The sequence below is a fragment of the Helianthus annuus genome, chromosome 17 (assembly GCF_002127325.2).
Source record: "Helianthus annuus cultivar XRQ/B chromosome 17, HanXRQr2.0-SUNRISE, whole genome shotgun sequence".
Lineage (NCBI taxonomy): Eukaryota > Viridiplantae > Streptophyta > Magnoliopsida > Asterales > Asteraceae > Helianthus > Helianthus annuus.
The window spans coordinates 167724080-167796168 of NC_035449.2; the positions used below are offsets into that span (position 1 = coordinate 167724080).

The window sequence follows — 72089 nt, forward strand, 5'->3', positions numbered from 1 at the left end:
AAAACCCTAGGTATCAAGAAGCGTTTTCCTTCTGATTGAATCACATACAATCCAGACAATACAAGCAATCAGGTATGAAATCTCACTTTAATCAGTGTTGAATTCAGACCACAGACAGATCTGTTGAAACGAGGGTTTTGTTTTCTGTCATAAAAATCTGCCTTGATGTCTTTGCTTAATTAGGGTTTTGTTTAGTATCTACCTGTTTGGCTACACTATATATTAAGGTGAAAATTAAAGATTTTAGGGTTCTGCAGTTATTTTTATTGAAATCTTGATGAATGAATTATATATATTGAAATGTTGGGATTAAACTGTAGAAGAATCTGAAATGAGGGTTGTCTTTCTTTTTGTATTTGTGGTTCATGCATACCTTGAAAAAAATATATATTGTGGCCTAAAATCACAAGAAATGATTACGATAAATGACAAACGAATTGGATTTTTCATTATTGTTATCTAGATTCTGTTCGGTATGCATGTGTTCAGCAGATTTGGTGGTTTGAAGTCGACGGTGAGGTGGAGTTTCCTTTTCCATGTGGGACCTACACCCTCTACTTCCGCCTGCAGCTCGGGCGGTCAGGCAGGCGAGTCTGCAACTCAGACCATGTCCATGGCTGGGATATAAAGCCCGTGAAGTTCTAGCTCTCAATTTCAGATAGTCAAAAGGCGACGAGTCAATGTTATTTGTCGTCCGATTCTAGAATAGCGGAGTCAATGATGAAGACGACAGCGATGCTGTACTTGACAGCAAGGTATCACCTCCAAACTCACCACTTATCGTCTTTTCTTTGCCCTATTGTCCACTGTCCTCATTGTTGTTATTTTTAGGTTGTTGCGTAAACCAAAGTTGCGAGTAAAGTACTTACACAAACAAGTATGACCCGTTATATTCAGTTTTTATTTGAAATTATTGACATTCTACATACGGAACAGTTGGCATAGAGAATGACAAAAGACAGCTCTTATTTATACAGTTGGAAAGAATATTTAGTTTTGACCCAAATGGTTGGTAGAACTTCTGCGGGAGAACAAGAGAATGATAGATAAATCTATTAGAGAAATAGAAAGAGAGAGGCAAGGTTTGCAGACGCAAGAAAAGAAACTAATCGTAGAAATCAAGAAAATTGCCAAACAAGGTCAAATGGTAAGCTTATTTCTTTCATTACTTGCTCATAAATTTGCAATATTGAGATTTGTTTTTTCGGTTTATTCCTCCCTAATTTCAGGACCCACTTCATTGATTCGTCTAAAATTAGCTGCTCGTATTATTTATTTCACGTATATTTCCCAGGGAGCTGTTAAGGTGATGGCGAAGGACCTTATCAGAACATGACACCAGATTGAGAAGTTTTACAAGCTCAAATCCCAAACTGCAGGGTGCATCACTTCGAATTCAGGTACAGTTATAGGAAAGACAAATTATATATTATAAAAAGGGAGTGTGTGGACGGCTGGACGCTTTTTTTTTAAAATCGCGCTTAAGCGCAAAGAGCTGTGCCTTATGTAAGAATTTCTTATTATGTATTATATGAAATAAGCATATAATTGTTTAGGTGTATCTGATGTAGTGAAGAGGTGTATGATGTGCTTTATTCAGATCCTTTATTTCATTGTACTCTTGCATTTTACTAAATTCATGATACTCAATTAATGCATAGGATTGGAATTAAGTTTCTTTCTTTTTTTCTTTTTTTTGTTGGTCTTAATCCCTGTCCTAAAATTTTACTAACCAGACTAACCGAATTATAACTTTAACCTAAATGCGATTCGACAGTTTCATTGGCTGTTTCAAGTACCTGAGATTAAATATTTATGTTATTCTAGACAAACTAACATCTTTACTATCTATAAAAGGAGCTTAGAAGCTGACCTCACTTTGATTACGTGTCATGATATTAGGTATGCCACATAGGATTCGATGACATCATAAATCCGACCTTTCTGCATGACATCATAATTCAGATTTCATCTTAAAGGTATGAACCATCACATTCAAAACATTAAATATTATTAATCTTGTCTTTGTTGATTTTGACCATATTTGCCCTTTGAATCTAGCGATGGAGGTAGAAGACAGTTGTGTCATTACTCATGTTCAAGATAAGCTCTTTCGTGTTCATGTGAGCAAGAAGAGAGGAAGACACAAAGGAGGTGTGAAACATAGTTCAGATGATACAGGTTCAGGTGTCAAATCCGTATCATGTGAACTGTGTTTGACACATCCTTTGTGTCTTTCTCTCTTCTTGCTCACATGAACACGAAAGAGGTTATCTTGAACATGATGTTATCTATTAAGGGAGCTTAGATAATGACATAGAATTGGCTACGTGTCAACTTCTCATGTATGCTATGTAGTCCTCGCTGATGTCATAATTACGAAACGGTATCCTTTAGTGTTGTTTTCGCTAAAGTTTGAAACGGTATTGTTTAGTGTTACTCTACCTTCAAGGAAAGTCCAAGGAGCAGGTATAATTTTAAATTTTGCCTTCAAATTCTTTCTAACAAAACAATAGAAATGTTGTTGATTATTTGATTTTTTTTCATTTTTTTTAGCTATGACAAGGTTTAAAGCTATTGAATGGCTTGAAAGTGTAGTTAGGCCATTGGAGATACCAAAACAACCATCAAACTTTTGATAGGTCAAAGCTTCATGTTTCCAACAACTAATGGTTGTTCTATCGTAAAGACTTCTGGTATGTATCTTAAGCATAAACTTTATATTGTCATTCATGGTGTAAAACAATGTGATTAGAGTAGAAGTTCAACATTGCTATGTTGTAACTTAGTTTCACTTTGAATCTGTTTGTGTGTTTCCGAGGGCTTTTTTAAGCAAGGCGCATAGTATAAACTCTAACTTTTGGGTGTTGTAGACTGTTTTAGGTTGATTTCTAGGATTATTTAGGTTGAAGGTAGCCTTCATTAGGGTTTTTATTGTCATCTTTTTGCTGTAAATTAGGACGAAAATCATCTTAAATGACTACACGGTTGTTTTCCTCATTTTACCTCAACATGGTTTCATAAAATTACTTTCTTGCCTGTTATACGTCTTTTTCTAATCTCAGGGCTATAAAATTATTTTCGTGTTCACCTTCGTTTGTTATCAAAATATGTTGTTAAATAACCGAACATATATTAAAAGATATAAACTTGAGTTTATAAGACTAGCATATTGAGTGCTGCTGCCACCAATGGACCTTTCGACTTTAGCCCTAGAATATATACAACATAGCAAACAATCTTGTATAAATTAACTGTCATGTAAATACTTAATCTTGTATAATGTGCACATCATGGTCAGATACAGGACAAGGCAGAATTGTTATTTGAATTGTGTTCATCAAGTTTTTGATTAAATGCCTAATTAAGTTTTGATTCTGCAGGAGAGCTGGGAACGACTGGAAGTTGTGGTGGCTGTGTGACCGAGGTATAATCGAATTGAAGTTTGTAGAAGTAATTTTATACATCAGCTTGAAAAGGTACTTAACTTTCGTTGAATTGAAGTTTTTCATAGATCTTAACTATTCATATGATCATCATCAAATGTAACTAACAAAGAATCAATAAAATGCTAATAAAACATTAGAATCAATTGATCAAACAACTACACTTGAGTCTGTAAGAGTACCATATTGAGTGCTGTTGTCCCTAATGTAGCTTTTGACTTTAGCCCCAGAATATCTACAAGTACCAAATAATCTTAATTTAATTAAAATTAAGGAAAAAGTTACCCGTGTTTGTTGAAACTGTTTCGCTTCCAAAATTGTTAAAGTCAGCACATAAATGAACATTAAACAGATCATCCATGGTACCAAACAACAATGTTAAGATGTAAAACTAAAATGTGATAAAAAAAATAATACTTATAAAATATGAAGTATTAAGAAAGTAGCAATTACATATAAAAAAGAAAACTAATCAGAGACATCTAACTCTAATTGCAAGAATCAAGGAACTTTAACTTCAACTCCATGGAGCACTGAACCTCTCTGTGTATCTCATTGATCTTTCTCATGAACTCCAGATCTCTTTCTCCACATTCTATATTACTCGCAACACACAGGTCACGAACGGAAGTAGTCGGCATTGCCCTCAAGTCCCTCGAAACTTGGTCTCTTGTCAGCAGACCAAGTTCCAGTCCGTTAAAACACCTCTTCAACTCTTGAAGAGTAGATCTATCAGCCAAAACTTGGTCTTCGATTTGTTTAATAAAGCGTTGCTTGAAATCGTCAGATTTTGCAGAAGTAAATGACTCCATTCTAATATATTTATAAGAACAAAGGCAAAACAATAATAGTTGCACTTTTGTTTCACTGAATGAATCTGTTTTGATGAAAAAAAAAATTATTGGCAATGCTATTATATACTATATGTAACAGGCCAAAGGTCAGCTTTAAAGGCAAACATTAAATTAACATTTATACTTAAAAACCATGTACATTTAATGATTTAAGAGTAAAAAACGTGTATATGGGAATTGTCTGTTCAGTTATCCTATTAAGCATTTTAATGCAAAACCTTTGAAAAATGAGTTTTCATGGGAAAACAAGTAAAATTAAATATGTAGAAAACCAAGGAACAAAATTGAAACCTTCAAAAAAAGGTTATCATAATTATGAGATGTCTCTTCATTTTCTCTATCAAAGATTTTAAACACTATAAAGCATCATTATTATTTTACTTGAAAACATCAACACTTCAGTTTAAAAAAAAACATTCATCCTAAAACAAATTGTCCAAAAACACTTACATTCTTCCTAAATGGCAAGGAAAACCTTCTACCACTGGTCCGATACCACTGATCTTAAAATCGAATTTTCAACCTGGTCACTCCAAGAACAAAGAAACGCTGAAGAACTCAACCAAAAGGTTGCTATTGTTAGTGATAAATATTATAAGCAAACCTGGAGTAGCATTGCACTGCTAGATGAAGTTGCCTCTTCTACTCCAACAGAGTTTAAACAAAAAGCAGAAGAGTTTATTACAAATTTGCTGAAACAGGATCAGAAGACCTGTGATATGCTAGCTGATCTACAAATTAAAACAAAAAACGAAATTGCATGGAAGAAGGCGAGAGAACGAGATATTCTATTAAGTGTTAATTGTAATGTTTAATTTTTAATTTTTATTATTTTTCTAAATCATAATTTTGTAATACTATGGTTTATTATTGAATATTCAAAGTTTCACTGCTTTCATAATTTTGCAATTTTAGTTTTACCAGTTTCTTTTATCCAAGATTGCTACTGGTTGGTTAAAATTTTGGGTTTATGACGTGTTGTTTCGTTAAAATTTGATTAAAATTTTGGGTTTATGACGTGTTGTTTCCTGTTGTAGGCTTACCTCAAGTTACTGTTGAAGGGGAACCGATGGTCCGAGCATTAAATGACATTGAGTATCCTCTGTTATGGTTGCTTCCATATCAACTGAGACCTACACAGTAATTGGAGTACAAGCATTCTAAGTTTGTTAATCTGATTATTGAAGGGGAACCGATGGTCCGACCATTAGGTCGCTTTAGTTTTATTTGTGGGTGATTTTGTAAATGAATATTGAAATAAGTAACCCTATAATCTGAAAACAAGATTTGTAATGTGTACAGAATGTGCAAGGCGTTACTTCCAGTAAATGAAGAACATTTGACTGATGAAGCCATATGGGAGTCACTTCCTGTAAGTCACACTGCTTTTCTTATCACATTCAATTATTACATTTAATGTGCTAAAGAAGAAAATAGTAAAAAATAGAATAAAACAATTGTGTAGTTTTCTTGTGTTGGAAACTTAGTTTAAAAAAGCGCGCTTTAAGCTCGCTTAAAGTGTTAACCGTTTGGCAAAACGTTTTATTTGCTCTGAAGCATCAAAACATGTGAAGCGTTTTGAGGCGACGCCTCGGCCCAATCAGGTACAAAAAACAACACTTCAGCATAGGGTTTTAGGTTTTAACGTTGTTTCAACATTAAAAAAAACGAACAGGGCGTGCAAAAAACAAACAAGGTCTTTATTAAAGGGTATAAGTGACATTTGATCAAGTTGAAAAACCTTGAGCTTAACTTGGTGCATTTGTTCTCAGGTAAAGCATGACCACACAGTCATCACTTATGACCTTTCAGCATCGAAAAACATCAAATCCAAAAATCTAATGTTTTCTTTGCTTTTTAAGGGGAACATAGGTGCTTCTCTCCTAGGGCATACAAAACACAGGTTGTTGGCGGAAGCCCGCCATATTTAACATATAAAAATTTTATATGTTAAATGTGGCGGGCTTCCGCCAACAATCTGTGCTTTGTATGCCCTATGGAGAGAAGCACCCATCTTCCCCCTAAAAAGCAAAGAAAACATTAGGAAAAAGCATTATGAATGAGGATGGCCTGAATCTACGTAAGTGGCAGGTTTATTATATTTACCCATTTCAAATTTTATTTCCAACCTTTCTGATTTAGGTTTTTTGCAGACATTGACAATGCAAGAAAGGCTGCACCAAAGCCAGAAACACTGTTTGGGTTTTCCTACGATATTGTACGAAAGGTTGCTGCTAAGTATCCCAAACATCCCTGGATCTTGGCATGAAAGTCATTAGGTTCAAGGTAATGGTTAGATTTTAAAACTGTTATTAATCAGGAGTTAATTATAATTGTGATAAAGTTAAACCTTTTAGTTATGTTCGTTCTAAAATGAAATTCATCCCAATTGGTCGCTAAGAGTTTGTAGAATATAAACTGATAAGTTATAGAGATAATGAATCTCTATCATAGGGTACATGCTGAGATTATTGAATTTTGACTGGCATACCCCATATATAGCTTTAACATCATTTATTATTATTATAAACATAGTTTAACATTAAGAATTGATTGGAGTATTAAGTGTGTTAGTTTGAACTTTTTGAACGAAATTTTATTCATTCATGTGCTAAAAACTTAGGTAATGGTGTAGTAAAAGGAGATTTAATTATAATTGAAAAACTAACATAAGGACTTTGTTATAAAAGTGCAGCGAACCAGACCATATTGTCATGCGTCCTACGGTTTCTGGAGCAAATCCTTGTGTTGGGGCAGCAGCGATTTGGGTTGTTTGTGGCTGCGTGGGTGGTGCCTCGATGCTGTAAACAGTGGTCAAATAATATTGGATAGTAGGGGTAACGAGTACCATAACAAAACAAGAAAAGGAATACCAACAACATGCAATTAGGTACAGTTTTGGGACTGGTAATGGTGTCTAAACAACCGTTATAAGCGATGGTTGCGGCTGCCAAAACAGTTCAGAAAGAGGAAGCCATGCTTAAATGATTCTGGGTCGGTTTTCGGGTTGAATCATAGTTTACAAATTGTGAGTTCCTAAGGTATTTTTAGGGTATGTTAAAGGTTATCTCTATTCCATGTTTTGTATGTAGAGTCTAATTTGATATGTAATAGAAAAAAATATGCAAGTTTATAAACATGGAAGTGAAAACACCATGATCAATATTTCTCTTTTGTATGTGTTCGACTTCTTGACTTATTATTTAAGAGTTTGTTTTGATTTGTCAAATTTTGAAATTTTATACTTTATCAGAATTTTGGTTATTTTCTTCTTATTAGTGATACTGATGCTTATGGCCACACCTTATATCCCAGTTAGACATGAAAAAAAATACAAACTCAGTTTAAGAAATATAATTGTTATGCTTTTCTTAGAATGCGAGTGTCTTTAAAAACGTAAAAGATAAAAGATGATGCATTAACTAAAGCAAAGGTTCCTTAAAATCAGCTTTGCGTTTGTTGTTCGATATGCAATCATGGTATCTATACTTTGGCAGGGCATTCCAAGTGGTTTTAGGCGATCGACGGCATAGTGGGCAATAAAATGACATTGCCTTTGCATACATGTCTATATACAAGTATATGGCATGTTGTTCGGGTTACTTAGACACAAATGGTTAGAAAACATGAAGAAATGATTAATAATCTGATTTTTAGATACAAATGGTTAGAAAACATTTAGAAATGATTAATAATCGGATTTGTAGACAACATATTATCAATTACTTAGATTATTTCTATATCAAACCTCAACAAATAATTTTTTTGAGAAAAATTAAAGCTTAAATTGTATATTAAATCTAATAAATGCAATCTAATAATCAAATCTTTTTTAAATAAATGCAATCTAATATTAAATGTAAAGTTTTAATACATACAATATAGAGAAGACACGTCATACCAACTTCGTAGACTTGACAGGACTTACAGACTCGATAACAAAAGACCTTCATAATAAACAAAACCCAAACCTCTGTTTTGATACCCGAGATAAAAACCCACAAGAATCAAACAATATTTTCACACAAAACCTGTTACATTCTAGCATATCAAAAACATAGTGTCAATTATGTTTTAGGTATGTGATATTACCTTCGATTGTTATAGAAGATGAAGATGATGAAGATGAAGATGAAGCTGATGATCGGTGGAGATTACAGAAGAGGAAGATGATTCCGATGAAGATGATTTCGATGAAGATGAAGATGATCCGATGAAGATGGTTGAAGATGAAGATGAAGTTCTGTGTTTTGGGACTTGAGAGAAGATGAAAATGATTTTATTGAGAAGTGTGAATGTTCTAATCATATATGTTTATCATTAAGATTTGAGGGTATAAAAAAGACATTTTATAAAGATATGTATTCATTTTAAACAACATATTAGTTCATGTTTTCATTTTAGACAACTTATTACCAAGTACTTAGCTTATTTGTATATCAACCATGTACACTAACACATAATTTCATTAACATTGTTTTATAAAGATATGTAACTAAATGCAAAGAATTTAAATCATATATTATAATCTGTTTTTAGTATTATCGAATTATACAATAACAATGGACCTTTACTGAATTTTACACTAACAATGTGTCAAAATAAATTAATGTCATATATAAGAAGTTATCACACAACATAAAATTAGGTCATGCTTATCAAACATGTAGACTAAAACAAACTATCTTTAACAATGTTTTATAAAGATATGTAACTAAACACAAAAATTTAAATAATATGTTATAATATTTTTTTAGCATTTGATTCCGATTGTTATTAGAACAAACCCGTGTGTTCACACGGGTGTACACCTAGTTTGTATTCATATAGATAATGTGGATTTAGGTTCTAATTTTAGTTCTTATGAATTGGTCATCGGTTTACTTTGATTCCTTTTGACTTGTAAATGAGAGAGAACCCAATTGGGTTTTGACTTTCCTTTTATAATTCAAACTTACAATCATAATATTCTATGCTTAGATACTCAAATTAATACTTATCTACCCCTTTAGACTCTAGAGCCAAATTGGATATAACACGAATGCGATTTTTTCTTTCAATTTCGTGTATAATTTTTAAACCCTCAATTTCCACATGCGGAATTTTATCACGAGACGTGTGATTAACCAGGATCTAGCCACTAATCATGTTGAACCAACTATTTTAAATCATAAAACTTCACTAATAACATGATTAGCGATAAAGTTTAATTGTCTAAAACACAGTTTAAATTGAAGCGGAAAAATAAAGTAAAACCCATCAAAAACTTAAAACCACAAGTTTAATAAATGTTCAAAACATAAAGTTTTTACGAACCACCCACTCCAGCCGATTGCACTGCTCGTCCATAGTTGTACCTACTGACCTGCAAATCACGCAACTACGTGTCAACAATAAAGTTGGCGAATTCACAAATTTGAGTTTAGCAAAAGTAAAGTTCACAATGTTTTGATTTATGTATGACTCGGGTAGCTAACCCTCATCACATGACTAAACTGTGTACCGAATGTTGACGTTTCATTTGTGCCCTCATTAATGTCTATCAACATTAATGCAATAGTGGAGGTTAGAAGTTCACGCCCGACCTCTAGCACGGTATAACGTTTGTCAAACCTAATAGCACTATCAATTAATACCCCGCCTAAGCCCACCCACAATCTAATCGGTAAAATACAGGGACTTTCATGATAGAGTTTTTCGTTTAGTCTAAGTGTACTATCCACCTCCATGGATATCATGTTTCAGTGGTTCACACAAGGAACGCACGCGTAGCCCCAAACAGGGCTACCGTAAAAAGAGTTGTTCCAACAAGGAACACATGCTTTTGGAAAATGGTTGTGAACTCACCTTAGTTTGCTCGATATTAAACTTGAAAGGTAATCAGGAATGTCAACTCTCTCCTGATATGTTTACCGTTTTAATTAGTTCAATTTATGAATTCCTACACGTAGTCTAACACATAATCACCGAATCACGTTGTCATGCAATTACACGTTTAGGTAAGTTAGAGTAGGTGATTGTATAATTCCACATAACGCATTCACAGACACCCGTTAACATGTCTAATAAATATAACACTTTGTTGCAACATATACGCATATTTAAAACGTTCACAAACACTTTCAGCTCATTGCAGTTTCATGTCGGGTTTTAGGCAGTTTTCTGAAATTTATTTAAAATACTAAACGAACTCATAAAAATATGATATTTTAACACAACGTGTCATTTAGTTCTCGAATACTTGTTGTTGATGCATGGAATGTCTGTTGACTACGTCTGCATTACGTCTTAGGTCAAGATAGGTCAACATAGGTTCTTTAAAGTCAAAATTAGAAGTTTATGTTGTAGTTTCGCTTGTTTGTGCATAGTATTAGAAATAGTTCCGCTTTTATGTCAATAGAGGTTTCGCTTATATGGTACTAAGGTAGTTTCGCTCATCTGTCATGCCACAAGAGCGAAACCACTGGGACTATATATAGCAGTCATAAGCGAAACGATATCAATCATTCAGGACACTGGAGCGGAACTTGTGCAGTGCTTTTGTAACGAAACTCTGTCAAATTGTAATCAGAAAGCAATAAAAGAGAAGGAATTGAATAGGAAAACCTGTGTAACTTCATTTACGTTGATTTCGCCTTCATACGTGAAGATGAACGTTCTTAACTGACTGTTTAGGGTCGGAACACGGTCCAACAAGTGGTATTAGAGCTCAGGACGAGGAGTTCATACTACTACAGCTTGATTCTACCAAATTCTCTAATTTCTACTCACTTTCTCTCATACTTTTTCGATTTGAACTGGTTCTTACGGTTGAAATGGCCTGATTTTTGAGTATAACGTGTGAAACATACAATTAACAAACCCTAGAAAGTTTCAGGTTAAAACAAGGCTTAAAAATGGTTAAAATCAGTTAAAATTGGAGTTCCGCTTTTACGGACATCGCAGGTTTCGCTCGTAATACATAGCTTTCGCTCGAAAGTAACCTATAGTTTCGCTTTTTTGGACATATAGGTTTCGCTCTTATAGACGTTCCGCTCATATGAACATTATAGTTCCGCTCGAACGGACATTGAGTTATTTTGCTTGAACGAACATTGAGGTTTCGCTCGAAGGAACAACTGACTTTCGCTCATACGGACTTGAGAGTTTCGCTCATACGAAAAAGTCCTAGTTTCGCTTATTTGGACACTACTGGTTTCGCTTATCTGTCACAATAGTTGATAGTTTCGCTCATTTGTCATATTTTTCAAAAATTTCAAAAATTTTTCTAAGTGTTGGCTGATTTTGCAGGTATACTCAAGATGGATGACATATTCTTGAATCCGTTCAGCGACATGTACGCGTTCACGGGAAATTCCGGAAATGATGATACTTCATCAAGCAAAGAAAATGAGAATCCGCCGAAAGAGAAGAAAAAGGAAGCTTGGGAATCGGAAAGTGCTTTTGGAACCTTCAATAAACCTCCAAAGCTAATGGCTATCGAGGAATACAGTCGGTGGTCAAGAAAGTTTGAAGATTGGTTAATGGCATTCGCATTTCCCAGCTGGAAAAGTTTGAAAAATGGTTATGAAAATGGAAACAAAAATGGTGAAACGTTGAGATCTGCTGAAGAAATTGATGCATTTGTAGCTGAGCAAAAATGTATGGCATTGTTATTTCAATCCGTTCGGGAAGACATAATCTCATTGATCAATTATTCAAATGCAAAAGATCTTTGGAATAAGCTAGAAAAGAAATGTCTAGGAAGTGCTGAAATTGTAAAAAGTAAAAAGAAACTTCTTAAGAAAGAGTTTGATATGTTTGGTTGTCTAAAGAATGAGTCAGTTTGTAAAATGATAGAAAGGTTTGGTCATCTGAAGCTGGAATTAGCAAGACATGATATCAGATTTCCTGATGAAGAACTTGTCGACAAACTGTTCGATTCATTACCAGACGAGATGGATTGGAGATATTATGCGCTTCTGCTGAAAAACACTATTGAGCCTGCAAAGTTGACTGCGGATTTGGTGATTGAGAGACTTGAAAGTCACGAGCTGGAACTGAAGAAGACGTACAAAGTCAATCACTCATCTTATCAACAGAATTTGGATTTGTATTATCCAAAAAGCATGATGCCAAAAGCAACTTCTCCCAAAACTGCTTTTTCTGCTGAGAATGTGTCTACATCCAGCAAAGAAAGTCAAAGTGGTCAAAGCAGTGGAAATCACAGTGGTTATCACAGTGGATCTTCATCATCTGCAAGTCATTCTGATGCAAAGAATCGTTTTCAATGCAACATTGCAATAGACTTGAAGAATGCTCAGAATTTTGATGAGGAGTCGGCTAAACAGCAGATGATCTTCCTAGCATCAGTGTTGGAATCGTATGAAGGGTTAGTAGCTGGGAAGATAGGCAACACTAACCTAACGAAAGAGGACTATGATCAAATAGATCCTGAAGAAATGGAGTTAATAGATATTCGTTGGGCTATGGCAAGTGCTGTTCGTCGAGCACAGCGTTTCATGGAAATTACCGGCAGGAAGACAATTGGTGGTCCATCTACCAAGCTGGGTTCGATAAATCCAAAGTGACGTGCTTCAAATGTAAGCAGAAAGGTCACTTCAAGTGAGAATGCAGAAACGCATATGCTGATGAATCGAAAAATCCTTTCAGAGATGATTATTACAAGAAGGCAATTTATCATCAGAATAAATCCGAGCCGCCTAGGTTGAAGCAGGTTGAAGACAACAAAGAGAAATCTAGAGCTCTTGCGGTGATTTATGATGATGAGGGGTATGATTGGAGTCAAGAGGTTCTACCAGAAGAAGATGCGATTGGTTACGCATTTATGGCGAAAAACGACGAACCTATTCCTTGGAAAGATAATCGAACTGAAGAGCAGAAGTATAGATACAGAAAATGATTGCTGAGAACAGAATCATTAGAATTTCTGGTATCTATCTAGAAGCGAGGAGAGCGAAAGATGGGATCCGGACAGGGAGTGTTATCTCGACCCATATGGAAACATTGCGATCGATGACAAAACACTTGATATCGAAGCCATAATCAAGGAGTTAAAAGAAGAAGATGAGTATTGGCAGAATAAATGGTGGGGAACTGGAGATGAGAAAGAGAAAGAAAAGAAAGAGAAAAAGGAGAAAGAAGAGAAAGAGAAAAAGAAGAAAGAAGAAATGGAAAAATCAAAGAAGATTGATACTAGGGTTATTGATACAACGCATGAGTTGACTGCTGAGAACTTGGGAAAAATGGCTGACAAAGTGTTGGCTGCTAAGGCACTTGAGGTAGACTCTAACTCCGTGTCTGAGTCAAAAAGCCAGGTCAGTTCAAACGTGTCAACAAATGTGTCAGGTAAGAAAATTGATGGAAACGTTGATTGCAAAGATTGCAACAAAGAGTGCAAATTTTGTAATACAGTCACGTATCTCAATGGAAAGAAAGTTGATGATCTGACAGCAAAGGTCAGAAGCGTTGAGAATCAAATTCTCAATCGTGACAAAACAGTTAAAGCTTCAACTGAATGGATAAGAGAATTAACTAGCCAAATTGAAAATGATAAAATTGATCATGAAAAAGTTAAAAAAGAAAATGAAAAGTTAATTCTTGAAAACCGTCAAATTTCTGAAAAGTTTGAAAAACTCAAAAGCACAGTGAAAGATAGTGATGATCGAAATGGTAAAACTTTTAAAGAAAACGAGCATTTAAAAGCAGTACTGAGAGTAAAAGAAGAATCAATCAACAAACAACTGGATGAAATCGCTAAATTGAAACTTCAATTTCAAGAGGCTGAAATTGAAAATGAACGAATCCAGTTGAAACTTAATAGTTACAGCTCTGCAAGCTTTGTTTTGCAACACATTGTTCCCAAACCCATAGGGAAAAACAAAGCTGGTGAAGATGTTTATTTTGATGGAACCGGGGTGGGTTTTCATAGAGTTCCACCACCTGTTCTTGATAACTACACGAAAAAACAATCTGGGTTGGTTGAAATTGAGGAAGAAAGTGAAGTTAAACTTCTGGAGAACATTGATGTCACGTTCACATCTTCCAATGACGATAGTGTTCAAAATGATATTGTAAAAGGTGTTGTTGAAAACATGCTAAAAACAGATAGTGACACTACTGAGGAAGATGGGTGTTTCTTGGACAAATACATTCTGAAACAAAAGTCCAAGAACAACTTAAATGAAGAATCAAATCTTGTCATGTACAAGATGTTGGGTTCAGATAAGTTGTTTTCGGATTCTGAGTTTCCGATCGAGAATGTAAACATGAATAAATTGACAAATGTTTTCAAATTGGTCGAAGTTGAATTGTCAGAAGTGAACAATCTGAGTCAAAAGAATAGTAAAATGAGGCTTGAGAAAGAAAAAGTTTACAACAAGAAATCTGTTAATCCACCGCGTTTTTATAATAACAAGAACCGAAACAATTGGTCGGGTGCTTATCAGGGGGGTAAATCTTATCAGAAAAGAAATGTTCCAAACAAGAGGTTTGTTGAGAAGAAAAAGTTTGTGAACAGTTCGAGTTCACTTGCTGATGAAGAGAAAGAATTTTTTTCAAAATCAAACAAAGAGTTCTTTGAGAAAAGAGCTTCACAGGCTCAGTCTGAAGGCACAAGTCGAGTGGCTGATACTCAAACATGCTTTAGATGTAATCAAGTTGGTCATATTGCACGAAAGTGTACCAACGTGAAGCCTAAGACTGAAACTGTGAAGACTCAACAAAAGAAAGTTGATGTGAAGGGTAAAGCACCAATCGTTGTTGAGAAAAAGAGTGTGAAAAATGATAACATCAAAGTGAAAAATGAACTTGTAAAGAAGTTAGTAGCTAAAAACGACAAATTTTACAAAAGGGTTGCGTTATCTCAACAAGTTTGGAAACCCAAAACTGAGAAAAAGGTTTCACCTTCTGAGAAATCAATTCAAGTTGATTATGATGCGAATTTTCCACCTCTGAAGGCTGAAAACTTTAAAATTCAAGTTGCGAGAGTTAAAACGGTCAAGGTTACACCTAAGGCTGATGAGGCCTGGGTGGACACCATGTTTGACTAAGCAGTTTGAATTGCCGGAGCTTCCTTGATCGTGAAGCATGAATCAACATCTTTATTGAAGTTGGTTAAATCATGTTTGTTATGTGCAGGATCTTCCAAAACTTGTATCCAGATGGATCATGGATAGTGGAGCTTCAAGACATATGACAGGGAAGACCGCGTTGCTGTATGATGTCAGAAACACAAATGGAGCATACGTAGGTTTTGCGGGTAATCAAGGAGGAAGGATTATTGGTGAAGGAACGTTATCCAACGGGATTGTGATGTTTGAGAGAGTTAACTACATTGCTGAGCTGGAGAACAATCTGCTGAGTATTTCGCAGATCTGTGACAGGATGTATACCACTCACTTCACTGATAAAGAATGTTTGATCTTGAAACCAGGATTTGTTATCCCTGAGGAATGGATTATCATGAGGGCACCGAGAGTTAATGATCTGTACGTGTTGGATATGAGCGTAGCTACTACAACCACGGGTCAGGCTCATTGTTTCGTGTCCAGAGCAACTGAAAAAGAATCGAGATTGTGGCACCGGAAGATGGGGCATATACATCTTAGAAAAATGAATCATTTGGTGCATAACGATTTGGTTACAGGAGTTCATGTCAAAGGTTTTCATCTGGAAGGGGAGTGCATTAGCTGTGTAAAAGGTAAGCAGAAGAAAAAGTCACACCCTACAAAGCAAGTCAATTCAGTCTTAAGACCCTTGGAGAGACTTCACATGGATTTGTTTGGTCCGGTGAATGTCAAGAGCATTACGGGAGATAAATATTGTCTTGTGGTTACTGATGATTATTCCAGATTTTCGTGGGTTTCTTTCTTGAAGACGAAAGACGAAACGTTTGGCAGTTTAATGGCGTTGTTCAAAAAGATTGAGAATTTGTACCAACGGCGTATCAAAAGAATTCGAAGTGATAATGGTACTGAATTCAAGAACAGCAGAATGGAAGAATTTTGTGATGAAAGAGGTATATTGCATGAGTTTAGTGCTCCGTACACTCCGCAGCAGAATGGAGTCGCAGAACGTAAAAACCGGACGCTAATCGAGACGGCTAGAACTATGCTCGCAGATTCAAAGTTACCAATTAATTTCTGGGCTGAAGCTGTTTCCGCCGCATGCTATACGCTCAACAGGGTTCTCACTGTTAAAAAGTTCAACAAAACATGCTTTGAGCTGATGAACAATCGCAAACCGAATTTAAAGTATCTAGAACCGTTCGGGTCACCCTGTAAAGTTATAGAGCCTTTTGGAAAGTTTGGTTCGAAGTGCATTGAGAATATTTGTTGGATATTCAAGTCCTACACGACGTGTCTTCGTTCCAAGTGAGAAGCAGATTATTGAAGCTGCAAATGTTGAATGTCAAGGTTACACTATGCCGCCACAAAGTCCAGGAAATTCATGGCGATATCATTACGACAAGTTGTGGGAATCGTTTGACATGATAGAAGAAGAAGAAGATTTCTTTGATGAGTTGGATATTTTGCGTGAGTACGAGTCACAGCTAAGGTTCCCAGCTGAGTAATCAAGACGACCACGGGAAACTTCAAATGATGATGAAGCAGGTCCGAGTAATGCTGGTGAACACGATGATGTCCAACAGAATGAAGTTGCTCAAGATAATCAAACGGATCAGAATGATACTAAAAAATCAAAGAACATGCCAATCTTTGATCATGGAGATTCAGATTCTGAGGGGGAGCAGATCCAGGATTCAAATCAAATAATCCAAGTTGGTGAACAAAGTGCAAATCAAAATGTTACTAATCTGGAAGGTGATGTAGATGTTCCAAGCGAAGTGATGCCGCGAACTCTTTCTTATCATCCAGAGGAGTTGATTATAGGAGAATTGCATTCAGGCGTTCGCACGAGACGTCAAATAGACCAGGGCTTAACATGTTTTTATTCTACAATAGCACCTTTACAAACTGAATTTTCATTAAGTTGTTTTATCTCGCAGATCGAACCGAGAACGTATAAAGAGGCGCTTACTGAAGACTCTTGGGTCATTGCAATGCAAGAAGAGTTAAGTCAGTTTGAAAAATTGGGAGTGTGGAAGTTAGTGGATTGACCGGATGGTCAAAGGGAAATTAATACAAAATGGGTATTCAAGTGTAAATGAGACGACAGAGGAGTTGTTGTAAGGAACAAAGCTCGACTCGTTGTTCAGGGCTTTAGTCAACAGGAAGGGATTGATTTTACAGAAGTCTATGCTCCTGTGGCACGACTAGAGGCAATCAGAATTTTCCTTGCATTTGCGTCTTGGAAGAACTTCAAAGTTTCTCAGTTGGATGTAAAATCGGCGTTTCTTTATGGGAAGGTTAAAGAGGAGGTTTATGTCGGTCAGCCGCCGGGCTTTACTGACCCAATCCACAAAAACAAGGTCTACTTATTGGACAAAGCGCTGTATGGTTTACACCAGGCCCCGAGAGCTTGGTACGAGACTTTGTCTCAACACCTACTAGCCAACAAGTTCATATGTGGAAAAGTAGATGCCACTCTCTTCACTAAAGAGGTCGACGGACATCTTCTGATAGTTCAGATTTATGTAGACGATATAATTTTTGGGTCAACGAATGAGAAATTGTGCAAAGATTTCGAACATGTGATGAAGCAAAAATTCGAAATGTCATCAATGGGGGAGATGAAATTCTTTCTGGGTCTACAAGTTAAACAACTACCTGAGGGAATTTTCATTCACCAGACGAAGTACGTGCATGATATTCTAGAGAAATTTGGAATGTCAAGTTCTACTCCAGCTGCTACCCCACTTGCGACAAATCATGGGATTCACCCAGATCTCACCGGAGATAGGGCTGATGAAACGTTCTACCGTTCCATGATAGGTTCTTTGATGTATCTAACTGCTTCACGTCCTGATATCATGTACCCAACGTGCCTCGCATCAAGATATCAATCTAACCCGAGAGCTTCGCACATGATTATTGTCAAGAGGATATTACGCTACTTGAAGGGAACTCCTACATTGGGGTTGTGGTATCCTAGAAAAGGCGACTTTACGCTCGAAGGGTATTCCGATTCGGATTTCGGATTTCGGATGCTGCAAAGTCAATGCAAAATCAACAACTGCAGGATGCCAGTTCTTTGGACCTAGATTGGTTACCTAGCAGTGTAAGAAACAAACGTCTGTGGCATTATCTACATGTGAAGCGGAGTACGTATCTGCTAGCAGTTGCTGCTCTCAGATCCTGTGGATACAGCAACAGATGCGCGACTACGGTTTGCAGTTTCTTAACACACCTCTTTTTGTTGATAATGAGGCCGCAATAAATATAACAAAGAATCCAGTACATCACGCTAAAACTAAGCATATAGAGATTCGTCATCACTTTATTCGTGATTGTTTCGAGAAAAAGTTGATACGAATTGAGAAAATCCACACTGACGAACAGAAAGCTGATTTACATACCAAAGCTTTTGATAAAAATCGGTTTAAATATTTGTTAAAACTGAATGGTATGAAGCTTCTTTCGGTGTCGGATGGCATAATTGGCGTTGATGAGAGTACTGTTACTGTCACACCCCGATTTCCACGTGTCTCACCGGTGGGCCCGGTGGGGGATTACCGTGACGATGTTGGCAACAATATAGTCAAACCACACAATTATATAATGCACAGCGGAAGCATAAGATAAAAATATATAAACTTCAACCTTTGGTTGTAATATCAAATGTATTACAGGGGTTGAATATATCCACAGTGGATCGTAAATAAACATAAAGTATTTGTTCCATCAGATACTGCAATCAAGCTTGCGAGACTTATCACGACGCTAGGGAGCTAATACCAGCCAAATTACGTTTAGGTACCTGCACTTAATCTTTTTGGGGAAAATACGTCAGTTTACACTGGTAAATACATTTAACTGACACATTTGAAAATGTTTATTAAAATTGATTTGAATGCACAAGGCACAAACTCTTTTATAACTTGGGAAAATTCATAATGATCTTGTGAACGTTTTACATGTTCTTTTATGCGTTCAGTAGCCCGGGTCGTGCCGGGTTAAAGATTTATAGACACACCACGTTTGCGTAAAACCGTAGTATAAAAACCAACGGCTACGTCTTTTAATTTAATGTCGACACTTTATACCGGGTGTACGCCTACACCGGGATGTCGATGGTCGTGGCCATTTCGTAAAATGATGCCAAGGATATCCGGGACAACGGTCATTAAACCCCCCAAAGGCTTATAAGCAACAAAACTGTTTAAATGAGCCGATCATATTTAATCAATTAACCACCTAAGCGATGGAATTATATAATGCTCAATCAAGCGGTATTAATATACCGTAACCCAAGCCCATATAGGGGAAATAAGTTAAAGTATTTACCTTTGCAAGTATATTTCCTTATTTTGGATTAAATCACCGATAGCTTTTACTGGGGCTCCTAATCTGGAACGAAGGTTTTAATTAACCTCTTAGAATCCTAACGGGTCGTTATAATGGCCGTAGCCTAGACCGGTTGGTTCCGATATATGTAGATATGGTTTAATCGCGCGAAAAGGCGAAAACCGAGAATGGAGTATGATTTGGACCCAACAAGTTCAGTGACTTGTTTTATATGGGTTTATAGTCCATACTCTGGATTTTGGGGTTCAAATAATATAATTTGACCCATATCGGCTATTGCACGAAAACTAGTTCCATGAGCCGTACCGTGTGCGCAAATAGGCGAAACGGTTAACCATAAGTGTCCTACGCTTATTTCCTAAGTCAATATGCCTTAAAAGTATTTTGGTATCAGTAGGATACCTTCCGTAATGCCCGTAACGAGTTTAAGTTTATATTATGCCCCGTAGGGGCTTTTCGGTCATTTTAAAGACTTTAAAAAGGGCTTTTCGAGTTCTACAGGAAATCTGAGTTTCCCGAACAGCTTATAAAGCTTAAAATACTTTATTTATTATTTAAAACCAGTAGCAACTGGAATCGGGTCAAAAGACCTTGTAGAACTCATGTTTTGGCCGAAAAGGGCATATTCGGTATTAACCGAACCGTAGCCATAACCGCAGGTTATGAGCAAGGTAAAAATTATTAAAAATCTTTAAAATTCCCAAAATATTATTTTAATACAGTGGGTAAAAGTTTTGGTGACGAAATCTTGGTTTAGATAGGCGTTATGCTAATTGCGCCGTTAATTACTAAAGTTTACTTTAATTGCGCGTTTTAGCATAACTCTCATTCTAGACCTCGGATTGACGTGAAATTTTGAGGACATGCTTATAATTTAATAAGCAAGGTTTTGGTCCGTTCACGTGTCCGAAATACTCGTTTTAATTTTAAAAGGCCGTTACGGTCAACTTTTAGGCGAATGACGGAAACACGTAAAAGACTCGGATAACTCATGAACCGATCACAGAGGTTTATTCCAACATATGACCTGGTCCTAAGAGAGTCCTAAGGTATATTTATACCTCACTAAAACGGGTCAGAACTGAAGTCAAAGCAAAAGTCAAACCTTTGCGACTATCGGCTCCGAACCGGTTCCATATAGCAAATGATCGATTCAAACGAGCGCAAACAAGTTTATTTACTTATTATCATGTTTTATGATTATCAAAACAGGTTCCATAACATATACATTACAGATTATGCTTAAATCGCTAAAATAGCTTTCTGTTGACTTTTTAACCGCACGTTTGACTCGACATTTGACATAGTTAGAGTGGTGATCAGGGGGAACCATTTTAGAGGTTTATTACCCACATAAATACCAACTCATAACCACTTTTGATTCGTCATAAGACTGAACCATTACTGATTTATTGTAAAGTCAAACCGTATTTACGACGGTTCGGTTTTTAGCTAAATACTAAGTAAATGTGGAACCACAAAGGTTGAATTACTTACAGAAGCTTAAGAGAAGACTTAAGAACACAGAGGAATGCCTTAGAGCTCTTGGAATGATCAGATGAGTGAGTTTTGAGTGTGATGAATGTTGTGAGCACAATGGTGCTATTTATAGCTAAGAACAAGGCCTAAGATCATTACACAACATGCTACTACTGATCATGATGATGGGTAGGTGTCCCCTGAGTGATATGGGTCAAGTGTAGGGTGCCCATGCCCCATTAATTGGTTGTTGGTCGTTCAAATGGTCCAAAGGCCAAGTAGTTACAACAATTCTGCATCTGGGCGTCTAATGCGGCCCGCATGGACATTCCATGCTTCTTTTACGCGGGCCGCCTGGGATTAATAAACCAGACGCGTAATTGAGGAGGCTCGCGGCCCGCCTCAACTTAACCCAATATGCAACGCGGGCCGCGTAGGGTTAAGATTTCAGAAATTTTAAATCTTTTTGTCATGATTACAGAATCTGGCAATTAATAACGAAATCTTTCGTAATGATTTACCTGACCTTTCGGGTTTGAAGGGGTAACTTTGCGGTTTGGCCCTCGGTTATTTACCGATAGGGGCCTCGCGTTATTTACCCGCGCTATTAAGTCCCCGTTTATTTATAAATTATTGAGAAAGCCTTAACTTTCACTGTTGACGCTTTTAACCCTTCTCATACGAACTTGAGTATAACTCTTTCGTTTTAAGACGGAACTTCGCGGAGTTTATACAGTATATTCTAGTGAGCGTATAATACTGTTACGAAGTCTTGGGAACGTTAAAGGGTCACTCAGAGGTAATATTAAACATGTTGACACAGTTAACCCCTGTAGTTCGTAATCTCTCACTTTCTTCCGCGTTTCGCTTCCGTACATTTTATGATTTAGTCGTTTGAAGGTACAAGCATTTATTTAGGGTTACTATACAGTATATTACCCTTGTTGACATTTATAACCCTCGAATTTATCTACTTTCAAGGTTTGTCAAAATTAATCCTTTATTTATTATGGATGCCACGTGTAATCGAATGACACGTGTTAACACATCATTGGACACAAAAATTCGAGGTGTTACAGTTACGGATGAAGATGAGAAACAATCTGCAATGGTTTGTCGATTTTTTACTTGTTTTGGTATTTAGGGGGAGTAGATAGATGTATATAGTTTATATTTCAGAAAATACAAAAACAGTAAAAAATGCAAAAATACAAAAACATGATAAAATCTGAAAAAGAGCTTGTGTATAAAGGGAAAATGATAGTACATTGGCTAGACAATTACAGTATGCTAAAGAATTGTAAAGTCTAAATGAGTTAAACAGTTTCACTAATGATGTGTCGATAGGTTTTCGCACATTTAGTAGATTTATTCGGGATATAAACCTAAAATTTCAAACTTGTGAAATTCGTGGGGAACACTACTTGGATATATAGGTAACCCCTGAAATCTCGTTTGAAAGGTCCCATATTCTGAGATACTAGGTCTTTCTACTCAGTGATATCTGGGGTATTATTCCGGGACTTCTGCTGTATGGAAGTACTGACCTAGTCCCCGAATAATATTTTCTGCAAATGCTTGAAACACAGCATCGCCCTCAGCAAGCTGATGAAACAATAAAATTGATGGTCGCTGCTGTTGTAACTAAAAGATCCTCTAAAAGGGACACACCAGAAAGTCGAAGCCGTCATCTCTCTGCGTATACGGAAGTATCGACCTGAGCTCTCACGGCCCTCGCATTTAACCCCTCACAGATATCATTTGTGGTATACTCACCTGTAAGACTGAATATCTGGGATTCTGGATACGCGAGTATATTCAAGAGGTGGGACACATGAATTGAGCTAAGTTCATAAAACATCTAATTCGTATCCTGAATAGATTGAAATCTGTGTGAGAATTTAAGATGGATCAGTATATCGACAATCGAGGTGAATTGTTTAAGTCATAGTATGTAATGAAGCTTAACGGTACTAGTAATTTGTCTGAAAAAGCTGATATGATTCCCTGACACGCTCGCCAAAAATAAGTTTGTAAATAGTTCAATTTCTTTATTTTCTGCAATTTAAGTCTTCTGTATTTCATTTCTTAGTTTAGAACACTTTATAAAATCCAAAAAGATTTTATTTCTGCTTTATTTTTGACAAACCAAAGTGGAGAGTTGATCGTTGAAATCTCGAAGATTGAAGCAGATGCAGGAAAGTTCTGAGCTGAAGAATGAGGAAAGCTTACTTTGTCAGAAATTGAGATGTTTTCAAAGATAAAACAAGTTCATTAAGTTGATGCTTGTTACATTGTTTTTAGAAAATGTGAAAATGTTTTTACAAAATCAGTTTGATTCGTCAAATGATCAACTAAGGTCATTAAGTTGAACCTGGTAGATTAATTGAGTAATCAGGGTCATTAATTTGGACCTGAGTACTTGAGTGGATTCTAAAACTGATTGAGTTTATGATTTATTATTGAAAAGATAGATTGTAATGTTATTGGTTGAGTAACAGGTTTTTGGACTTCACTATTCCCAATGGAAGCTAAATGTCAAAGCTTGAACCAGATTTCCCAGATTCTAGCATAGTGAGAGGGGGAGTCTGTGAAAGGGGGAGTCTGGATCAACAGTCATATGGGAGTTTGAAGATAGAGCTAGGTTGTGATCATAAAGCCTGCGAAGATAAAGTGCTTATGATGAAAAGACAGAGAATTGGAGAAAAGACCAAGACTGAAGACTCGGAGCTGAAAACTTCGTCAACATCTAAGGGGGGAGTCTGTTGATGCATGGAATGTCTGTTGACTACGTCTGCATTATGTCTTAGGTCAAGATGGGTCAACATAGGTTCTTGAAAGTCAAAATTAGAAGTTTATGTTGTAGTTTCGCTTGTTTGTGCATAGTATTAGAAATAGTTCCGCTTTTATGTCAATAGAGGTTTCGCTTATATGGTACTAAGGTAGTTTCGCTCATCTGTCATGCCACAAGAGCGAAACCACTGGGACTATATATAGCAGTCATAAGCGAAACCATATCAATCATTCAGGACACTGGAGCGGAACTTGTGCAGTGCTTTTGTAACGAAACTCTGAAAGCAATAAAAGAGAAGGAATTGAATAGGAAAAGCTGTGTAACTTCATTTACGTTGATTCCGCCTTCGTACGTGAAGATGAACGTTCTCAACTGACTGTTTAGGGTCGGAACACGGTCCAACACTTGTATATTTTTCTCATGACCTAAATCTTTAGAAAAATCACTAAAAATCATTATTTACACCTAGGTTTGATTTACAACTTTCTAATGATAGTCTATGCCAAAAATTACTTAAAAATCCTTGTTATTCTTTTTACGAAATTCTAGATGGAGATTTTTGTGACCCCCTGGAACTACCTACAGTAAAAAAATGGGATCATAACTCAATTCCTACATTAAGTTATGACATTCGTAATGGGCTGCAAATTATGACAGAAAATGCAGGTGAGACCTTTGACACGAAATAAATCATTTAAAACACCAAACGACGTCGAAAAAATGCAATTCCAGTTGGGTTTGAAAGGTTTTCCCTGAAATTTTATCTTAGACTCAAGAAACATCAGTTTTTGACTAAAATTGACCTGGTTACAACCGATTAAAGTCGGCTGTAACGTTCTGGAGAGAAGCTGTTTTGTTACCCGAATCCCACAAACGATTAATTTATGAACCAAATGACCCATATATTTTTACCACAACAGGTTTGTATCACAGTATAGATCATGTAATCACCGATTTATCACTAACCACCGAGTTAAACCCATAAACAACACCCAGGAAACATACCCAAACCCGCAATCAACCATAACATCAAAAAATCATCATCTAATCCTAAAACGCAGCCAAGATAACTTCATAAACCTCTAACAATATTATAAATCACATGATTCAACCCGTAAATAAACCTTAGTGGCTTAACCGAACATATAGTCGAATTATAACATCAACAACATTTACATCTAGTAACCTTATACTACTAGTAACCATCAAGACGCTAATTATTATTGTTAATCCAAGAAAAAACAGCCAAGAACAAGTGATTAAAGAAGAAATTACAACTCGGAACAAGATTTAAAGTGTTAACGAGATCTAAAAGTGGTGTGAGCCGATTGAAACTTGAACCGAACGAGGTGAAAGGGTCACTTGGAGCCCTTGAATGTGTCGACATGAAGAGACGAGAGAAAGAGATCGCAGGTAGGGTTGAAGAGTTTGAGGAGTTTCTGTTGTGATTATTAGGTTCATACTTCATGCATACACACATAAATTAATTGGGGGCGGTTTGGGTGTGATTGCAACATTGGCCGAGAAGAGAAGTGGGTTGTCAGTTGTCTGTTGGGCTGCACATGAAATAATGACGGCCCTTATGATTTGCTGTTGTAACATTAGCTTATGTATACTTTTTTTATTACACTTACTCTCAACTAAAAGATAAGTTAATATGTTACATAATCAACTAATTATAATCTATTAAAACAATTATAATCAAATATATTAATGCTTAATAATAATAATATATAGGTAGAGGATCTGTAAAAAGTGCCCAAAGTGTGAGAAGTGTATTATAACACTATATATAATACTATATAAAACCATATAAACACCATAACAATATGTTGTAACTGGCACAAAACCGGTAACTTCCGTACACTTTAATTATTACTTAATGACTACAATTATGTGCTCAAATGTCAGCATTGACTAATTAGATGCTAAGCAAGTGAATTCATGCACGTTGTATACTACAAAATATTGCTTTATGCAAAAACGAGAGCGTTGCGTCAGAAATATTAGTAAACTCACCGGTAAGTCACAATGTGTCAACAAAACTGCAGAAAGCAGTCAGACAATAAAATTGGAGCCTAGGTGTAGGTCCAATAACAAAAATACATTAAAACCCAAGAGTACATAGAAGGGTTTATGTATAAACGTTACGAAAGCTAAAATACGCACTAAAAGGCACCCGAAACACACTTTAAGTGCAGAACTTTATTAAATTCAGCACAATTCAGCTTTTAACAACATAAATATTGTGCAGAGATGTCGTTTTATCATCCAGAATATTTCCCTAAGTGACGGGAATTCTTTGTGTCACTAAAAATAACACTAACGACACTTTAAATGCTTATTAAGCACTTAAACGAATCGGTATCTAACCGAACAACCGAACCATTTGATTCGATACCGATTTCAAGCTTTAAATCACTTTCTGGAAGGTTATACGCAAACTGGTGCTTAAACGCAATCAGTTTAACGCGACGTACACTCCAGAACTGTGACGTAAGCCAAATATACCCTAAATATCCCTTACATAACTTAGAAATAAGTTTCGAAGGATTCGGTATGGCGAAAACATGTTTATTTGAACTAAAGAACTAATTACGACAAAACTGCGAAACGAACGTTGGTGGCCGCCCGGATAATATTTAATCCCACAAATATTCTGTTATGATTAAAATTTTATTTTAATCAGGTTCGTGTTGAAAAATAAATTAAAACGCTTAAAAACATTATTTTTCAAGTTTAAGAGCGTACCGTGTGTTCCTACGCGACACAGTGCTTACACTGCAAAACGCAGACAACGCAGCAAACCCAGGAATATGCCAGGAATATACCAGGAATATGCCAGGAATATGCCAGGAATATGCCAGGAATATGCCAGGAATATGCCAGGAATATGCCAGGAATATGCCAGGAATATGCCAGGAATATGCTATATGGAAGGTCTATAAATACCACCATTCCATCACTCCCTTGTTCTCGGCCCAACCAAGCACCACCGCCACCCTCATTTTCCAACATCATCCATCCATTCCAAGGTGATATTGAGGAGTAAGAAGGCCACTAATGAAGCTCGGTGCAGCGGATCTTGAAGGACCTTCTTCATTTGCTTTTATCCACCTCTTTTGTCCTCTTGAACTCCCCTAGCCTTGTGCTAGTAGTAAGTGCTTCAAATCATCATCTTGTTCTTGTTTATGATGGTTAATAGATGATTTAATGACTAAAAATCATAAACACTAAAGATCACCAACTTAAAGTCTTGTAAAATGATGAACTTGTTGGATAAAAGGAAAGTAATGGTGTAAAACTTGTTAAACTTGTTTTGTTGATGATTGTTGTTGATGATTGTTGACGATTTAAAAGAAAATAAACACATGTTTTGAAAACATGGGAAACCTCCATTTTTAGGGGAAACTCTGTCAAAATTTTTATAAATTTTGACACTTAGAAAAAAAAAATATAAGTTTTTGGGGAACTTATTCCCTAAAAATGTATTTAAGAGTATTACCAAGGTTTCCCTAATTTTTGGTGATAAGAAATGAGGATTTCTTCAAGAATAAAAATGAATATAAGTATGTATATTTTTTTTAGAGAAAAATATATATTATTTTATCACCAACTTTTGTGCTAAGTGTATATAGTATGTGTTATACGTGCTAGCGTATTAAGACTTAAAAATACACTAAATACTCATGAGGAGTATAGACATAAGAACACACATACAACATACATGAAACATAATTCGGGTGCAAAGTGCAAAACACGAGATACTTAAATTAATATGTGAGGAAATAATATAAGTAAGATGCTTAGTTAAATATATAAAATATTTTTAACACAACAATACGAATACAAATGAGAGTGACTGTACTTGTGCGACGCAAGTCTAGTGACTAACGTTAAGAAAACACATATAGGTCGCGACGTTAATTAAGCAAACCCGGTGAAGTTTACGACGCACAGGAACGCAAAGTTGTGAGTTCATGCTCCCCCTTTTCTTTTAACTGTTTTAAGTTTTATAACTCGGGGGTGAAATACATGTTACAAATACTTTAATATTTACAAATTGGTATGTTGTGTACTGAAATGAGAAGTACTCTTGGCGAAAACTAGTCCCAAGAATTGATACGAGAAATAGTGTCACGAATAGGGTACCATAAGCACCATTAATCGTGTACATACTAAGACCGCAGAACAAAAGGTTAGATCTAATGGGTTTCAGGGCAGCCCCACTCTTGGTGACAACTAGAACCAAGTAGTGTTTTTGTGTCTCAGTCGTGAATCGACTATAGAAAAATGCCTATGTTTTGGTGACTTCCTATGTCGTGTCACATGTTAATGGCTTTGCAACCCATTAACACTTGATACATATAGAGATACTTGACTCATTCATGAATACGCGTTTTGAAACAAAATACATACCATGTTTTTCATACAAAGTATACAAACGTTCAATACAAAAACTGCATGAATTCACACCAACATTATGTTGATGTTTTTCCAAAAGTCTCATGTATTTCAGGTAATTAAAGGTGGATGTGCGCGCGGTCTTACTTATGCTCGTGGATGTCGCTATGTTTTAATTTCGCTAAATAAAGTTGTAACTCTTAAGACAATATGCTATCACGTGTTGTAAACACTTGATTTATGTTTTAGTAATGTAATGTTTGAAGTTATTTTGAGCATATAGTATGTTTACCTTTCGTATGCAATGAGAACCTTTCATGATCATACCTCGTGCTTCCGCCGCAGAAAGGGGTGTGACAGATTGGTATCAGAGCCACGATTGTAGTGAACCAGGATTCCTTCTCGAGTCTAGTCTACAATCTCTAGGATCCTATCACGAAAACAATTTGTCAAAAAGTTTTCATTGCATAAAACGTCCCGCGACGTCCACTGCCTAAAACTATTTGCATAAGTCTAGAAAAGACGCTACGTGACCTAGGGTGCACTGGGGTAGCACTTGTCTATGATTAAGGATTACTTGCAAATATGTGTGATAATTAGCATATACATGTACTAGATGTAGAATACCCCTAGTATACATGACTTTGCCTGAAAACAATGACTTAACTGAAGGAAGAAATACGAGGATGAAACGAACTGTGCGGACTGTGCAAGGAGTTACATAATTATGGATGCATACATAATTATGGAATTCAGTGCACAGAAACCACAACAGGTCTTGTCACGTGTAGATTCCCTCAGTGCAAGCCTACTAAGTACTCTACTGGAGTAACAATTGTTTGATGTCACTTATGTGGTATATATACCTGTGAATATATATGCTCCTAATGTCTAGGGTGACGATGTCAAACAAATGTTTAACCCTGTTGTGTTATGTTCTGCCAGAACATGGCACCCAGGAAAGCTGTGAATGCTCGCAATGATGACCAACCTCCTCCTCCCTCACTGCCAAGGACTGCTGAGGAGCTGAACGCTCTACTGGAAGAGAGGATCTCTGCTGCTATCGCCCAGTACGAGGCGAACCGTACCCAAGACAGTGGAGGGCCAAGCAATGCTAGGCGTAACGGACATGGAGATTCGTCAGGAGGAAACGCAGCCCAAGGTAACCTTAAGACAATTTGCTAGGCATGGAGAAATTTATGAACGGTCCTTGCTTCATTATTTCTCCAATTGCTCATATGTGAATTGGTTGGGTTAATTACAGGCTGCACCTTCAAGCAGTTCCTCGACTGCAAACCAATGAACTACGATGGCACTGGAGGAGCGGTAGCATTTGTGGTTTGGACGGAGAAGACTGAGGCCACTATCCGCATGAGCAAGTGTACCGCGGATCAACAAGTCACCTTTGCTACTGGGTTATTTATCGATGAAGCTTTGACTTGGTGGAACCTACAAGTCCAAACCCTAGGCGATGATGCCGCGTATGGCATGACTTGGGATGAACTGAAAGAGAAAATGCGAGAGAAGTATTGCTCTCGTGCCGAACTCCAAAGGTTGGAGACGGAGTTCTGGCACTTGACTATGGTAGGTGCTGACATCACAGGGTATACTCGAAGGTTCCATGATTTGTCTAGGGTGATTCCCTACATGGTAACTCCGGAATTCAAGCGCGTTGAACGCTACATTTGGGGATTGGCCCCGGAATTTCGCGGCATGGTGACTTCAGCCAAACCCCAGACAATCACTGAGGCTGTAACTCTGGCTGTCAGCCTTACTGAAGACTGTGTTCGCATGGAGAAGCTATCACTGAACCCGACAGAAAACACCGAGATGCATGCTGAGTCGTCCGGTGGCAAGAAAAGGAAACATGCAAACTTGAATCAAGCAACTCGTAACAACAAGGGTTCTAACAAGAAGCGTGGCCCCAACCCGCCTCAGGAGGCGAAATCGCTTGCAGCCATGAACGACGCTCCAGCTAAGGGATACCTGGGCACCTTGCCCTAATGCCATCAGTGCAAACGCCATCACGAGGGAGTTTGTCGCATCTCAAAGTGTGACAAGTGTGGAAAGTTGGGTCACCGCACTGAAGACTGTTGGAGTAAGAGGAACGGGAATGGAAATCGTAATGGGGCTGATAATAGAAACAATGGTGGAAATGGAAATGGTGTTGGCAACGGAAATGGGCGAAACCAAGGATGCTTCAGATGTGGAAGCAAAGATCATTTCATGAAGGATTGCCCAGAAGGAAACAATGCTCAGGCCCGAGCATTTGTAATTGGAGCAAGGGACGCACACGAGGACCCTAACGTGGTCACCGGTACGTTTCTCGTTAACAATCACTTCGCATCCATATTATTCGACACTGGAGCCGATTATAGTTTCATGTCCGTGGAATTTAAACGTACGCTTGGAGTAGAATCTAGTAGATTAGAAATTCCTTATTCCATAGAACTAGCCAATGGTAAACTTGTTGAATCGGGCGAAGTTGTTAGAGGCTGCACACTAGAACTTGGTGAACGAAAATTTAGCATCGACCTCTTACCTATCCAATTAGGTAGCTTCGATGTAGTAGTCGGCATGGACTGGTTGTCCACAAACCGAGCTGAAGTTATTTGTCATGAGAAAATCATTCGCATCCCTTTGGCGAATGATGAAACTCTCATCGTACATGGAGAAAAATGAGACGCACCTCTTCGAATCATCAGTTGCATGAAGGCACAGAAATGCTTAAGGAAAGGATGTGTTGCCTTCCTAGCACACGTGATAGATAAGAAGACTAAGGAGCCGAAACTCGAAGACATTCCTGTGGTGAAGGAATTTCCTGATGTTTTTCCCGAAGATCTTCCAGGACTACCTCCGCAACGACAAGTCGAATTCCGTATCGACTTGGTTCCAGGAGCCGCTCCTGTAGCCAAGGCGCCCTATCGACTTGCACCATCCGAAATGCAAGAATTATCCACACAACTCCAGGAGTTGTTGGATAAAGGATTCATAAGGCCAAGCTTCTCGCCCTGGGGAGCTCCAGTATTGTTCGTGAAGAAAAGGATGGAACTCTGCGAATGTGTATCGATTACAGAGAACTGAACAAGGTCACTATAAAAAATCGGTACCCAGTACCGAGGATTGATGACTTATTTGATCAGTTGCAAGGATCAAGCTACTATTCCAAGATTGACCTTCGATCTGGATATCATCAGTTAAGGATCCAAGAAGAAAGCGTACCAAAGACGGCATTCAGAACACGTTATGGACATTACGAGTTTCTTGTGATGCCATTCGGGCTGACGAATGCACCAGCGGTCTTTATGGATCTGATGAACCGCGTATGCAAACCATATCTCGATAAATTCGTGATTGTATTTATCGACGATATCCTGATCTACTCACGGACGAAAGAAGAGCACGAACAACACCTCAGAACCATCCTAGAACTACTGAAGACAGAGAAACTGTATGCAAGTTCTCAAAGTGCGAATTCTGGATTCGCGAAGTACAATTTCTTGGTCACGTGGTGAATGAGAAGGGAATTCATGTAGACCCGTCCAAGATTGAAGCCATAAAGAATTGGGAAGCTCCCAAAACCCCGACTGAAGTTCGGCAATTTTTGGGCTTAGCGGGCTACTATAGGCGATTCATCGAGAATTTCTCAAAAATAGCTCAGCCACTAACCGCCCTTACACAGAAAAACAAGAAGTATGACTGGGGTGTTAAGCAAGAAGAAGCTTTTCAGCTACTCAAGATCAAGCTATGCGATGCACCAATATTGTCACTACCCGAAGGCACGGACGACTTCGTGGTATACTGCGATGCCTCGCGACAAGGACTGGGTTGCGTGCTCATGCAACGCCAAAAGGTCATCGCTTACGCTTCAAGGCAATTGAAGGTGCACGAAAGAAACTATACCACTCACGACCTGGAACTGGGCGCAGTGGTATTTGCCTTAAAGATCTGGCGACACTATCTATATGGTACTCGATGTACAATCTTCACAGATCACAAAAGCCCGCAACACATACTTGATCAAAAGGAACTGAACATGCGCCAGCGGCGATGGGTCGAGCTGTTAAATGACTACGACTATGAGATTAAGTACCACCCTGGAAAGGCAAACGTTGTAGCGGACGCGTTGAGCCGAAAAGAAAGGGTTAAGACCCTAAGGGTTCGAGCATTGGAAATGACTATTCAAACGAACCTCACTTCATGTATCCATGGCGCACAACAAGAAGCCCTTAAGGTGGAAAACCGCAAAGCTGAATACCTCCGGGGTGCATTGAAGTACATGGCGCCAAATGAAGAGGGAGCCTTATACTTTAAAAAGCGTATTTGGGTTCCGCTCTATGGTGGCCTACGAGAAGTCATCCTGGATGAAGCGCACAAGTCAAGATACTCGATCCACCCAGGGTCGGACAAGATGTATCAAGACTTAAAAGAATATTATTGGTGGCCAAGACTCAAAAGCGACGTTGCTGTCTATGTAGGAAAGTGCCTGACCTGCGCTAAGGTTAAGGCTGAATACCAGAAACCGTCTGGCCTACTACAACAACCAGAGATCCCCATGTGGAAGTAGGAGCAAATCTCGATGGATTTCATAACAAAATTACCCAGGACCCCGAGAGGGCACGATATAATATGGGTAATAGTTGATCGATTGACGAAGTCTGCGCATTTCCTACCAATCCGAGAAAAGGATAGCACTGGAAAACTGGCAGAGATATATTTGTAGGAAATTGTGGCACGTCATGGAGTGCCGACCTCCATTATTTCAGACAGAGATGGACGCTTTGTCTCAAGAATCTGGCAATCATTTCAGGAAGCCTTTGGATCTCAGTTAGATCTAAGCACGGCATTCCATCCACAAACAGACGGCCAGAGCGAACGAACCATACAAACATTGGAAGATATGCTTCGCGCATGCGTCATGGATCTAGGCGGCAGCTGGGATACTCACCTACCCTTAGTTGAGTTTTCCTACAATAACAGTTATCATACAAGCATAAAGGCCGCGCCGTTCGAAGCTCTGTATGGCCGCAAGTGCCGATCGCCCCTATGTTGGGCAGACGCTGGTGACAAACGTATGGTTGGTCCTGAACTAGTACAAGAAACAACCGACAAGATTGCGCAGATCCGAGAGCGCATTAAGGCGGCTCGAGATCGACAGAAGAGCTACGTTGATCAAAGACAAAAACCCTTAGAATTCGAGGTGGGAGACAAAGTGTTGTTAAAGGTCTCACCTTGGAAGGGAGTAGCCAGATTCGGAAAACGTGGGAAGCTGAATCCACGATACATCGGACCATTCAGAATCTTGGAGAGAATTGGTACCGTGGCGTACAAGTTGGAGTTACCGGAAGACCTTAATGGAGTACATGATACGTTTCATGTGTCCAACCTCAAGAAGAGTCCAACACAAGAGAACGTGATCATCCCCGCGGATGAAGTGCATATTGATGACGCCCTCCGATTTACCGAACAACCCGTTCAGGTTACCGACTGGAAAGTCAAAAAGACCAGGAGGAGCAGTGTGAAACTTGTCAAAGTACGTTGGAACTCTAAGCATGGACCCGAATACACATGGGAACGCGAAGACCAGATCAAAGAAAAGTATCCCCACCTATTCAAAAAGACTCCTGCGAGAGTTGGTTCAGTCTGAATTTCGGGACGAAATTCTTTTAACGGGGGGAGACTGTGACAACTGGCACAAAACCGGTAACTTCTGTACACTTTAATTATTATTTAATGACTACAATTATGTGCTCAAATGTCAGCATTGACTAATTAGATGCTAAGCAAGTGAATTCATGCACGTTGTATACTACAAAATATTGCTTTATGCAAAAAAGAGAGCGTTGCGTCAGTGTTGGGATTGAACCCTATCAGAGGAACAAACAATGTAAAGCCAAAACTGGATCAGCTCAGTGGATTCAGAATAAGCAGATGCTGATATACATATCTCTCCCCTTGAAAGTGATTACAACAACTGATGACCTCCTATCTGCTGATCTTACTAACTGCTGACCAATAACTGCTGCTCAATTAAAGATCTGATGAAGACTCAAGTCCTGCTGATTCAATCTACTGCCTTGAGTCAAGCACTGCTGATCCGGATAAGTCCTGCTGGGTTCACAGCAGTAGAAGGTTGCAGCAGTATTTCTAAAGTCTGTTTGTAATAGAATGTAATAGCAGTAGTTAACACAAGCAGTGTCTGTATAGATCAGAGGTTAGAGTTTGTTAGGAGGTTAGATGTCACTTTCATGGTGACGTCAGCTAAAGATGCTCAGTAGTTTGCAAGTGCTTATAAATAGTACAGTACTTTGTACTGTTCTATTAGCTCTTCACATCATTCGTCTTCTTTGCACGAACAAACTACTGAGCTCGGGCTGAGGGGGAGTTTGCATTCATACATCATCATTGTAATCGTGTTTGAAATAAATTCAATCATTCGGTTCTTTGTGTAAAGATGTTTGATTAAAGTATTACTCTCATTTGATTGTATGCAAAGTTTGTTATCATTTTAATTCCGCTGCACAACTCATCCATTTTCCATTTTAACTTCAAACAAAAATACAATCAAAAGGAAACTCAGATCCAACAATTGGTATCAGAGCTAGAACAGTCAAATTTGATTTAACAATCATTTTGACGTAAATAGTTCAGCTCAAAATAGTTGATACTGATCGTTTGTTCGTCGTTGAAAAACAGAGTAAGGATTAATCACCATTATAGTTGATTTCTCAGTACCTGTAAAACAACAAGAATGACGTCACAATCTCAGGACGATAAAAACAACATTGGCTCGCTCTTTAAACCACCTATGCTAAAAAGAAATGAGTACAACATCTGGCAGAGGAGGATGGGTCACATCCTCGCTCAACAAAGCACAGGTTGTTGGAAGTCTGGTATCTTTGGTCCTCATGTTCCTACAGTGCCAAGCGCTGAAGATGCTAAAAAACAAGTTCCTAAACCTGTTGAAAATTATACTGAAACAGATTATCAAAAATTTGAACTGGATGCTAAAGCATTTAGTATTGTTGCATCAGCGCTCCCCAACGAAATATATGCTGGACTGTTACATTGTAACAGTGCCAAAGAGTTGTGGGATGCACTTAAGGAACAGTTTGGAGGTACCGAAGAGGTCATAGAAAACAATAGGGAAATCCTGAACCAACAGTATGAAACATTTTGTCATGTTAAAGGTGAATCACTGACTCAACAATTTGAACGTTTCAGTTGTCTCATCAGTGAACTGAGGCTTGTTAAGGTCACGTTTCCAAACTCGACTCAAAATAGCAGGTTTCTCAGATCATTGCCAGAAAAATGGGACACAATAGCTATTGTCACCAGAACTGCACCTGAGTTCAAGGATCTGACCTTGACCCAACTCCATGGTCGACTCCTGACCTTTGAGAGGGAGTTGAACCAGAAAAGGAAGTTACAAGAGTCAGGGAAAACCGTTGATGATTATTCATTCGGTAACACTGCTCTTCTGGGTCAAGAAGAATCTGGTGGTAGTGGTAAGGATCAGGGTTATGATCACTTCATTGACATAACTGCTGGTGCAAACTTTAACAACCCTGATCCTCACTCTACAGGTTATGCATTCACTGCAAATGAAAACCAGATGTCAGACAATTTAATCTTTGAACTCAATGATTTACAGCATTTCGACCCCACTGACCTAGAAGAAATGGACATCCTGCACCAACTGGCCTTGCTAAGTGTTAGAACTAGCAAGTTTTATAAGAAAACTGGGAGAAAATTTCCAGGTCTTCATGGGAACCTAAGGGTTGGGTTGGATAAATCGAAAATCAAGTGTTACAAGTGTAACAGGTTGGGACACTTTGCTAGGGAATGTAGGAGTCAAACAACTGGTCCCATAGTCACTCACCCTAGTTCAAATCCTAGACCTCAAACTCAAAACACTGTGCACTATGCCCAATATGCCCCAGCAGCACATGTGAACACTGCTCACTATGCTGTTGCCCCTATGCCAGTGCATTATGTCCAAACAGCTGCTCCACAGATCCAATTTGTTCAAACCCCTACTCCCCAGGCACAAGTGCAATCTGCACCTCAAACTACTGCTCCAGTAGTTACACAACCTGAACAACAAAGTTTCTTTAGTCAAGAGTTTGTTGACTGGAGCAGTATGCCTGAAAATCTTAATGATGAAAATTTTGCACTATATGCTTCAAATGATTCTTCTCACAATGAATTTTGTTTGATGGCATTAGAGTCAATACAGGAGGGGGTTGAATCTGAGGAGGAACAGCTGAAGGTTGAAACAGTGGAAGAGGTAACTGAAGCAGTGGTTACTGCTGTGACTGATGAAGTACTGCTGGGAGAAAGTTCAGGTACCCTGATTGAACCAATGACAGATCTATGGTCTGAAGAAGACAAGAAAGATGAAAAGGCTGGTGAGGAAGAAGAGAGAGCTGATGAGGAAGAAAATCCTAAATGTGATTGTGCAATGATGGCTGCTGCCAAGGTATCACCTCAAGTTCTAGAAAAACTATGTTCTGACAATTGCATTATTGCTTTTGCTAACATCAAAGAGGTGAATGAAAACCTTAGGAACAAAATCTTAACTGATGAAGTCAAATTTGAAAGATCTTTAAAAGAACTTAAAAACAAGTTGACTGAAAAGGAAAAAGAGATTAGCAGTTTGAAAGAAGAGCAAAGCATAACCAAAACCCAACTCCAAACTATGGTAGAAAAATACCAAGTTTGCAAAAAGGAGTTAGAATCCACCCAGATCACTTGTGAAAGATGGGTGGAATCATGCAAAGGGTATGCGGTTATGCTTGAGAAACAGATAAAAAGCAATGTAAAATTTGGGGTTGGTTATAGAAAACATGATGATGAAAACACTGCTTTTGAAAAATCTGTTTCAACCACTGATGTAACTACTGAGTTCATCCCAACAAACAAGGATGGCCAAGAAGTGAAAATCACTGACAAACTTGGTAACAAAATCACACTTGACAGACCAATGGGTCCCTCTGCATTTGAGGAGATTGAAAATCATCAATTTAAACCAAGATGGTCTGATGAGTGTGATATCCTTGAAAATTTCAAGCCAATGGACTTTACATCAACTGATGGTGTTAAGGCTCCAAAAGCTAAAGTCATTCCTCTTAAGGATATTCCAGCAGTGGTCAAAACCTCTGCTACAAAGGAGTCTGAAAAGAGGAAGAAGAAAGAGAAAATTGATAACTTGTTTTGTGAATTCTGTGAGAAGAGGAACCATCTAACAAAAGATTGTTTCCATCTAAAAGCTTATGACTTAACCAAAACAAGTGTCGCTACTTCAGCTGAAAGTTGCAGTGTTTGTGGTAAAACAAACCATAAAACTCAGGCATGTGTGTACCTCAAAAACTTCAATGAAAAGAAGAATGAGTACATGGCTAAAACATCCTTGAGTTCATCAGCATCTGCACCATCTGTCAAGTTCACAAAGAAACAACCACTGTTTGTGCCAGTTCAAACAGCTGTCACAAAACAGCTGAACCAAACATCTGTCAAAAGAGATGTTCAGGTTACTGATGCACCTCCTGCCAATCAGTTCAGAAAGGGCAAGGAAAAACAGTCTTACCAAAGGATTCCACACGTTTATGAGGTCTACAAAAAGCCCTCTAAACCCAGAGTGAATAGGCATCCTTTCGGTTACCAGCAGTTGATTGGGCAAGACCCCCAACAGTGGTTAGCAAGAAACAGTACTAAAACTGTCCAACCCCTGACTTAACCACTGCCCATCACACTGCATCCATACCAGACACAGACCCCATCCAAAGCCCTGTTGGCTTTGGAGTCCTTAATGAACTAATCCTTTTACTTCATGTGCAGGGAGCTTCTGCATGCTTTGATAGTCTATGGTATGTAGATAGTGGAGGCTCCAGGCACATGACAGGATGTAAAGCCCTCCTCAAAGACTTTAAAATCCATGGTGGGGGCGATATATCCTTTGGAAATAATAGTAAAGGGAAAGTTCTGGGGTCTGGCACAGTGCAATCTGGCAATATAAAATTTGAAAATGTCAATCTAATAGACAATCTAAAATTCAACCTTCTGAGTGTGTCTCAAATGAGTGACAAAGGGTTTGGGTCACTCTTCACAAAAGATTGTTGTAGGATTGTTGGACCAGAAATGGTCAAAAAGATTGAAGCAATAATTAAAAATGGTCAAACTAAACTTGTTGCTCAAAGAAGTGGCAATGTTTATGTTGTTGACATGTCTAAAGAGTGTCCCAGAGCTGATGCCTGTCTGTTCTCAGCTGCCTCTAACAAAGAGACAGAACTTTGGCACAAAAGACTGGGACACACAAATCTTAAGACAATAACAGAAATTTCAAAAAATGGTTTGGTGAGAGGCCTTCCACAAAAATTGTTTTCATGTCCTGAACATTGCATTTCCTGTTTAAAAGGAAAACAACATAAAAGTTCCTACAAGTCCATTGAGGAGTCCAAAACAACCCAGTGCTTGCAAATGCTGCACATGGATTTGTTTGGCCTAGTTCAAGTCATGAGCCTCAAAAAGAAAAGATATTGTTTAGTTATAGTTGATGACTTTTCTAGGTTTACATGGACTTTCTTTTTGCACTCTAAAGATGAAACTGAAGGCATTTTGCAAGACTTTGTGACACAGTTGAAAAGCAATTTGATCTTCCAGTGAAAAGCTTTAGGAGTGACAATGGCACAGAATTTAAAAATAGGGAGTTGGATGCCTTCTGTGTGAAGAAAGGGATTGTAAGGCAGTACAGCATCCCTAGAACACCAGAGCAAAATGGGGTTGTTGAGAGAAAGAACAGAACTTTGATTGAGGCTGCCAGAACCATGCTTGCAGATTCAGGTTTGCCATTAACTTTCTGGGCAGAGGCAGTAAACACTGCTTGCTATGTCCAGAACAGAGTTTTAATCAACCCCAGGCACAAAAAGACTGCCTATGAAATTCTGTACAAAATCAAACCACTGATCTCATACTTCAAGGTATTTGGCTGCCCATGCTTTATTTTGAACTTAAAAGATTCCATTTCAAAATTTGCAGCCAAAATTGATTGTGGTTATTTTCTGGGATACTCAACCACTGCCAAGGCCTACAAAGTGTTCAATGCACGGACCAAGGTAGTGGAGGAGACTTTGGATGTAAAGTTCAATGAACTTTCATCAATGAAAATCCCAGCAAATCCTGCTGAACTGTTTGATCTTGAAAAATTCACTTTTGAAAATACTGCTGTCAAGACTAACAGTGCAGGTCCATCAGAGGATACAACACCAGACTATGGGTATGAAGTCATCATCCCTCAAAGGTCTGCCACCAAAGGGAAAGCATCAGTTGTTCAAAACATCTGTGAAAGCTCAACCACTGCTGCATCAACAGTTGTTGATCAAAGTAGCCCGTCCACCACTGCTTCCATATCCTCAACTACTGCTGACAAAAGTCCTCAAACAGTGGATAAAAGTCAGCAGTGGTCTACTCCATTACCAACCATTCCACCACCTTTTGAAGCCACTGCTGGGTCATCAAAGTCACCAGCAGTGGTTAGCTCAGATGATACACATTTGCAGCCTTCACCAACAAATGCCATCATACCATACCAAGGAGATTTAATCTTCTTGAGATCTCATCCACCTGATCAAATCATTGGCAACATCAATGAAGGGGTGCTCACAAGAAGCCAAACCCAAAACATTTGTCTTTTTACTGGTTTTCTATCACTCCATCAGCCAGTCAAGTACCAAGAGGCACTAAAAGACAACAGCTGGGTAGAAGCCATGCAAGAGGAGCTCCAACAGTTCAAGAGACAACAAGTATGGGAGCTTGTACCACTGCCAAAAGAGGTCAGTCCCATTGGCACAAAGTGGGTCTTCAAGAACAAAACAGATAAAAGGGGCATTGTTGTCAAGAACAAAGCCAGGCTTGTGGTTCAAGGTTACAGACAGGAAGAGGGGATTGATTATGATGAAACATTCGCCCCTGTTGCAAGATTGGAAGCTATCAGACTGTTCCTGGCCTTTGCTGTCAACCACAACATGAAGGTGTTTCAGATGGATATCAAAAGTGCTTTCCTCTATGGTACATTGCAAGAAGAGGTATATGTATGTCAACCTCTAGGCTTTGAGGATCCATTTTATCCTGATCATGTCTACAGGCTAAACAAAGCCTTGTATGGCCTGAAACAAGCACCAAGGGCCTGGTATGAAACTCTTTCCAACTTTCTACTCTCAAATGGTTTCAAAAGAGGTACCATTGATAAAACACTGTTTCTTAAATGGAGAGGGAAAGATTTAATGATTGTCCAAATTTATGTGGATGACATTATTTTTGGAAGCACATGTACCAAAATGTGTGAAGAGTTTAGAGAACTCATGACAGCTGAGTTTGAAATGAGTGCAATGGGTGAGCTGCAATGCTTTCTTGGTCTCCAAGTACAGCAAATGCAAAATGGAACCTTCATTCATCAAAGCAAATATGCTAAAGAACTTTTAACCAAATTTGATATGAATGATTGTAAACCATGCAGCACACCCGTGGCCACAAATAAGCTGGTCATGTCTGATGAAAAGGATGAGCTGATTGACCAAACACTTATAGGAGCATGATTGGGTCTTTATTGTACCTAACTGCATCCAGACCAGACATCATGTTTGCAACATGTGTCTGTGCAAGAAGTCAATCAGCTCCCAGAAAATCTAATCTCATTGCTGTAAAAAGGATTCTCAGATACATAAAAGGTGCTCCCACACTTGGTATCTGGTATCCAGCTAATGGGAATATCAAGCTTTCAGGTTTTTCAGACAGTGACTTTGCTGGTTGTCACACAACAAGGAAGTCCACTTCAGGAGGGTGCCAGTTTCTAGGTGATTGCTTAGTTTCTTGGCATAGCAAAAAGCAAGCGGCAGTTTCAACATCCACTGCTGAGGCTGAATACATTGCTGTTGCAAGCTGTACAGCCCAACTCCTGTGGCTTCAAAATCAGTTACTGGATTTTGGTATCACTGCCTTAAAGACACCACTTATGCTGCATAGCCAGGCAGCAGAAAATATCATCAAAAATCCAGTTTCCCATTCTACCACCAAACACATCGACATCAGACATCACTTTGTGAAGGATTGCTATGAAAAAGGTTTGATTTCTCTGCATCATGTCCCAACTAAAGACCAGCTGGCAGATGTGCTCACAAAAGCACTTGATACAGCCACTTTTGAAAGTCTGGTCTCTAGGATTGGGATGCTGAACATGGAATAATAAGCAACATCTTGTTTTTCTATGAATAAAAGCAACAAAATGTTTTCAGAAAATCAAAAATCCATCCTTAAAAATAGCTTAAAAATGAAAATTTCATTAAATCCTTAAAAGTCTGCCATAACCACTGATTGTTCAAAAGTCTGCTCTACATCAAAAAGTCTGCCCATTGCTGAAAGGCAACCTCTGTTCTCTCATTCCTTGATAACCACTGTTGTTCAAAGCAGTGTCTTATCCACTGATATGCTATCTACTGATAGTAAAAATCATCCACTGCCCCCTTTCCACTGCTTTCATCAGTTGCTTTCATCCAAAGTACTGTCCTTCATCTTCACCAGTGGTTGTCACGTGGGCAGTACATAGTGTCAGACTTTTTGTAACGGCTGCCACGTCAGCATTCACTATCTCTCCTATAAAACTCCCCACTCACCATCCAAACAGGGTTTTACTGTCGAATTGAATTCATAAAAATTCTCTTCTCAAAGCAGTTTTTCTTTCCATCTCCCACAAAATTCCTTCGATCAATCATTTCAAAAATGACAAAATCGAAGTCATCTGCAAAACCCACATCAAAATCTTCGAAAACAGCCTCTCAAAAGGCAACCACCACTGACATTCCATTCAAAAAATCTCACAATCTCCTGGGTCTTCTCAAAAAACCAGGAACCACAGATGTTTTCGATTCCATTATCACCATCATGGCAAAATCAAAGTACAAAACTTTGCTCACAGCCGACGCACCCATCTACTTGGCAACCCAAAGGGAGTTTTGGAAGAATGCAACCCTTGAAAAACAAGGAGACATTGTCACTGCAATCAAATCTTCCATAAAGGGTAAAGCTGTCCACATTACACCACAATTCATCTCCGAAGTCTTTCAACTCGATGATCAGGCAGGTAAAACTTCCTTCACCAAAAACGAGTTGCACATTGACTTCATTGAAAGAGGGTATGAAGCCACAATGATGACGAAATTAACCTTAGAAAAAGGTTATTTTCCTCCTGCACCAAGATTTTTATTTCATACCCTCCTAGTATGTGTTTCAAACAAAACCACTTCTCTCAATGAGATCCCTATAACGATTCAAAATCTGGGATATGCGATTCTTCAAGAAGAAAATTATAACTATTCTCGGGAAATCTTTAAAGATTTGGTTAATAATGTTGAAAGCAAATCATTTTTACTGTTTCCAAGGTTTTTAAGCTATTATTTTCAAAAGAAATTCAGTAAGGATGATTTGTCTCTAATAAACCAAGGTGAAATAACTGAAATAAACTGTCTAACATCTGAAACATTTTCACGTATGTTAGCACCTTGCAAAACACAAGCAGGGGTACCTGAGCAGATTTTAGCAGCTACCACTGCTCCTCAGGTATCTGCTGCTGAGCCTACTGCTCTAGGTGATCAAAGCAGCAGAACAACTGTTTTGAAACCCACACCTACCAAACCAAAAAGGCCATCCAAAAAGAAAAATCAAAAACCCTCCAAACCAATCAAAAAGGCAACTCTGGCAGATGAGATACCAGAGTTAATGCCTGTGACAACACAAATGTCACTAGAAACCACCGCTGCTTCTTCCTCACAGCAGTTGGTACAAATATCTCAACCCATAACCATAACTCCTCCTGCTTCTTCACAAAAAGGACAGGTTGTACACAAAGGGCCACCACATCATGATGCTCTGGATACACTTGTCTCCATCATCCACAGCTCAATGCCCGGAGCAACCCCGCCTTCTAAACCCACCATCACATCCTCAATTCCACCAAAAACATAGCTACTGTTGGATGCAATTGACTTGAACCAGGCACTATCCAGTCCTTCTCAATCACCTGTCAATGAGAATATACCTCAACAAATGACTGAGCCTGCTGTATCATCCATTGCTAACCCACCAACAACGCCTGAGGAGGTTACACCCATTGAGTTACAAGTAACTCTTTGTGGTAATCCAAGTGAAGCAGCCACTACAACTGTTGAACCTACAGGTTTACAGTTGGGCAGTGGTTTCATAAATAAGACTTCCTTAGAGGCAATTCCTTACATAGCACCTCTGCCAACCACCAGTGGATTTATATATCCAACTGGCATCATCAAAAGGTTGTCAAGTGTTGAAGGAAGAAGACCCCAGTACCAAGAAAAAGGGGCATCAGTGGTTAGTGTTTGGAATAAATTCCCTACATCTTCCACTGATAAAACCAATGTTAGTGGGAAATCAGATGATCCCATTAAATTGGGTGATGATTTAAAGTACCAGAAATTGACGGATCGTGTTGAAAAACTTGATAACTCTGTTGCAGAGCTCAAAAATATGCTCCAGCAGTTGTTCCAGGTACAAAAGGTACAATCCACTGTTGTTCCACCTCAAGCACCTGCTCTACAACAAGAACCTGCTACAAATGAGCTCTGGAATCTCTTTCAACCTTATCTCCATCATCAGGCACAACTGGCAGATCAGCAACATGAAAAACATGTTCAACAGCTGAGAAATGCTATGGAGTCTAGGTTTAAAGACACTCAGGCTGATCTAAAGGCTCTCAAAACTCAGATCCTGCACACCACTGGCACTGCTCCTCCACCAGTATTCTTCATTGATCAACTCCCTGAAGATAATGCCAAAAAGGGGGAGAAAATTCAAGAATGGAGAAGAAAGGGAATAACTGATGGTCTTTACCTTGCACCAAAAAATTCAAATATGACCAAGCAGATCCCTTTGCCAGATGGCAGTAAGAAAATTGATGAGACTACAAATGCACTTGCAGAAGCACTTGCTTGTGTAAAAAGGGATAGAGAGGCCAAAAAGAAAGCCAAGGTCGATTATCCGGATCAGGGTACTTCAGGGTCAAGAGATGATGAAAATCTTTTTGATGAAAAGAAGAAGCCTACTAGAAAAGTAAGGCTACCCAAATCCATTCCGGTCAGGCGTTCAAAGTCTGTTCAAAAACCACCTCCCAAAACAGGTGTTGTAACCTCTGTTGTATCAACTGCTGTTGGTACCTCAGTAGTTTCAACATCTGCCCTCACTTCAACACACACCACCTCAACACACACTTCATCTACTGCTTTGCCACCATCACCACCAAAGTCACAATCACCTCCTGTCAAAAGGCAGAAGACAGCAGATGTTAAAACATCTGCTGTAAAGACAACAGTGGTTGGAACACCAGTTGTTTCAACAGCTGTTAGTCTATCACAAACCACTGCCACTACAACCATCTTTCCATCCAAAACATCATCAGTCCCTCCTCAAATAAAGAGGAGGAGGCTAACTCCTAAAGATGATGTCACTTCACCACCTCAAACATCTTCAAAACCTTTAGCTCTTGTCAATATACCAAAACCAGTTCCACTTTCTTCTGTTCCAATGCACAAACCTTTACCTCCTGCAGGTGTTCAATTTCCTCTTGAACTAGAAGCTGTCAGAGAAGAGATAAAATCCTTCTATACTGAGGATGATCCTGCCAAAAGGAGTTTGCCCTCAATCAAAGGATATCCATGGCCCAAAAACATTGATGAATATTTGAAGATAAAGGCCAAACAAGCAGAGGATATCTCACAAAGAAACTCACAAGGGAAATCTGACAAAGAAGTTTCAAGATACTACCAATATCTGCTTACACAAGTCAATTCCCTAGAACGTTTTGCAAAGAATGTTAGTCAACAAATTTCTGAAAGAGCTGCTGAAACTCTGAAGAAAGATTACATTGAAAGCATCATGTTTTACAAGAAATACAAAGGAGAGAGACACATGTATAAAGAGTGGACTGTTCCTGAGCTTGAAGCTGAAGCAGAAAGAATACAAGATATGATAAAAAGGAAAGTCACTCACACTCCTCCTGATTGGGCAAAATTCAAAAGAAATATTCCTGACAAGCAGTTGGAACTAAAAAGAATGAAAGAAGAATTGGTTGTTGCTGATTTTGGCACCAAAAGACAAGTAGCTAGATGGAAGGAAGATTTGGTCAGGTCAACCTACAAAAGGTTGGAGGAATTAAGGAAGAAAGATCCTAAAATCCCTCAAAAACCTGACTACCCTGAAGCAGCGGTTTCAAAAGGACCATCAAAGCTGCAAATCAGGAGATCCACTGCTCCAGCTGGTACTTCCTCTTACAAAAGGAGGAGACAAAGCTAGTTAGGAGGTGAGACAGTTCAAGATATTCTTTCGGGCAATATAGTTTTAAAAGAAGGCGTGTTAAAAACGTTAAAAGAAGAACTTGAACAAGAAAATTCTGCTACCACTGCTCAGCCAGTGATGAATCGGCCAGCCTCTCCAAATACTTCTGCAAATAAGCATCTCCCAAGAAACCCACCAGGCTCAAAAATACAAAAGTAGGCAACTGACAAACAGACCCGCGTATTGACTTTGCTCAGGTCTGGTGGAGAAGTGAAGAAAATATCAAGGGAACAAGCTCTTGGCCTGAGTCTTGAAGATTTGCAAGATCTCCTTGATCTTCCACTTAGCAGGGATGATGAAGATACAGATGCCCTTAACTTTGAATTGCAATTTAAAGGCCAGATAAGGGAGCTGTTGATGAGGCAATAAAATATCCACAATAATGAAGAGTTTTGGCATTATCTGTTCTAGGGGGAGATTGTTGGGATTGAACCCTATCAGAGGAACAGACAATGTAAAGCCAAAACTGGATCAGCTCAGTGGATTCAGAATAAGCAGATGCTGATATACATATCTCTCCCCTTGAAAGTGATTACAACAACTGATGACCTCCTATCTGCTGATCTTACTAACTGCTGACCAATAACTGCTGCTCAATTAAAGATCTGATGAAGACTCAAGTCCTGCTGATTCAATCTACTGCCCTGAGTCAAGCACTGCTGATCCGGATAAGTGCTGCTGGGTTCACAGCAGTAGAAGGTTGCAGCAGTATTTCTAAAGTCTGTTTGTAATAGAATGTAATAGCAGTAGTTAACACAAGCAGTGTCTGTATAGATCAGAGGTTAGAGTTTGTTAGGAGGTTATGTCACAGCCCCCGATCCCTAGTTTCCGGGGAACGGGCGGTCGTGAGCCAGTTTCGGTGGTATCACGTTTATTTATTCAATTTGGCAGCGGAAATTTTCATCAGGACCGTAGTTAGGAAATGTTAAATCAGAGTAAACCACCTCGTTTAATAATATTAAACATATGGGTAAAACCCAAGTTTTCAATACACACATTTCATAGGAATGAATCCTATTTATTTATTAAAAACATCTCTTTTATTCTTAGGTAACTTTATTGCCACTTTTCCAAGCCTTCAGTGCTGTCCAGTGGTATGTGCGCGACTACACATATTTTTACAATGAAATTACACACGAATTGGTTTTAAATTTATAAAAGTGATTATTACTTTTACATCAAAACACACACGAAAGGGCAACTGTACCCCGTCATATATGTAGTAAAGTATCGGTAAGAACCAAGTATCGATCCACGGAAATGGGCGGAGAAATAATACTAGACCTTTGCCACTAAATTACCGGTAAAAACATAAGTTGTTTTGGTTTTAATTAATCTAAAGTAAGCATAAATAAATACTTATAAAACATAGTAAATTATATATAAATAGCCTTGCTTAATACACAACCAAAGCATGTCAACTAAGTCAGTTTTGGCACTAGAAGCATTCGGTCAATTTTCCATTTTGAGACAATTAGTATCCCTTTCGGGAATCCTAACATGACAATCATTCGGAAAGTTAAAACGATAAACACACTTTAACCACCTAAAATTGTTCTTTAACGTGCAATTGATTAATGTCTACAAAAATCTCCTAAAAATAAGTTAGTCATCCGTTAGGAGTTTTCTAACCTCACTTAATCAAGGAAAGCAACACCGATAAACACAATGCAACCACCAAGACAAGCATAGACTAGATTAAATCACAACCGAGTTCATTTTACAAATCTTACGCATAAATTCACCAAGATAGCAATTTTGGCCGAAACTACTAACTAAGCTAACAAATCATGGCAAGAATTCATAACAACACCATCTAACCCGTTAGAGTCCTTCCGTGAGGGCAAGCTTTCTTGATTAACAATAATTACATTTTATTAAACCACTAACCCGTTAGAGTATCATGGTGCCCACATTTTAACCAAGTTAAGCTAGTTAACCAAATTAAAAGTTTACTAATACATGATTAAATAAGCTTCATTTTTCAACTATCTTACCTAACCAAGCACCAATCATCCAACACAATTACTTATAATCAAGAAATCAATATCAATAACAAGGTTGCAAACTAATCATCAAAGATAATCATAGAAAACACTTACAAATTTCATTACAAACATAGATTAACATACTAATGGTTATAATCAAGCAAGGGATTGTTGTGTTTTTGCCCAAAGGCTTACATTAATACATAATAATCAGTCTAAATGCTTGAAACATAACAAAATTATGGAAAGATTTGAGAAACCAAACCATAAACAAGCATAAGAATGAGAATCTGGATAGTAAATGAGCAAAACCGAGCAATGTGGCTTGAATCCGAGTGAAAGCAGAAGCCTTCGGAGCCTCAAAATCGCCTGCAGAGCTCCCAAAATGTCCAGAGTTACTAATAGAATGGTTCTGTTCTATTTTTATGCTTTTTCGGTGTCGCACGGTCGTTCTCCGATCGCACGACCATGCAATTTAAGCAATTATTGGTGGTGGTCCACCATACTGCATGACATCAGCAGAGTTGACTGGTCTTCGGTCTCGCACGGGCGTGCCATGGGGTGCACGGGCGTGCATATCTGGGATCGGGGCTGGTCATCGAATCCGCATGGGGGTGCAACCATTCGCACGGGGGTGCAACCAGTCGCACGGGGGTGCGTTGCCGGGATTTCGTTGCACTCCTGATCGCACTGGGTGTGCAACGCCGAGCTGAGCCTTGTTGTCGCATCCGCACGGGGGTGCCACCAGTTGCACGGGGGTGCAACGCCAAGCTGAGCCTTATTGTCGCATCCGCACGGGGGTGCCACCAGTTGCACGGGGGTGCAACTTGCCCAGGTCAGAATTTTCCACAGAATGTTCGCAGTTCATTCGTTTCGCCCGGAAAATCCTCGTTTTCACTATCATCTTGTCTGGTATGTTGTTTTAGGCCTGTAAACAAAAGTATACATGATTAAGTATCCGCATGACGGTTTTACGGCCGAAAACGCATAAAATGGGGATAAAATGGGGGACTAAAATATGTGTAAATTAGCGAATATCAAATCTCCCCACACTTGAACCTTGCTTGTCCTCAAGCAAGCTAAACTAAAATGCAATAAAAGATAGAATCAAACAAGAACGATAATTTACACACTATTTATTAAAAGAACTACAAACGGTTAGCCGGTTTTTCGAAAGACAACATCTCAAACCCAAACAAGCATATGCAAATATATGGTGATAACCAAAAAGCCGTGACTCACTTTCAATTGACTTAACATGCTAATCTTCACACAACTCACAATGTTCACACACACTCGGTTTTCTTTGTGAAACATACATAAAATGTGTACGTGTAAACACTCAATGCCTTGTCAATGAAATGTGCAATATCATAAGCTTGTCATAAGATCTTGTCTCCACCAACTAACATGTGAAAAAGTGTAAATCAAGAGGTCTTTACAGGGTGTAACGTTAGGCTTGGGCGAAGGGTATGGAAAGGGATATTTAAAGTGGTGAAACGGTTAAAACTCGGTAGTTACGTTTAACAAGCGCAATACAACAAAACTATACATACAAATGCCTTAAAAAGGTGACTTATGCGACAACGAGCTCATAAACAAGATTTCATCATTTTATTAATCAAAATTGCTCGAATTTTGTCTACTTCACCCTATTTTAGGGCGTTTTATTTTCTGTTTTTTTTTGTTTTTTTTTTGTTTTTGTTTTTTTTTTTTGCAAACTAATGGATTTATACAATGAATAATAAACTATAACAAGCGCTAGTTAAACGATTATTTTGACCGAGTTTCAACACTAAAAGGTTTAAAACATAAAAAGGCTAAATTTGGCTAAGTGGGCGATTATGTTGGGTAAACAAAGGTAAACGGGAAGGCTCGACATGGTTAATCCTAAAGGGTAATGTAAGGTGAACGGGGAGCACAACACAAAGAACAAGGTTTACAACAAAGGGGTAATCTAAGTGCCTCTATCACTTTTACACAAATCCACAAGTTCATGGTTTTAACAAGCATTCTAGTGACAAGTTCTAAATTACACATGACATCCGGCTCACTCCTACTCCGAAATGAACAAATACATGACAATATCAAGGCTCAAATATGCTCACGTAACGGAAGGAATGGGTAAAAGTGTGAAAACTATCATGCAAGTCTTTCTTTGTTTGTCACGCTTTACGGTTTTCTTTTTCAAAATTTATTTTGCTTGTCGAGTTTTTATCAAGTTCGAAGCTTTCTAAAACACAACCAACCGGTTTATTTACTAAAATATATACAGAACACGGATATTTTTGGATGATTTTTCTGGTTTTTTTTTTAGAGGACAAACAAAGTTAACCCCCTCCCCACACTTGAACTTCGCATTGTCCCCAATGCGAAACCGAAATATAGAGAAAAAGGATAATAGTACTCCCCTCAAGATGATATCTGATGAAACGAGACTTCCAAAGCTGTGTCTGTCATATGCTCCGGTCCAAGATATGTCGGATCTGCAAGTATGTCACATGTACACCAAAACAGAGCAGTAACAGAATAAACATAAAAACCATAATGTACATAAATAGAAATACTAGAAATCCCAACAAAGACAAGACATAAAGTAAAGTGTTTGAAAATAAAATACAATCCGGGGGTGTTTGAAATACTATGCAAAATGAACACCCGAAATATAAAGTACTGAAATAATAAAAACCATCAACGAACAACACCACCATCTCCTACTCGTCATCACCATCATCATCTCTTGTGAAGGACGCGCCCGCATCACCTTAACCAGGTGGGTTCCACGGTGGGAACTTTGGGGGGTGCTGAAAGTAGTCGGGATATGCATGATGCATCTCCCCGAATAAATATGAAAATCCAGCACTCACTCCCTGGTACAAACTCTCCTGGTTATGCCTAAGCTGATCCTGAGTGGCCCTGAGCTGATCCTGACTAGCCCTGATCTGGTCCTGACTAGTCCTAATCTGGTCGATATAAGTCCCATGCTGCTCCTGCGTAACTCACATCTGTTGGAACTGCTGGTAAAACTCTGGCCACTCCTGATGCTGGTGGTAATCATGGTGCTGTGGTGAATGTGGTGGTGTGTGTGGTTGGTGCTGCTCGTGCTTCATGCTCAGACGAACACACAGTTATGAAGATTCTGTCAAACTGATCTGGGTGTTTCGCACGGGCGTGCGAATGGACGCATGGTAATGCGTCACCGAGATCAGTGGTGGTGCGGTCTTGATTATTGGAACATGACGGTATTGCACGGACGTGCGACTGGTCGCATCACCGTGCATATCCGGCACCACAGTTAAAAAAAACATGAACGACCCGCATACGCACGACCGTTCCATGTACAAAACGACCGTGCCATTTTCTGCTGATTCTTAACCCCGAATCAGAACAGTCAAATCTTTTCGAAATTTTTCAAGTTTCTAGCGACAGGGGGTTAGGAAATCAGCCGGGTGTTCATGATTTGTGATGTTCTTGCAAGGGCTAGGGTTTCGATTTGTTTATGAAGGGAACCCTAAAAAGCCTTGAAGAAATCGGAGAATCTAACCCTAGAAAGCGATAAAAACAGGAAATTGACAAGAAAAAAAAAACAAAAACAAACCGTGCGAGAAGATCTGAGAAACCGTGCGAAAAATGGTGCGATTTTGGGGAAAAAATTGGCCAGGAACGAGAGTGCAGTATGGTTTCGCGAATGTGAGAAGTGGATGCAGATGAGGGCTTTTATATGGAACAATGACAAAATGCCCCTGACCATACGCACGGTCATGCGGATTTTCGCACGGGCGTGCGGATCCGATGTAGACCCATTCTTGCACGTTGACCTCGGTAATGCACGGGGGTGCGACTCGAGCCCGAAATTGCACGGGCGTGCGACCCATGGCACGGCCATGCCAAATCTGCAGATGTGTCTATTTGCTGCAGAAACCAGTTTCAGCACTCTTTTTAGCCGTTTTTCGCCATTTTTGCAACACGCTAACTGTTTTAACATTTGTCTAACATAGAACCTTCGCTTGGTACGTATAAAAACTGTACAAACTAACGGAAACTACAAAACACTCCTAAATTACGCTAAAACTAGAAAAACACATAAAAAGACGATACTACCCCTAAAGCGCTTTTGACGCTCTTGCTACATTTTTGATCCGCGAGTCAGTAGCGTAGACTCATGCTAAATTTTTGTCGGCGAGTCGATAGCAAGACTCATGCTAAATTTTTGTCGGCGAGTCGATAGCAAGACTCATGCTAATTTTTTGTCGGCGAGTCGATAGCAAGACTCATGCTAAATTTTTGTCGGCGAGTCGATAGCAAGACTCATGCTAAATTTTTGTCGGCGAGTCGATAGCAAGACTCATGCTAAATTTTTGTCGGCGAGTCGATAACAAGACTCATGTTAAATTTTTGTCGGCGAGTCGATAGCAAGACTCATGTCCCCACACTTAAGCTGTATGCGGGGTGTGGAGCTCGATAACCTCCACCGCCGACTCGATCGGCCCTCCAACGTAAACCTTCAACCGATGCCCATTTACCTTAAAAATAACGCCGTCCGCGTTCTCTATTGCAACAGTCCCATAAGGAAATACCTCTTTTACTGTGTATGGTCCTGTCCAACGTGAATGAAGCTTTTTCGTAAACACGCTTCTTGCCGTCAGCCACGATGATGTGTCCTTCGTCGGCTGGGCCCTCTGTCTCAGCGGATACCACCTGCTCGTCCACAGCTGTTGCGAGTTGCAGCGCAACCGCACAGGATCTCTAATGAAGACGTCTCCTCAGATCACGCTCGGGTTCGTCTGAAGGCTCAGCAGCGTCGGGAGCGGGGGTTGAGGACACGAAAAATTGATCGACAAGAATATTATATTATTATTATAATAAGGCTGTTTTTTTTTTTGCTGAAATGAAACAGAATATTTGTAAAAATGGGCTGAAAATTTTATAAAAATCCGAAAATGGGCCGAAATTTTTATAAAAATTAAAGCAATGAAAAATAATCGAATCGGCTAGTTTAAAAACGATTTTTAAGAGCCAAAAAATTCAACGAATAAATGAATAAATAAATCCGGATTAGAACAAATAAAAAGAATAAAAATTTACAAGTGTACAAAAGAATCACGAAAATGAATAAATTGAATTAAAAGCAAGAAATATTAACAAATAAATCAACAAATAAACAATCACAAAAATATACACAAATATTAACAAGTATATACACCGATAACACAATCACTCGGGTCGTTCCTAAAACTCGCCATTCCCCGGCAACGGCGCCAAAAACTTGGTACGTGCACGACTACACATATTTTTACAATGAAATTACACACGAATTGGTTTTAAATTTATAAAAGTGATTATTACTTTTACATCAAAACACACACGAAAGGGCAAGTGTACCCCGTCATATATGTAGTAAAGTATCGGTAAGAACCAAGTATCGATCCACGGAAATGGGCGGAGAAATAATACTAGACCTTTGCCACTAAATTACCGGTAAAAACATAAGTTGTTTTGGTTTTAATTAATCTAAAGTAAGCATAAATAAATACTTATAAAACATAGTAAATTATATATAAATAGCCTTGCTTAATACACAACCAAAGCATGTCAACTAAGTCAGTTTTGGCACTAGAAGCATTCGGTCAATTTTCCATTTTGAGACAATTAGTATCCCTTTCGGGAATCCTAACATGACAATCATTCGGAAAGTTAAAACGATAAACACACTTTAACCACCTAAAATTGTTCGTTAACGTGCAATTGATTAATGTCTACAAAAATCTCCTAAAAATAAGTTAGTCATTCGTTAGGAGTCTTCTAACCTCACTTAATCAAGGAAAGCAACACCGATAAACACAATGCAACCACCAAGACAAGCATAGACTAGATTAAATCACAACCGAGTTCATTTTACAAATCTTACGCATAAATTCACCAAGATAGCAATTTTGGCCGAAACTACTAACTAAGCTAACAAATCATGGCAAGAATTCATAACAACACCATCTAACCCGTTAGAGTCCTTCCGTGAGGGCAAGCTTTCTTGATTAACAATAATTATATTTTATTAAACCACTAACCCGTTAGAGTATCATGGTGCCCACATTTTAACCAAGTTAAGCTAGTTAACCAAATTAAAAGTTTACTAATACATGATTAAATAAGCTTCATTTTTCAACTATCTTACCTAACCAAGCACCAATCATCCAACACAATTACTTATAATCAAGAAATCAATATCAATAACAAGGTTGCAAACTAATCATCAAAGATAATCATAGAAAACACTTCCAAATTTCATTACAAACATAGATTAACATACTAATGGTTATAATCAAGCAAGGGATTGTTGTGTTTTTGCCCAAAGGCTTACATTAATACATAATAATCAGTCTAAATGCTTGAAACATAACAAAATTTTGGAAAGATTTGAGAAACCAAACCATAAACAAGCATAAGAATGAGAATCTGGATAGTAAACGAGCAAAACCGGCAATGTGGCTTGAATCCGAGTGAAAGCAGAAGCCTTCGGAGCCTCAAAATCGCCTGCAGAGCTCCCAAAATGTCCAGAGTTACTAATAGAATGGTTCTGTTCTGTTTTTATGCTTTTTCGGTGTCGCACGGTCGTTCTCCGATCGCACGACCGTGCACTTTAAGCAATTATTGGTGGTGGTCCACCATACTGCATGACATCAGCAGAGTTGACTAGTCTTCGGTCTCGCACGGGCGTGCCATGGGGTGCACGGGCGTGCATATCCGGGATCGGGGCTGGTCATTGAATCCGCATGGGGGTGCAACCATTCGCACGGGGGTGCAACCAGTCACACGGGGGTGCGTTGCCGGGATTTCGTTGCACTCATGATCGCACTGGGTGTGCAACGCCGAGCTGAGCCTTGTTGTCGCATCCGCACGGGGGTGCCACCAGTTGCACGGGGGTGCAACGCCAAGCTGAGCCTTATTTTCGCATCCGCACGGGGGTGCCACCAGTTGCACGGGGGTGCAACTTGCCCAGGTCAGAATTTTCCACAGAATGTTCGCTGCTTCATTCATTTCGCCCGGAAAATCCTCGTTTTCACTATCATCTTGTCTGGTATGTTGTTTTAGGCCTGTAAACAAAAGTATACATGATTAAGTATCCGCATGACGGTTTTACGGCCGAAAACGCATAAAATGGGGATAAAATGGGGGACTAAAATATGTGTAAATTAGCGAATATCATCCAGCTGGCTTCTATTTGGCTTTCACATATTGTTACCTGAAACGCGTTTTAAAAACATTTTGTCAGTGGGAAATACTGGTGAGTGAATCCTAGTTTAATCAAGTTTATATAAAAACAATTTCACAGTGAACAGTATTGAGGGCGCATCCGCAATTACATTTGTTTCCAAGTTATATCAATTACCACCACACGGTAATGTTGTTCCGACTTATGGTCATGTTACTCCTTTACCAGGTGGTAACAAATTTTGTATACAAAACCCCAAATTTACCGACTGTAATTGTATTCTTACAAATACTCAATAACTGTCATTTGCATGGAAAGATATTCAAGGTTTTGTAAAAACAGTTTTCAAAAAGAAGATTACTCACATTGCTGTCTTAGGTTATTCTTTAGGGTTTCCTGGTGAATATCTATAAATTACACAAATGCACGTGTGTTAGTACAATAACCCTCTTTAACATTAGTAATACCCTCCCCGAGACGGCATTCCAACGACTACGTCGGGCAGAACCACGACAGCCGTTACGGAACCCTAGATCAATCGGGCAGCGTATCTAATACGTCTCCAGGGGTTATAATACTTACATCGTAGCAGAACCTCGCTAATTTAGGGGGTATAATACCCGGGTATAGTAACGCCACTACAGAAAATTAAGAAAGAAAGAAAGGAAATGAGCGAACAGACTGAAGGCCCGTTGCCCTCTTTATATAGGGTTGTAATCGCGTCTCCACGCGGCCCGCGTTAAGTAAGGCTAACCCTTACGCGGCCCGCGTCAACCTCCGGTCAACGTATAGCTTTGCCCGGTCATCAACTAGGTTCGACACGATGTTGACACATGTCAGCTCAGGGTCGTGCCACAATTCAGGACACTCGCGGCCCGCATTAACTTAAACGAACACGTACGCGGCCCGCATGAGCTAAAGAATTCAGCGGAGTCCAGTTACATCCTAATGCGGCCCGCGTTAAGTTGAGGTGAGGTCATACGCGGCCCGCCTCAACTTAAGATTTAGAGTTTTTAATTTATTTTATGTATTATATTCTACTTTGGGCTCGGTTTTCACATACGGGGTGCATATAAAAACATATTGAGACATTTTAAAATGTATTAGGGTGTCGAAAATTTATGAGGGTGTCAGTTTTACCGAAGGTTGTTATATCCTCCCCACCTTGTTTTAGAGCTCGTCCTCGAGATCTACTGAAACAAGTGTGGATATTTCTTTTGCATTTCTGATTCAAGCTCCCATGTGTATTCAGGTCCTCTTTTGGAGTCCCACTTTACTTTGACCAGAATTTATCTCTTATGCTTGAGATTTTTAATTTTCCTATCTTCAATTTGTAGAGGCCTCTCTACAAATTTGAGTTGTTCATTAACCTCTATATCCTTGAGAGGTACTACGAGTGATTCATCAGCTAGACACTTTTTGAGATTAGATACATGAAATACATCATGTATTCCTGCCATTTCCTCTGGCAGTTGTAGCTGATAGGCTACAGGTCCTATTCTTTTAAGAATTTTGAAAGGTCCAATATACCTGGGACTAAGCTTTCCTCTTTTAATGAATCTTACCACTCCTTTCCAAGGAGAGACTTTTAATAATACTCTATCTCCTACTTGAAATTCTAATGGTTTGCGTCTGTTATCAGCATAGCTCTTTTGTCGATCACGTGCTGCTTTCAGTCGTTCTTTGATTTGAATGATTTTGTCAGTTGTTTCTTGTACTATTTCAGGTCCAGGTAATTGTTTTTCCCCAATTTCTGCCCAACAGACTGGGGTTCTGCACTTTCGTCCATAAAGTGCTTCGAATGGTGCAGCATTGATACTTGTGTGATAACTGTTATTATAAGAAAATTCTATTAAAGGTAAGTGTTCGTCCCAATTACCTCCGAAATCAATTACACAAGCTCTAAGCATGTCTTCCATCGTCTGGATTGTCCTTTCGCTTTGCCCGTCTGTTTGAGGATGATAAGCTGTGCTTAAATTCAACTTGGTTCCCATTGCTTTTTGGAAACTTGACCAAAAATGAGAAGTAAAACGGCTATCTCTATCGGAAACAATTGATAAAGGAATGCCATGTAAAGAAACGATTTCTTTTACATACAATTTGGCTAATTGTTCCATACTAAAGGTTTCCTTCATTGGTAAGAAATGAGCTGATTTGGTTAGCCTATCTACAATCACCCAGATTGTATCTTTACCTTTTCTTGTTTTGGGTAATTTGGTAACAAAATCCATTGTTATCAATTCCCATTTCCAAACTGGCATTTCTAATTGTTGTAACAATCCTGAGGGTTTCTGATGTTCAGCTTTAACTTGTGAGCAAGTTAAACATTTAGAAACATAGGCTGCTACATCCTTTTTCATTCCTATCCACCAGAAATTTTTCCTTAAATCCTGGTACATTTTATTACCTCCTGGATGCATCGTATATTTAGACTTATGAGCTTCTTCTAATATACGGTGACGTAAATTTCCTAATTTAGGTATCCACATTCTCTTTTTATGGAATCTCCAAATTCCATCTGTTCCTTGTTCTAATTCCTTAATCATTCCTTTTAATCTTTCAGTATCCTCCTTGATTACTGATTCTTGTGCTTTTCTAATCTGATCGTTTAAATCTACTTGTAGATTTAATTTAAGAGAACGTACCCTTTTTGGCTTTTCGTGATACTTTCGACTTAAAGCATCAGCCACCACATTGGCTTTTCCTGCATGATACTGGATATCACAATCATAATCACTAAGTAACTCCATCCATCGTCTTTGCCTCATATTCAGTTCTTTTTGCCCGAAGACATATCTTAAACTTTTATGATCTGTAAAAACGGTAAACTTACTACCATAAAGGTAATGTCTCCAAATCTTAAGGGCAAAAATTATAGCTTCTAATTCCAAATCATGGGTTGAATAATTTTCTTCATGACTCTTAAGTTGTCTGGAGGCATAAGCTATAACCTTTTGACGTTGCACTAATACACATCCATATCCTAACTTTGAAGCGTCACAAAAGACTACAAAGTCTTCATTTCCTTCTGGTAACGCTAATATGGGTGTATGGGTTAATCTTTGCTTAAGGATTCTAAAGGCTTCTTCTTGTTTTGGTCCCCATTCAAATTTAACAGATTTACAGGTTAACTTTGTTAAAGGGATGGCTATTCTAGAAAAATCTCAGATAAATCTTCTATAATAACCGGCTAATCCTAAGAAACTTCTAACCTCAGTTGGTGACTCTGGGGTTTTCCATTTGGTAATTGCCTCGATCTTTGTTGGATCTACATGAATTCCTTCATGGTTAACTAAATGTCCGAGGAATTGCACCTGTTCTAACCAAAATTCACACTTTGAAAACTTAGCATAAAGCTTTTCTTTTCTCAATAAACTTAAAAGTAATTGCAAATGCTTTGCATGCTCCTCTTTACTTTTAGAGTAAATTAGAATATCATCTATGAAGACAATTATGAATTTATCCAAATATGGCTTACATATTCGGTTCATCATGTCCATAAATGCAGCTGGGGCATTGGTTAAACCAAATGGCATGACAGTAAATTCATAATGACCATACCTTGTTCTGAATGCGGTTTTAGGAATGTCCTCTTCCTGTACCTTTAATTGATGATATCCTGATCTTAAATCGATTTTAGAGAAAAATCGAGCTCCCTGAATTTGATCGAACAAATCATCTATCCTCGGTAATGGATACCGATTCTTAATCGTGACTTTGTTTAATTCACGGTAGTCAATGCACATACGCATTGATCCGTCCTTCTTTTTAACGAATAAAATCGGTGCTCCCCATGGTGATGAGCTTGGCTGTATAAATCCCTTCTCCAACAATTCGTCTAATTGTTTCTTCAGTTCTTGCATTTCAGCGGGTGCCAAACGATAAGGTGCTTTGGCAATTGGTGTTGTTCCTGGTAGCAGGTGAATTCTGAATTCAACTTCCCTGTCAGGTGGTAGTCCTGGCAATTCTTCTGGAAAGACATCTGAAAACTGGGACACTACTGGAATGTCTTTTAATTCTTTTCCTTTCGTGTTAGTGATTATAGAAATCAAATACACTATAGATCCTTTCCTTATATAACTTGCAGTTTTCATCACAGAGATGAATTTAGTGGATCTAGATGGTTTATCTCCTTTAATTGTGATCTTTTCACCTCTTGGTGATTTTATCTGTATTGACTTTTGATCACATAAGATATTTGCTTTATTGGCTATTAACCAATCCATTCCTAACACGATATCAAATCCTACTAGATTCATTGGGTAAAGGTTTGCAATAAATTTTTGATTAAAAATTTCTATTCTTGCTCCTTGCAAGACTTCAGAAATCTTAACGGTTTCTCCATTTGCTGTTTCTACTAGACATTCTTGTGGTAGTTTAGTTAATGATTGATTTAGGAGTTTGCAAAATGAAGTATTAATAAAACTTTGGTTGGCACCAGAGTCAAATAATACTTTAGCAAAAATATCATTAACTAAAAACGTACCAGCAATGACGTCCGGAATTAGTCTAGCTTCGTCTGCAGTTAGAACGAATGCTCTAGCATTTTTAGCGTTCTTGTTGTTTGCAGCTGGGGCTAACTTTGGACAGTTTGGCTTGATATGACCTTTTTCTCCACAATTGAAGTACATTCCATTAGTTGGTTTTCTTCTGCATGTCTCCTCCTTATGTCCTGGCGCTTTGCAGAAATTGCAGTAAGTAGAGCTTTTTCCAGAATGCTTCTTTTTGCAGGCTTTGCAGTATGGTGCAGAGGTAGAACCTATATTCCTACGGTTAGAATTCCCAGAACGGAATTCTTGAGTAAGCTTTTGGGTTAGGTTTCTCCTCTGATCTTCTTCTCTAGTTCTCACTAGTTCATCAGTCAAGGTATTGGCTAGTTCTACAGCTTCCTCTATGGTTTGGGGTCTAGCTGCCTTGACTACATGTCTAATCTGTCCAATTAATCCCCAGATGTAACGGGAGATTAACACTGGTTCAGGTGATGCAAGGGTAGGTACTATCCTAGCATATTCAAAGAATGTGGTAGTGTAACCCTTACTGTCTACCTCGACCATTCTAAGATTCAGAAATTTATTTGCTATTTGTTCCTTTTCATTAGGAGGGCAGAATTTCCTTTCTACCATATTTTTGAATTCCTCCCATTCCATGTTATAAATTCTATCATTTCCTCTTGACTGGAGGATAGTGTTCCACCATTCTAAGGCTGCGTTTTTAAACAGATTTGAAGCAAACATTATCTTATCTTCTTCAGCACACTTGCTTATTTTCAGAACGGCCTCAGTTTTCTCTATCCAGCGTAGGGCTGCAATGGGTCCTTCATTGCCCGAGAATTCTATTGGTTTACAGGACCAGAATTCTTTGTAAGAACAACCATGTGGCATGGTTCTTCTTCTTTTGGGAATGGGCGCTTGAAGTACGGGTCCATTGTTCACGCTGTTTTCCAGTTCACTGGGTCGTTTACTGCTATGCTTACTTTTATTATTTGCTTCTTGAACTGTTTGAATAATAAATGGCATTGCATCTATAATTCCTTGTGCCACTATGTGTTGAACGGCACTATTATCCATTTGATTTCCATTGTTGTTTGGATTCTCATTAACCACGTTATTGTTACTCTGGTTATCGTTATTCAGATTATCTTGATTTTCCTCGTCGGCCATCTGAATTTTACACAATTACCAAATAGTAATATCACAAATAATATTTGAATATAGCCAATCACATGACATGCACTTTTTAACCAAAAGCGTCGAGCATTGCGACTTTTACTCTATTTATATAGTATGCATCATTACACACTAGTACTGAAATTTAAATTACAATACCGACTGAAATGTAAAGCTACAATACTAATAGTAGGCATCCGTATTTTTTTTTCTAACACATACACACATATATTATTTTATTATTATTATTACTACTACCGTTCCTGTCATCACATTCACTGATATGGATTCATCCAAAAATCCATATTACGCTCATCGTATTTCCATACGAGGCGTTCTCCCACCTGTCGCATTCTATCACTGCTTTCTAAAATTTCCTCCCCAAAAGTCCTAAGTTCTTGGACATTTTCTGCACTCATTGGGGGTGCAGGTTCTAGGACTGGGTTTGGAAACTGGGGTACGGGTTCCTGATACGGAGGCATAGGGGCCTGGTACGGGTATGGATTCTCTGAAATTTCCCTAACATATGCATCACTAATGTTGTAGGGATCTTGAGGATCTAGCCCTGGGTAAGCTCCTAGATTGGGCATTGGCATATTTTCCTGTATTGGGTTTTGTTGCACGTAGTCCCTAACATCGTCCCACCAGGGGTCGTAGTTGTTTGGGTCTAGGGGATCTGGTGCAGGTACCCTAGGTATCTCCTCCGGGTTGTAATCAAGCATTTCTACCTGGTTTTCTACTTCCATGGGTTGGTCAGGATTTTGTGGTTGAGGTGCTAGCATTTGTTCCAGGTTTGGGTCAGCAGCAGTGGTTGCTAAAATATGGATATTAGCGATACCCCTATTGAGCATATCCTGATTATAAGCATCAGTCTCTCTTTTTGCTGCGGCTAACACTCGCTGCTCCTGCAATTTTTTCATTCTTTTCCTACGCTCGTGCGCTCCCCTACTGAACCATCCCCTCTTTTTTCTGAGGAAATGGCTCTTCAGACTGAGCCTTAAACACAAAGATTCCTTCTTCTGTGTCAGCAGAATACCCTGAGAGGGCAGGCTGAGAAGAGGAGGTGCCTTCGCTCCTAGGCGAACCAGACAGTTGACGATAGGTGTCAGAAGGTCCTTGGTCGCTCATACTGTAAACTAACAAATAGTCAGATAACACATAGCAAGAAATACAATTATACACGTATTTCCATAATTTATCTCCTAACACTTTAAATTTTGATGTCAGCAGAACACTTCTGTGGCTGAATCAGTGGCATAGCTCTGATACCACCTTCTGTCACAGCCCCCGATCCCTAGTTTCCGGGGAACGGGCGGTCGTGAGCCAGTTTCGGTGGTATCACGTTTATTTATTCAATTTGGCAGCGGAAATTTTCATCAGGACCGTAGTTAGGAAATGTTAAATCAGAGTAAACCACCTCGTTTAATAATATTAAACATATGGGTAAAACCCAAGTTTTCAATACACACGTTTCATAGGAATGAATCCTATTTATTTATTAAAAACATCTCTTTTATTCTTAGGTAACTTTATTGCCACTTTTCCAAGCCTTCAGTGCTGTCCAGCTGGCTTTTATTTGGCTTTCACATATTGTTACCTGAAACGCGTTTTAAAAACATTTTGTCAGTGGGAAATACTGGTGAGTGAATCCCAGTTTAATCAAGTTTATATAAAAACAATTTCACAGTGAACAGTATTGAGGGCGCATCCGCAATTACATTTGTTTCCAAGTTATATCAATTACCACCACACGGTAATGTCGTTCTGACTTATGGTCATGTTACTCCTTTACCAGGTGGTAACAAATTTTGTATACAAAACCCCAAATTTACCGACTGTAATTGTATTCTTACAAATACTCAATAACTGTCATTCGCATGGAAAGATATTCAAGGTTTTGTAAAAACAGTTTTCAAAAAGAAGATTACTCACATTGCTGTCTTAGGTTATTCTTTAGGGTTTCCTGGTGAATATCTATAAATTACACAAATGCACGTGTGTTAGTACAATAACCCTTTTTAACATTAGTAATACCCTCCCCGAGACGGCATTCCAACGACTACGTCGGGCAGAACCACGACAGCCGTTACGGAACCCTAGATCAATCGGGCAGCGTATCTAATACGTCTCCAGGGGTTATAATACTTACATCGTAGCAGAACCTCGCTAATTTAGGGGGTATAATACCCGGGTATAGTAACGCCACTACAGAAAATTAAGAAAGAAAGAAAGGAAATGAGCGAACAGACTGAAGGCCCGTTGCCCTCTTTATATAGGGCTGTAATCGCGTCTCCACGCGGCCCGCGTTAAGTAAGGCTAACCCTTACGCGGCCCGCGTCAACCTCCGGTCAACGTATAGCTTTGCCCGGTCATCAACTAGGTTCGACACGATGTTGACACGTGTCAGCTCAGGGTCGTGCCACAATTCAGGACACTCGCGGCCCGCATTAACTTAAACGAACACGTACGTGGCCCGCATGAGCTAAAGAATTCAGCGGAGTCCAGTTACATCCTAATGCGGCCCGCGTTAAGTTGAGGTGAGGTCATACGCGGCCCGCCTCAACTTAAGATTTAGAGTTTTTAATTTATTTTATGTATTATATTCTACTTTGGGCTCGGTTTTCACATACGGGGTGCATATAAAAACATATTGAGACATTTTAAAATATATTAGGGTGTCGAAAGTTTATGAGGGTGTCAGTTTTACCGAGGGTTGTTATAGGTTAGGTGTCACTTTCATGGTGACGTCAGCTAAAGATGCTCAGTAGTTTGCAAGTGCTTATAAATAGTATAGTACTTTGTACTGTTCTATTAGCTCTTCACATCATTCGTCTTCTTTGCACGAACAAACTACTGAGCTCGGGCTGAGGGGGAGTTTGAATTCATACATCATCATTGTAATCGTGTTTGAAATAAATTCAATCATTCGGTTCTTTGTGTAAAGATGTTTGATTAAAGTATTACTCTCATTTGATTGTATGCAAAGTTTGTTATCATTTTAATTCCGCTGCACAACTCACCCAATTTCCATTTTAACTTCAAACAAAAATACAATCAAAAGGAAACTCAGATCCAACAGTCAGAAATATTAGTAAACTCACCGGTAAGACACAATGTGTCAACAAAACTGCAGAAAGCAGTCAGACAATAAAATTGGAGCCTAGGTGTAGGTCCAATAACAAAAATACATTAAAACCCAAGAGTACATAGAAGGGTTTATGTATAAACGTTACGAAAGCTAAAATACGCACTAAAAGGCACCCGAAACACACTTTAAGTGCAGAACTTTATTAAATTCAGCACAATTCAGCTTTTAACAACATAAATATTGTGCAGAGATGTCGTTTTATCATCCAGAATATTTCCCCAAGTGACGGGAATTCTTTGTGTCACTAAAAATAACACTAACGACATTTTAAATGCTTATTAAGCACTTTAACGAATCGGTATCTAACCGAACAACCGAACAATTTGATTCGATACCGATTTCAAGCTTTAAATCACTTTCTGGAAGGTTATACGCAAACTGGTGCTTAAACGCAATCAGTTTAACGCGACGTACACTCCAGAACTGTGACGTAAGCCAAATATACCCTAAATATCCCTTACATAACTTAGAAATAAGTTTCCAAGGATTCGGTATGGCGAAAACATGTTTATTTGAACTAAAGAACTAATTACGACAAAACTGCGAAACGAACGTTGGTGGCCGCCCGAATAATATTTAATCCCACAAATATTCTGTTATGATTAAAATTTTATTTTAATCAGGTTCGTGTTGAAAAATAAATTAAAACGCTTAAAAACGTTATTTTTCAAGTTTAAGCGCGTACCGTGTGTTCCTACGCGACACAGTGCTTACACTGCAAAACGCAGACAACGCAGCAAACCCAGGAATATACCAGGTGTCACACCCCGACCACGTAGAACATACAAAACGTGGCGGAAACGTCGGGGAGTGTTGTAACAGAATCAATTTTTTCAATCCATGGCAATTGAAGTTTCGTTTTATTAATCAAACATGAATGTTTACATTGTTTAAACAAGAATCAAAGTGTTCATAACATAAATTAACTAGTTCTTGTCTCGTTTTAAGTCACTAAGGCACAGGTCCGCCTAAGTATGTCTTGATAAGTCCTATGCATCATCTCCTGAAAACACATGTGAAAATAGGTACGTCAGCATAAAAATGCCTGTGAGATACATTGGTTTTGTGAAAACGGAATTCATGACTTATGTTTGAGAAAATGTTTAGTCATGAACCTTGTAATTTGCTTTGTCTTGTAAATCATTTGAAAAACGATAAGATCGGATGATATGTATAAATAAGAGAACACTGTATGGTTAAACGGATAACCATGTAAAATGTGTTTGTATAAGATAAGTCATTTGTAAAACAACGTCTCGTGAAAAGTGTGTTATTTGTATAAAATGTCATATGTCTCAAATTGAAATGATTCAAATAACGCTACGATATGTAATACCATACAAACACTTATATATAGGAAGTACCAGCGGCGTATCCACCATGCTTGTATCATATTACACACGCCTCGTTACTTAATCACTTACTCAAACCAAACCATCAAGATGAAATGTTTAACAGTTGTGGAAATGTTTATGTATAGTCAAATGTCTATTGTCAAATGTAAATCATGTCAACGGATACAACTGGTTTACACGGTTCAATGGCTAAAAACGGTTCATATAATCGAAGGGTTAAGACGGTTCACATAGTCAAATGGTTACAACGGTTCAAAATGTAGTATAATGTGTTCATATGCCGGATGAGCATATGCAACAGAAATGCAATGTAAAACAATGTACTAAGTACGCACACAATGGGCATACATAGCATGTAATGTAAAGCAATGTACTAAGTACGCACACAATGGGCATACATAGCATGTAATGTAAGGCAATGTACTAAGTACGCACACAATGGGCATACATAGCATGTAATGTAAAGCAATGTACTAAGTACGCACACAATGGGCATACATAGCATGTAATGTAAAGCAATGTACTAAGTACGCACACAATGGGCATACATAGCATGTATTGTAAGGCAATGTACTAAGTACGCACACAATGGGCATACATAGCATGAAATTGTATTGTAAAGTGATGTACTAAGTATGCACACAATGGACATACATAGCATAGACACAATGAAATCATGTACTATATATGTACTATCGAACATAGCAAGTATATGATGTGAAAACCGGAAAGCATGAAAGTAATAAGTAGGCACATGCGTTTCACCCCAAAACAGTTTGGAAAACAGTAAAAGAGGGGTTCAATGTACTCACCTGAGATTGCTCTGTAGTTCTTGTATAATAACCAAATAATGCTAGAGATCACGGAATATCAAACGGCACCTAATAGGTAGCTATGTTAATATACCGGACCAAATCGGAAGGATCGGATAGTATGCGGCTTCGTAAACCAAACGAGTATGGAGACTCGTGTAATATGGTTTAACGAAGCCTACATACTAAAATGAAACCTAACCTAAGTGCTTGCGACCCATCACGACCCGTTTAGGTAGCTTATGCTACCTTAACGCGTCGTTCGCGTAGAACGCGTTCGGAACGCCTAACATCATGACCACAAGGCATAACCTCGGAAGGTTATAGCTATGGTCACCTAATGTGTTTGGTCGGATCCTAATGATCGACCAAATGGGTCGGGTTCGAAAGTATAAGCGATTGTTTAGATCGCTTACCTTACGACCCTATATAAGCACTAAACTAAAAGTGACGAGCTAAGCATGTTAGAACATGCTTAACTAAGATTAGAAAACAGGTTTGGCATCAAAACAAACAGCTTTGATGCTCACGAGTAGTTTGGTTACAAAATATGCAAGAATGCACATTTTGGCCGAAACTACGACTCGTCACTGAGCCTAGATAACGTGGTAATCAGTAGGTATAGTCACTACGGACTATAACCATCGTGATCACACTCACGTTATGAAGTTCCATGAACTTCGGGTTGACCATAGGCTGGTCAATGCAGAAAGTCAACAAAACGTTGACTTTCGGACTCGAAAAGCGAATAAAAGAACGAAATAATACTTACGGAGGGTCCCCGAATGCTAATCTAGATCAAAATGGCTCAGGTATGAAACAAAGGTTCCAACTTAGAGCTCTTGATCAGATTGTGTGGGTTTTCGCAAGAATGGGGCTGGGGTATTTATAGTATTTCCCGAACCGTTAGGATCGTTTCTTGAAAAACGTGATTGAATCTTGCGCGTACACTTGTCGTAAACTTGTGGTTACTGAAAATGCCCCTTAGTGAAGTGAAAGGGCAAGTTTAAAACATGTGGTTGTGGTTAAACCAGCTGAAATTTGCTGACTAGCTGATCTTATCTGTTCTGGGAGTCTGACGCGCCCCGCGTAAGGAATTGGGCAATCCTTACGCGCCCCGCCTGAGGGTCACAGATCAGAATTTTCAGTTTTAGTCCCTGCACTTCAGAAACATGCAATTTGGCCCATTTTGGCACTTTTAAGCCCCGTTAACCTCATTTCAAGGCTCGAAGATGAAGTTAAAGTGTAGGGGGCTTGAAACATGCTCAAAAATATTTCGGATGTTGGTTCGTTTGGTCGTACGAACGCGATGTTCGCTTAATTACGACGGAATGCGCATAAGCGCGAAAAACGATCCAAATGACGTGACGAATGGATTTTTCTTATGCCAAACACTAAGGCATAATATAAGGACGTTTACATAAATTTTTGGATGTCCGAATGTATTCAGAACGTAAGTTATGCGTGAAAGTGCAAACTTGTGCACTTTTTGACACTTTTAGTCCCTAACTGATACAAAAGTTTGTTTTAGCATACCAAACCCCTCAAAGCCTATTTCTAAGCTATGTAAAGGATATTTATGGTATGTTTAACTTATGGACATGTTCCGGAATGTTCGTTACAGTTCAAATTGGCATACTTTCGCAGTTTGTCAAGTTTAGTCCCTGTAAGCGAATTAACTTGTTTTTGCCATACCAAAGCCTTCAAAACTTATTTCTAAGTTATGTAAAGGTTATTTAGGGTATGTTAAGTATATGTTGATGTTCCGGAGTATTTGTTGCATTAAACTGAGTACGTTTACGCACCAGTTTGCGTATAATTCTCTAGAAAGCGTTGTAGAGTTTGAAATTGAACAAGGATTGATATGTGCAAAAGATACACATATTTATACAAAATCCCAAGTATGAAATACAATATTTCATCGGCTTGGTATTTGTTTGATGGTCGCGGTGACACAGGTGTCACAGTCTCCCCTACTTTAGGAAATTTCGTCCCTAAATTTATTCGTAGGAGTCTATTTGTGATTCTGCCAAATAACCATCAGCGATATGCAAGGTAATATCCCGTCATTTCCTTAACGGTCATTATTCAGAAACGAAAATGAACAGACGGAGTCATTTTCCTCAACAAGTATTCTTCAGAAATGGGAATGACGGAATATGCAAACGAATGTTCATTTCCTACACGGACAAATCTTCAGAAACGAAAATGAACGGACAGAGTCATTTTCAATGGTTGCATCATCAGAAATGGAAATGAAGGATTACACAACGGATATTCATTTCCCCAACGGATAAATCGTCAGAAACGAAAATGAACTAACGGAGTCATTTTCAACGGTTGCTTCATCAGAGTTGGAAATGAAGGATTACACAACGGATATTCATTTCCCCAACGGATAAATCTTCAGAAACGAAAATGAACTAACGGAGTCATTTTCAACGGTTGCTTCCTCGGAGTTGGAAATGAAGGATTACACAACGGATATTCATTTCCCCAACGGATAAATCGTCAGAAACGAAAATGAACTAACGGGGTCATTTTCAACGGTTGCTTCATCAGAGTTGGAAATGAAGGATTACACAACGGATAGTCATTTCCCCAACGGATAAATCGTCAGAAACGAAAATGAACTAACGGAGTCATTTTCAACGGTTGCTTCATCAGAGTTGGAAATGAAGGATTACACAATGGATATTCATTTCTCCAACGGATAAATCTTCAGAAACGAAAATGAACTAACGGAGTCATTTTCAACGGTTGCTTCCTCGGAGTTGGAAATGAAGGATTACACAACGGATATTCATTTCCTCAACGGGTAAATCTTCACAAACGAAAATGAACTAACGGAGTCATTTTCAACGGTTGCTTCATCAGAGTTGGAAATGAATAGAGTTAACTCTAGACACATGACAGAACTTGCTGTGATTTCTGTGCACTAAATTCCATAATTATGTATGCATCCATAATTACGTAATCCCTTGCACAGTCCGGACAGTTTGTTTTGTAATGTTTTGGGGAAGGATATCAAACTTGTGACTAGGGTGACTAGACTTCCATCTAGTCCTTTTTAATTAGATCGACAGGGGATCTTCTTAGTTAGGCCACCAAGGAGTCCTTTCAGCTTTATCATCACATGATATCCCTAACCAGATTTTTGGACCAATCTGTTTAACTAGACCACTCAAGGGGTCTAATTATGAAGTTGTACTTTATAATCCGAGGGACTTAACTATAACATAGAAGTCCATTGAGGATTTTAAGTAATACCTTTGGGTATCCTACTATGAATCTCTTGTATAAGGATATGTAAGATTCTACGAAGATTTGGATAACATAATTTGGATCACACAACAACACATAAGGGAACACATAAGCACAAAGTCACATAATTGTTTAACTTGATTATAATTTGTTATTAACTTGTTATTGATTGAATACGGATATGGAAACCAATCGACGGGTCTCAATGTTCACGGGAATCTATCTGAGAAGATAGAAAGATCTCCCAAAAATTTGATTTTTGATTACAAGGAATTATCACATTCGAATTTAGGTATACAACAATTAAGGACTTATGGGAAATCCCTAGGTACCCTATTAAGGATTTATAGTGGTACTTTGGGTATTCGTCATGTGTTGTAACTTGCGCCTTGTATTTCGTTTTCCTTAGAAGAAAGGGTTACTTAGGAATTACGTGGAAGACGCAAGAGATCATAGAATGAGAGAATTTTGGGGGTAGTTTGTTCTTCAAGGAATACGGTTCCTTGATTGTTGGTATCGTAAGGGATATGTCGTCTAAACGTGCAACCACAGAAATACATTGTAATGTAAATAAGAGATTTATTTATAACAACGATAACAACTGTTTCTTGGATCTTGACAACAAAAGAAAATAATACATAAGACGTGATTATTTCTAAACGATGCTGTCTTCTAGTCAGTCAGATGCTTATCCCTGTGCTGGATTTGCATTAGCAAGCCTTGGGCAATTTCTTCGGAAATGACCCATCTCGCCACAATTGAAACAAGAGCCTGGTAGAAAACGACCTTGAGCAGGATTGTTGCCAGCTTGGTTTGGTGCAGCTGCAGCTGGGCAGACTCTTGCTGTGTGGCCTATAAGTCCACAAGTTTGGCATTTGCGGCACTGTACATTGGCGTGATGATGGAGGCTACATTGGTTGCACAAGGGTGCAGTTCCATTGTATGGTTTTCTAGCAGGGGGTTGTGCTGGTTGGTTGGGGACGGCTTGACCATTGAGAGCGACCACGGCGAAGTTCTGAGAAGCCTTTCGCTTCTTTGACTTCTTAGGAGATTCAGTCTATTCATCCATGGTCTTTGATTCCTCGATTGGGTTCGATTCCCCGACCGGTTTCTTGTCACCTTTTCGGAAAAGTTTACCTTTCCTGATCTTTGATTCAGTCAAGGTTGCAGATAGCTCAATGGTCTGTCTAACTGTAGTAGGGTTGCTACCAGTCACAATGTCTTGTATTGAGTCAGGGAGGCCATCAATGTACTTTTCGATTGCTTTATCCAAAGGTGTAACCATATCCGGGCATAACAAACTTAACTCCTCATAACGGTCCGTATAGGCTCGATGCTCACCGCTAACTTGCTTAAGATCGTCAAACTCTGTTTCCAAAGCCCTGATCTCGTGATGAGGACAAAATTCCTTCGTCATCAGAGCTCGAAGCTCTTGCCATGTTTGAGCCAGTGCCACATCGGCACCCCTATCTCTCACCACACCATTCCACCATGTCAAAGCTCGTTTCTCAAAGACGCTAGATGCGAATTCTACCTTTCGCTCGTTTGGACATTGAACATGTCTGAAGGTGTTCTCTAAACTCTCGAACCATTGTAGAAGTGCAGTCGCTCCTTGAGACCCAGAAAACTTTGATGGCTTAGCTGAGTTGAACGTCTTGAAGTTGCAGAGGGCATGATTGTTGTTGTTGGCTTGGTTCCATTGAGCAAAGAGGTTTGGGAATTGAGCAGCCATTTGCTGCGCAATGATCTCTGCCAGTTCGGCAGTTGCTATCTGGTTTTCGTGTCGAGGAGGCATTCTAAAAGAGAAACAAGAAAGAAAACAAATGAAATGGCATTGGGTAAGACTAGGATGTTACAATTACCGACCATAATCATGGTTGATGGTCATTTGTTTGAACCACGAAGCAAACAAACAACACCAAGGCTGAATCAAAGCAAATAGATCCTCATAGTGTATCGCGAAGACATGCTCGCCTATAAGTGGATACTCACCCCAAGAGTTCCCAGGTAAGAGTGACTGGTCCGATTATGTGGATTTGTACGAACACTCTAACCTTAGACAGAAAACCCAGGGTACAGGCATTCACTCTTCCAGTTTGCACGTGTTCACACTGTTTAGGACCCAAAATTTTGACGAGAGTTTTGAAACTTAAAGGGGTTCAAAACCTTATAACAGAGGGTTCAAAACCTTATAACAGAGGGTTCAAAACCTTACAATAGAGGGTTCAAAACCTAGTAATCAATCATCCTGGAACAGATGATTAGTTTTCAAGCGATTTTGAAATTTATGTTCTTGTTGTGGTCGTCGCCTAAGGATACGTGACGGTATTGTTTTGTGACTAAACGCAAGTAAACTCGCGTTAGGGTCCTAGGAAGGTTATAGACTAGGTCAAGGCATTACTAATAACCTAATTCCCTATAACCATTGGCTCTGATACCAACTTTTCTGTCACACCCCGACCACGTAGAACATACAAAACGTGGCGGAAACGTCGGGGAGTGTTGTAACAGAATCAATTTTTTCAAATCCATGGCAATTGAAGTTTCGTTTTATTAATCAAACATGAATGTTTACATTGTTTAAACAAGAATCAAAGTGTTCATAACATAAATTAACTAGTTCTTGTCTCGTTTTAAGTCACTAAGGCACAGGTCCGCCTAAGTATGTCTTGATAAGTCCTATGCATCATCTCCTGAAAACACATGTGAAAATAGGTACGTCAGCATAAAAATGCCTGTGAGATACATTGGTTTTGTGAAAACGGAATTCATGACTTATGCTTGAGAAAATGTTTAGTCATGAACCTTGTAATTTGCTTTGTCTTGTAA

The 72089-nt window shown here is 38.8% G+C and overlaps 2 long non-coding RNA genes across 3 annotated transcripts; both read left to right on the forward strand.

The window, feature by feature from the left end:
* The first annotated feature begins 2633 nt into the window (after positions 1 to 2633).
* LOC118489231 lies at positions 2634 to 5267 on the forward strand. Its single transcript, XR_004886828.1, has 3 exons — positions 2634 to 2696; positions 3384 to 3479; positions 5002 to 5267. It is a non-coding gene; the product is annotated as an uncharacterized LOC118489231 (long non-coding RNA).
* Positions 5268 to 6266: 999 nt separating this feature from the next.
* On the forward strand, positions 6267 to 7057 carry LOC118489232. Of its 2 annotated transcripts, none has more exons than XR_004886829.1 (3): positions 6267 to 6380; positions 6454 to 6586; positions 6991 to 7057. It is a non-coding gene; the product is annotated as an uncharacterized LOC118489232 (long non-coding RNA). The 2 variants fall into 2 exon arrangements; XR_004886830.1 differs by having other exon boundaries at positions 6996 to 7019.
* Positions 7058 to 72089: the final 65032 nt, after the last annotated feature.